Below are 72,089 nucleotides of genomic sequence, written 5' to 3'. Positions count from 1 at the left end.
TGTTGGTCTGTGTCGGTCTGTGTCGGTGAGTGTCGGTGAGTGTTGGTCTGTGTTGGTCTGTGTTGGTCTGTGTTGGTCTGTGTTGGTCTGTGTTGGTGAGTGTTGGTCTGTGTTGGTGAGTGTCGGTCTGTGTCGGTGAGTGTCGGTGAGTGTTGGTCTGTGTTGGTCTGTGTTGGTCTGTGTTGGTGAGTGTTGGTCTGTGTTGGTGAGTGTTGGTCTGTGTTGGTCTGTGTCGGTCTGTGTCGGTGAGTGTCGGTGAGTGTTGGTGAGTGTTGGTCTGTGTTGGTCTGTGTTGGTCTGTGTTGGTGAGTGTTGGTCTGTGTTGGTCTGTGTCGGTCTGTGTCGGTGAGTGTCGGTGAGTGTTGGTCTGTGTTGGTCTGTGTTGGTCTGTGTTGGTGAGTGTTGGTGAGTGTTGGTCTGTGTTGGTGAGTGTTGGTCTGTGTTGGTCTGTGTTGGTGAGTGTTGGTCTGTGTTGGTCTGTGTTGGTCTGTGTTGGTGAGTGTTGGTGAGTGTTGGTCTGTGTTGGTCTGTGTTGGTCTGTGTTGGTCTGTGTTGGTGAGTGTTGGTGAGTGTTGGTCTGTGTTGGTGAGTGTCGGTCTGTGTCGGTCTGTGTTGGTGAGTGTTGGTGAGTGTTGGTCTGTGTTGGTCTGTGTTGGTGAGTGTTGGTGAGTGTTGGTCTGTGTCGGTGAGTGTCGGTGAGTGTTGGTCTGTGTTGGTGAGTGTTGGTCTGTGTTGGTCTGTGTTGGTGAGTGTTGGTGAGTGTTGGTCTGTGTTGGTCTGTGTTGGTGAGTGTTGGTCTGTGTTGGTCTGTGTTGGTGAGTGTTGGTGAGTGTTGGTCTGTGTTGGTCTGTGTTGGTCTGTGTAGTGTCTGTGTTTCTGCATTTTGTGTTTTGTTAGTAGTGAAGAATGCCCAGCCTACATTTTTGTATTTTGTTAATCCTTTTGTTTTTTCCTTTTGATTTCTGTTCTTTGTGTTTATTAAAGTGCATGTTAGCTCTTAAACTGCAGCTTCTGTGCCTCGGAGTTTCTTTCCTGCTGCTACCCTGCCACAATGATAAACAGCTCATAGCCCCTTTCAACCTATAACATAAGCTACCGGCCAAAATGTAGCAAGACCTTAACTGTGCTCAAGTACAATTGATACAATTGTACTTTCTTTTGGCAGTGCAAGCAGGAAATCAATACCGGTGACCTTCAAGCAGAAACAGTGGGATTATTTATAGATGTCTTCAAAGCATGTGCTGCTTCCTTTTCTTTATCCACCTCCAGCACTATTACCTTGCGCTAATGTATACTCTGAGCACTTCTAAAAGAAACATCAATCAAAGCATCACTTTTCAGCATAAAGCTAACTTGCAAGACTGCTCCCCATTAGATCTGTGAAGAATGAACTGGGATTTATCGTTTCTGGCACACATTGTGATTGAACAGAGCCATAGAATAGGGAAGGAAACCGAGGTCTAATAGCGGCACTGTATGTTTTCATTGTATCTACCCTATATTCAGTGTTTTCATTGTATCTATCCTATATTCAGTGTTTTCATTGTATCTACCCTATATTCAGTGTTTTCATTGTATCTGCCCTATATTCAGTGTTTTCATTGTATCTACCCTATATTCAGGCCACATACACTATCTTATACAGAGACAGATACATGTTAGAATCAATAGACACCCAGAACATCAACATGTTAAATATACAGTTTATTCTACAGATCAACAAAGACAAAATCGCTGGTACCAGGTGATATCTAGTGGATCATCATTTAGCCTTATATAAAACATAGACCAGATGAGTGGTAATCTTCTCCTGGGAATCTTTCAGTACTGGAACTCCGCTCTAAAGTTTTCCAAAGGTTGGTATCCATCAGCTGTTAAACACATTTGATTAAATTCCCCTACGGAAATGGACTTGGACACAGTAACATTGAGTTTCCAGATTGATTAACACAGCTTTCTATGTGCTGAAGACCACTTACAGTCAGCCTTCTGAATGAAATATGAAAATTACAACAAACTGACAACGACTTTTCAGTTGTTTTTTGACTACGATATACACTGCCTGTCTGTCTATCCGATTGCCTGTGGAAGTTACGGCTGAGGGTTTAATGTTATTTATGTTAATGGTAACGTACGGGTGCGTTCCATGTAACTGAAAGCCAACATTGTTACTAACATGATCACCAGTTACTAATTAATAACATCAGTGACACAGTATTTACAGAAGAATGGCTTTGTAATAGGTAAGAAGCAGAAAGTGTAACCCTAGTTTATTTGTTAGGATTAAATGCTTGTGTCTCTTTGTCAGCTGGCACAAGAGGAAGAACTTTGATGATATGCAGAAATCGATTGCACATCTCTTCAATCATCTCAGCAGTGACATGCAATTAAATGAGTTATACAGCAATTGTTGGTAATCTTGAGTGTCCTGACAGACAGACTTTACTCACGCCCTCTCATAATTCCCAGAATACTTTGCCCGCTACTTGTAGATCTCACAAAGGCAGGTTTACAATCTTACACTCGCACAAATATAACAGCTGTAGGATTCTTTTGTGAAGAGAGTTACACAGCACTAGTGCCAGCGACACGACACATACACACAGCACAGGTGGTGCCGCCCCGACAACCTCTCAATCTCTCTATCATCCATTCCCCTTGCTGCATGGGAACCCAGCCGTTAAAAAGATCCAGGTGAGGCGAATCAACATAGGAGGATGGGAAAGGGAGGAGCGACCCGCCACATTAACAGCAAATTGAATCTGTGTGATGTCCATGCTTTACACTAGTCATGGGTTTTGTACAATGTATGGAGTATATTGAAATACTGACAAGCAGAGATTCAACTACCATTCTGATCATTTGGGAGGCAGTGTACACTTTAAAATGCTCCTAGCATTTAGAATTCTGCTTTAAAAGATGCAATTACTAATTTCTATAGAATTCTTGAGCTGCTGGCAATTAGAGCCTTGCCATGAAAAATCCATCTGGCATGAACTAAAAACATAAGGCCAAGGATGCAAGCTCTGAAAGTGTTTTTGCAAGATTTGAACTCATTCGCACTGGTGCATTCAAAAGCAGCTTCCCACTTTATTTACTCTTTATTAAGTGTTGTGATCGATGGGGTGTGATGAATATGGGGGTGGGTGGTGTTGTCCCACTTGCTGTGCTGAAGCTCCACCTCTAGTGAATCCACACAAAGTGCACGGATTGTCTGGGTTTTTGCATTATGTGTCTGCATGTGCATTCCTGTAACTGTGAGGGAATGTTTTCAAGAATCCATCCTTGACAGGGTGATTACACAGATCATTTTGAGGCTGTGTGGTCCAGTGGTTAAGAAAAGGGCTTGTAACCAGGAAGTCCCCGGTTCAAATCCCACCTCAGCCACTGACTCATTGTGTGACCTTGAGAAAGTCACTTAACCTCCTTGTGCTCCGTCTTTCGGGTGAGATATAGTTGTAAGTGACTCTGCAGCTGATGCATAGTTCACACACCCTAGTCTCTGTAAGTCGCCTTGGATAAAGGTGTCTGCTAAATAAACAAATAATAATAAAATAATAATAATTTTTAAATATGATAAACGTTAGAGTGTAATAGGAGTAATTACATAATATTCCTCTTAAATAACTTGTTTCAACCGCTGGCTTTATCAGCTCCCTTGATTAATGCACAACAGAACTGCCCTCTTCCTTTGAACCACTTTGTTGATCATTCTCAGATTGCTTTGTGGTGATGTCTTGGTCACGTGACTTGTTCCGCACTTCATTTTAAAGGGATTTAAAATGTTCTGTCATGAAAGGACACCGGTCAAATGAAACCTGACACTGATAAATGATGTTTTCTTTCCATGCCTGCACTTTCAGTTAAAGGTAAACCTTTACTCTTACAGTCCCCAGAGGCACTATGTCTGAGATAAGAAGACCTAGAGCCATTTGGGGAAATTGAAAGGTAAGAGTATAATAGAAATCATGAAAGATTTAGTTTTTTTTTCAGGAGACTTTAACCCTTGCGGTCCATTTGTTCAGCACGTCTCAGGCGCGTCAGGTCCAATTTATTTTCACGCGCTGTTTAAAAGTATTTTTTTCACAGTAAAACAGGTTTAAAAGGCACTGCATATTAGTACACTCAGTACTGCATCTCCAGCCCCGCCCCACCCCTTGTTCGCTGTATTTTTCACATACCTCTTCATAGTAGTGCATACCGATAAATCATCTCCTGATCACTCATTTTATCACCAAACTCCTCAATAATGCGATCCAAGTCGTTATTTTATTACTATAACATCTAAAAAAAGCTCTGCAAATGTCTGTGATATTCTCTGAGCGCTGGATGCAGAAGCAGCTATCTTGTTTGTTTATGTCCGTGTTATCTATGTGGTGCCGGGGCTATCTGTATTCATGAGATACGCCCCTGTTTTTTTTTTTTTTTGCTTCTCTCGGCTCCTATCGGTCTCACTCGGCCATTAGATGGTTTTCTCGGCTTTTTCTGGAGAAAAAACGACTAGAAACCTGTTTTTTACATCTTTTTGATGATGTCGGACAGGGTCCGACATAGGACCGCAAAGGGTTAATGTCTTCCTTTCCTTCCTTTCTTCAAATTGCTTCCTGGTCTAAAATCTTTCAAAAGCAAAAATCACAAAAGGTTCTCTCAGTTTGCTTCTTTGTTTTTGTACGTTTGTTTACAAATGTTCTTGTCATTTTCTATGTTGTGCAAAGATCGTGTGATTATGGTTTCCCCCATGTTGAATGTTCTGATGAAAATCCTAGTATGATTATTAAACCTCAGGCGAAATCACTTACTGATTTAACGTCTGTGTTTTATAATTTCCCATGCTGCAAGTAGTAAACCATGTCTGCTTTTAACGAAAAAAGATGACTCCTTACTTTAATGTTTGGTTTCAGGTAAAAATATAACTTACACATATCTTTATGTGCAAATTAATCTTTTATTTTTGAAATTGCAGTGCCCCTTGCTATTTCTCTAGCTGACATCCACAATTTGTGAAATGTTGAAGGGGCCTCATACTCTTATTCTCTTCAAATTTTAATGTTTAGGTAAAAGAGGATTGTGGAAATTATCAAATTATCATGGTTTATTTACATCAATGTCAGCTTTTTTTCTTTAGTATTGTAAACAATGAGATGGCATCACTGGAATGGATACTTGTATGTTTCAATTACTCGGCACACCCCTAGTTTTGAATAGTTTAAAATACTGACAGTAAATAATGCCACATAATCGGAATTCACCCTGAGAAAAAAAGCTTAGCAAACAAGAAAATCAATAGTAAAGGAAAGCTGCTTTAGCACAGGAGCAAAACAAATTAGATAAATAAAGAGACAAGGGGATTTAGAATATGCACAAACTTACATTTCAGCTGACTACTCGTCTTTGAAAATATCTATAGACTGAATCATAAAAGTAAATACTGGCATCTTCCCTTCTCTGCTACCCTCTTGAAATTCATGTTATTACTTTATTTAATGACTATAGTTTGTCACTTGTATTGCGACCAGGCTGTGGTGTTTCGTCATCACAAATCACTCTTAGTATAATATATACAGTTAACAAAAACACCAGACAAAACAAAATAGCACCAAACACAGCTATCCAGGTGCATATCCAAACACAGCTATCCAGGTGCATATCCAAACACAGCTATCCAGGTGCATATCCAAACACAGCTATCCAGGTGCATATCCAAACACAGCTATCCAGGTGCATATCCAAACACAGCTATCCAGGTGCATATCCAAACACAGCTATCCAGGTGCATATCCAAACACAGCTATCCAGGTGCATATCCAAACACAGCTATCCAGGTGCATATCCAAACACAGCTATCCAGGTGCATATCCAAACACAGCTATCCAGGTGCATATCCAAACACAGCTATCCAGGTGCATATCCAAACACAGCTATCCAGGTGCATATCCAAACACAGCTATCCAGGTGCATATCCAAACACAGCTATCCAGGTGCATATCCAAACACAGCTATCCAGGTGCATATCCAAACACAGCTATCCAGGTGCATATCCAAACACAGCTATCCAGGTGCATACCGTCCTTTTGTCTCCTTCTTTTTCTCCTTCATTTTCCCCTTCTATCTCACTCTCGATGTGCTGCTCCAAACAAGCATATCCTTGTGTGCTTTATAGGGTGTGGCCAGGGGTAACTGACAATCAATCATTCATTTACCACCTGGCCACACTCCACACTTCTCAAGAAAACAATTACAGCAAATATTGGAATAATAACCCTCCACTGTTTATTGACTGCTGTGTGCATACAATAATATTTCAACATAAGACCCTCAAAGATAGGGTAGTAGAGCACGCACACTGACCTCTACACAGACTGATATTTACTAACCTGCTGCAATTTGTAGCTCATTGGTTTATGTTATCTGGAGACAGAGCCACTAAATTACAAAACTAATATCCTACATGACTCCAGCAAGGATAAACATCCCCAAAATGATGATGAAAGACATGAGATACATAGAGTTATACAATGCTAGGTGTACTTGACCTGACCTTGAGGACTGGTAAAAAATCATTTTCTAACTAAAATCACTATACTGTACTTTCAGCTGCCTTGTGCCTTGCGAATACAATATTCATGAAGGTCATATTTTAGTTGTCATGTGAGGATTACACTAGGGGTCCAAGGCTTTTAAGGTTTACCACCTTATAAATATAGCTGCGGTGAGATACTTCCTTTCTCCGCTAAACACAGAGATTCTGATTCATGCTTCTCTGTCTTCAATATTAGATTGCTGTCAAGTGTTTTTGTTTGCTGGTATTAATGTTTTAAAAGGCAGATACTTAAGCAACAAGACACACCAAGGTATAGCTGAGAAATATTGAAATTGTAGCTGAAAAAATTTGAAGTGTCTTGTTGTGATTTTAAAGTGGCCCACTCCAGCCAGTGCACTATTAAAAGCACTGCTGGGAATGTTATTCAGACAACCAGAGTGCTTTGTTTAAATAAACCATTTTATAATACGGTTTTGACCAGAACCAATGAGTGTGAGTGCACACTAAACATCCATTCAGAGCTCTCACTCACACTTGAGTGCAGGCGACACCTCCTTTATCCTACACTCAGCTTCAGGCATGGCAGGATTAAGGTGCGGGAGTTTTAGAAATATTAGATGGTAATCTACCAGGCCTACTACTTGTAATTTAAGCTACAGCAAATATAAAGGGGGCCCCGTGGGACACATAACAACACACATCTAACTAAAATCCAAAATGAAATAACTCCCTCTCTATTATGCACATATAGTGAAGCATAAATGTAACTTTCCGTGAATGAACCATGCATAAAGCACCATGTAATCAACGCTATATTTTTTACATAAAAAAAGGTAACATTCCCACTTGTGGATCATTTTAATCGGCAGTTTTTAAACTATAAATAGCCTGGCTAAACGGCGGTCTGGAGTTCAGTTCGAAGCGACAGACAAGCAAACCGAAGCGTCTCGTCTCCCAGAGAAAGCTGCAGTTCCTCTCGCAGCAAAAAAAGGAAATCCATTAGGAAAGAGAACCACGTAATAGGCCTAATATTTTTTAGTTATAAAATGAATGCTGAATAAGATGTCTGTGTTATAAAGTGCCAGCGCAGCTTTTCTCCAGTTCAGATACTTTATCAAAAGGGAAAGACAGAAAGTTAGACTGAGAAGTTGTTAACAGTTTGAACAACACCAGTACTTTATTTACTGTAGAACTATTGCATGAATCACTAGTATAGGGAATTGGGGGACATGCTGTGGGAGCGTTATATCCGAGGCTCGTTATAATCGAGAGCCTTATAGCGAGGGAGCACTGATATAATTAAATATTAGTCATTTTCTTTTAAAGTGGGTAGTGTATGCTTTCCCGTTCCCCAGCACCTACTTAGCATCCTTTGGAGACCTTGACATTCTAGCTCCGTGTCTGCGTCCTTGGAGCTCGCAGCTAGAACTAACTGCAGTGAGATAGCAGCCCCTTTTAAGCCTGTTAACCCCGCCCATAATACAGATGCATCCATTTTATGTTAACAAGGGGGTTCAACTTAAAGGAACAGTCATGCAGGGAATAACAATACACACTGTTTTTAACCCTCACCAATACACATTGAATAAGCAGTACACTAACATCCATTCGATCAGTCAATCACCAACATATAATATACACATAAGGAAGGTTTGTGTGAGCACCAGCATTTAAATAGAAGGAAACAAGCTCCCTCCTCTTTTACAATATCCTGCAGGTGGCGCTGTGACATTATTTTACAGTGCTGACGTATTTTCAACTAGCAGCGCCCAGTCCCCAGTCTTTATAATGCTCTCTTTGTCGTTGCTCTGATTGCGTATAGCCATGGGTGAGTGTGTGTGTGTGTGTGTGTGTGTGTGATGTGTGTGTGATACATCACAATGCAAATAACCAGAAAGTTGAGTGGTGAAGTCTCTGAATTGTTCCATAAGGCGCTATATCTAAATGCAATGATGTTGTGGCTGTGGCACAACAAACCTGCACATTAGTTCCCCCGGCTGTGCTTTTCTGATGGCTTCTCTTGTCAGAATCATTCACTGTGTCTGTAACTGTACTGAGTGGTTGCTGTCTCACATTTATTTCCATGTCTCCAGACTCTCACAAAGCAGGGTTGAGGTGAAAGCGTGCACTCCTGATAGGCAGTTTCTGTGTCATTACTCCTCGTGCCACTCACAGTCAATTCAGCCACTTGCGTCACGTCACGCTGAGACTCATTCAAGGCTAATGAGGGGTCAGCATGACAAAGAATGAGCTGCAACTCGATTTAAAATGGAACTTGAGTCCGGAAGAAATAAATGAATCACTGTCCTCAGATCAACAAGATTAGCAACTTCCATCCTGGATAGACAGCGGGAACCTCAGGAAGTGCATTGGCTTCTGACAAGGCTGATAATCATCTATAAGGAATAAGAGATTATTTTAATTTCCTCTGGGTGGGTACGCCTTCATACATTAGTACACCCGATTAAGTCAAGCTGCTTCTCTCTCACGCAAGTCACTTTCAGTCAAAATGGGTAGGACAGCAGATGTTTGGTAGTTCCATGTCTGTGTGTCCACATGCGTATACAAGATGGTTATGCAGCATTGGCAACGCAAAAATAATCAAAGAGTGACAGAAGAACCATGGAAGTCCCTAGCTGGTCATGTTTCTCCTCATGAAATGATTATTCGTGCTACTCACACTCAGACATCGTGTTCTGTGTTTGCCGGCTCAAAAATAAATACTGTTTGTTTTACACAGAACCTTTTCTGCTTAAACTGATGTGCTTTAATGTTTTGAATTACAAGTAGCATAGCATGCAGACGGTTACAGCAATAAATAGACAGAGTGTAACAGGGCGAGGTGCCCTTTACATTGATTTGTTTATTTTATTTTAGAACGGGGTCCCCCTCTGCCCCTGTGTTATTTTGTATTTGTTTTGTATTATTATTATTATTATTATTATTATTATTATTATTATTATTATCGTTATGATTTATTTATTATGTATAGATGACGGTGAAGCGCCGTAGGTATTGGTTTTGTATTTATTGTTTTGTAAAAATGACGGCGAAAGTCGTGCGTTTTGTTTGTTATTGTTTTATTTAAAATGTGTTCTGGCAGAGGCGAGAGTGGGTATTCGTCCTCTGGCAGGAATAATTAAAAAAAAACCTTGTGCAGAAGGTGGTCATCTCCTGAATTAATTAAGTGATTAATTTGTTGCTAATCGGGAGATGGTCACCTACATATAAGCCTGCAGCTCCCTGCGCTCTGGGTGGGTGTGTTTGGAGCGGTGAGAGCGAGAGGAGCGAGAGGAGCGAGAGACAAAGTGTAACTAGTAATACAGGAACAGTGAAGGCTACTGCCCAGCCTGACCTGTGTTATTTTTGTGTTTGTGACTTGTTTTTGTTTAACTGTTTTATTTCACTCTGTGAGCAAGTTTCTTTTTGTTAAAACCTTTTTATTTATTTTTGTATTATTTAAATAAAACGGCGCATGCCACGCCTTTAACTGCAGTACTTGCCTGGTGTCAGTGTTTTTTCAGTTCCTGCTTCTGGCCTGACGTCAGACGACTCAGCCACCCTGTCACACACAGTAATAGTTGAATATGTTATCCATACAGTGACAGTTTGCTTTTCCTTAAGAGAAAGAAAAGACATCACAGGTGCCATTAATCACCCAACAACCAAGCCACCTTCCTTATGGATTCAGCGACTGTACAGACTGAAATAAGACCCATTTATAAAACTCACCACCAGCTAAATCTCTTCAGTAACAGAGTTTGATTCTTAATCGTCTTGCTTTTTCTGTTCCACTAGCATATATCAACGGTTTTCATCATGCTTTTTATTTGATAGCCTGCTATGTGGTTAGCGCATGTTTAATTCATACTAAACAAACTAAACAGAGTAGTAGATGCATTTGTGTTTCCACCACGTTTTATTTTGAAAATGCTGATTTGCTGGAAACACTTAAAAATAGCAACGCAATACTGCACGTTATCTTCCTTTGAATTTCCTTTGAAAAAACAAAGTAAAAACTCAAGGCCATGGGGATATTTTACTGTACAATGGCCCTTCACTTATTCACCATTTTCAAGATTGCACTTTTTTACATGTGTATGTTGGACAATGCAATAAAGATGGAGAACAGTTTTCATCATATTAGAAATTCTGTACCGGTACTTCATTATATTTTAAATAAACTCTTTATTTTATAGTTTATTGCATAGGGCAGAGAGCGTATAGATTTCATTGTGGTTACCCAGTTTGGCTGGTGAGTTCTGCAATAATAAAGGTGGTTCCAACTGTAAAACATGCTGTCAGAAATATTATATATTCAGTAAAAAGCATGTATTACAGAGACAACAACGAAAACAAAAACAGATATGAGGTGCTCCTTAGAATAGTAAAAAAAAAAAAAAAGTCTGAAAATGTATGCCATGTGGGAGACAACAGGTTAGTATGGTGCTTTTAAAATATGTAGTGTTCAGCATTAATTTAAATTAATAATTGAATATAAATGATAGACAATGGCAAGAAAAATGGTAGAACACACTGCAGTATTCCTTCCATTGTTAGGAAAGTTCCGCGAGGGTAACACGCTGTTCCGGGGTTGGCATGGTAACATGCAGCTCCATTTATATAGCGTCCCACATCATAGCATGATGTGCTGGCTGCTCCTACTGCCTTACTCTTATTGTATCCTGCATGTTATACATCCATATAATCAATACAGGACCTGCTGCACCATGCCGAAGTGCTTTATCTACTTTATAAACCCCTAGGATATAAATCCCCTCAATCCTGAATTTGTTTTTTTTTCCCTTTAGGTTGAGTTGGAGCAGCTGATGGAGCGGGATGGAGTGAGGGAGTAGGGCAGAAATGTGAGGATTAGGTGAAGGCAACTATATGGAAGTCAGTAAAGGAATAAGGAGACACCTGCTGCAACTTCTGAGTGTCTGTCTGCTTCTTATGGGATTAAAAGTGCTTCTGCCAAGAAACACAGTCCTTACACTAGGAGAGACATGGCCATAGCTGTGGTGTTGAGAGGTTGTGATAATCAGTAATCAGGTGTAACTATGTAAAGATGACAGAAAAAGGGATGATCTTCTGTATCAGTTTTCTGCTTGCATATTACTTTTCAGATAACAACCTAAACAGCAGCCACAGCACAAATGAAGTGGCACATTAGCGTGATGTAGTGCTGGCCCCAGGTTTAATGGTTGCAATCTGTCTGTTGTAATTTCCCAATGTAATTATCCCATTAGCCTACTGCACAAGTTCCATTTTATTTACATGGGCATTTTAACTATGAGCTTTCCTTAAAACATTTTGAAGCTTTCAATCCTGCTGATATCCCTTCCACTATTTAAAAAACGCAAACCATGTAACCCATATACCATACAAATCCTGTTACATTCCATCAAGAGTCTAGGAGCCACGCAAACCATGTAACCCATATACCATACAAATCCTGTTACATTCCATCAAGAGTCTAGGAGCCACACAAACCATGTAACCCATATACCATACAAATCCCATTACATTCCATCAAGAGTCTAGGAGCCACACAAACCGTGTAACCCATATACCATACAAATCCTGTTACATTCCATCAAGAGTCTAGGAGCCACGCAAACCGTGTAACCCATATACCATACAAATCCTGTTACATTCCATCAAGAGTCTAGGAGCCACGCAAACCATGTAACCCATATACCATACAAATCCTGTTACATTCCATCAAGAGTCTAGGAGCCACGCAAACCATGTAACCCATATACCATACAAATCCCATTACATTCCATCAAGAGTCTAGGAGCCACACAAACCATGTAACCCATATACCATACAAATCCTGTTACATTCCATCAAGAGTCTAGGAGCCACGCAAACCTTGGGACCCATATACCATACAAATCCCATTACATTCCATCAAGAGTCTAGGAGCCACGCAAACCATGTAACCCATATACCATACAAATCCTGTTACATTCCATCAAGAGTCTAGGAGCCACGCAAACCATGTAACCCATATACCATACAAATTCTGTTACATTCCATCAAGAGTCTAGGAGCCACGCAAACCATGTAACCCATATACCATACAAATCCTGTTACATTCCATCAAGAGTCTAGGAGCCACGCAAACCGTGTAACCCATATACCATACAAATCCTGTTACATTCCATCAAGAGTCTAGGAGCCACGCAAACCATGTAACCCATATACCATACAAATCCCATTACATTCCATCAAGAGTCTAGGAGCCACGCAAACCGTGTAACCCATATACCATACAAATCCTGTTACATTCCATCAAGAGTCTAGGAGCCACGCAAACCATGTAACCCATATACCATACAAATCCTGTTACATTCCATCAAGAGTCTAGGAGCCACGCAAACCATGTAACCCATATACCATACAAATCCTGTTACATTCCATCAAGAGTCTAGGAGCCACGCAAACCATGTAACCCATATACCATACAAATCCTGTTACATTCCATCAAGAGTCTAGGAGCCACGCAAACCATGTAACCCATATACCATACAAATCCTGTTACATTCCATCAAGAGTCTAGGAGCCACGCAAACCGTGTAACCCATATACCATACAAATCCTGTTACATTCCATCAAGAGTCTAGGAGCCACGCAAACCATGTAACCCATATACCATACAAATCCTGTTACATTCCATCAAGAGTCTAGGAGCCACGCAAACCATGTAACCCATATACCATACAAATCCTGTTACATTCCATCAAGAGTCTAGGAGCCACGCAAACCATGTAACCCATATACCATACAAATCCTGTTACATTCCATCAAGAGTCTAGGAGCCACGCAAACCATGTAACCCATATACCATACAAATCCTGTTACATTCCATCAAGAGTCTAGGAGCCACGCAAACCATGTAACCCATATACCATACAAATCCTGTTACATTCCATCAAGAGTCTAGGAGCCACGCAAACCGTGTAACCCATATACCATACAAATCCTGTTACATTCCATCAAGAGTCTAGGAGCCACTGAAGATCTTCTGGCGACTGACACATCTCTGCAGATCAATAGATGCACTGTACATGTACTCTAATTCAATTTAAATATTGAATTAGACTGGAAGCATTAGTGGTATAATTAATTAAATACCCTTGGCAATTAAGAAGTTTATTTGATTATTAGGGTTTAACGTAAAATTACAAAAATACGCAATTAGATTTGTAAGCCATTATCATTTGAAGAGTCAATAGACAAGTGTTCAGCACAGCCCAAGTTTTGTTTAAGGGCATCAAGACAAGCCTGTCCTCCAATGTAATTGAATTGCTTCCCTGCTATCTAATTTGCCTGCTATTTATTGTTCTGTATACAGTATCAGCTTGGACTTTGCCTGCATGCTTCATCTATACTATTACATTTTGCCAAATGTTCTCTGCTAAAGGTTTTTTTTTCAATACTTTGAGAAATACACATTGAATGAAAAGCAGATTAATTATTTGGGATGCATGCTATTGAAATAGCTGCTCAAACATCTCCAGAGCTGTTTTTTTCATCTTCTGATTGCTTTTTGGTTTCTCAGCCGCTCAGTAAGTGGGTACCTCTTATATTATCAACCAGTGTGAGCATTATTCCTCCTAAAAGCTCTGCAGGCAGGAAGCAGACACAGTACATTATTGGCTGTGTACCTGTGGTTCATGGGTACTTCATTAACCACATACTGAAGCTTCAATTAAACTATTAAAGACCTGGCTGGAGCAGCAGCATGGTCCAAGTAAATAATGAAGTGCTGATTGGAACAAGGTGCTAGCCGAGAGGATAAGAGTCACAATACTGAATACTGTTGTCTTACTATGTACTGTTCATGATCCCATGTGACTACTGGTGCCCTAGAAAAATTCAAGTCAGAAGCATATCTGTGATATTTACAGCTACAATGCGGTTTTGATCAAATACATACAGTAAATCCTTCTTGACCTGTTTGATAAAATAGTGTCATTCTATGACAAATACAGATAAGAATGACGGTTTTAAGTAGATGTCTTTGAGAATCTAACCCTCTGACTCTTAAGAGCAGGCTCTTACAGGATGTAGTGTTGCTATTAAGCAGCTAGGGACTTATAATGTTACAGTGCTGTAATTGACCATTTAGCCAATAAAACTTTCCCCTCCTTAGCACAGCAAAATCTGATTAGATTAAGATGGAGTTAGGCAATGGAAAATGAAAGTAGCATGAGGAAAGACTCATTTATCATCTGCCTAAAAATAAAAGTTTCAATTAGCCTTTGGTTCATATAATAAATGCACATTATCTTCAATAATATAGAAAGTATGTATTAGAATGGTAAAGTAAGTACTGGGCTTTTCATTTGCCAGAGCACACTTTTTTCTATAGTGCATCTTTCTTTCTTTCTTTCTTTCTTTCTTTCTTTCTTTCTTTCTTTCTTTCTTTCTTTCTGTTTAATTATAACTCATTACATTGTATTGTACAATATGCACAAGAATATACCACTCTATCTTGCTTTTCTAGTAGATGCCCACATTTGTTATCCCTGATTTTGTTCTACAGCTACACACATGATCTTTAGGAGAACAGAGGGTCACGATGAAGACGATCACCTCTTTATACCCGCAGCTTCACAGGGGATGTCTACGAGCTGCCAGCCTCTGGAGGACAAATACCTACCCTGCAGGTGGCAGTTCAAGCTCACTGGTTGTCTAGCCAGTAGGGGGCACTGCCGCACAGTGAGGATAAATAGTCCTTGATGATTTGGTGTCCCTAACTTGCAAGTACCAGAGCCAATAGGACATACAGAACAGTGTAGGACTCCCTCTTTTTCAGGTGAACCATTCTGGGACCCTGTGTACCCAATACCGACTGCATGTCAAACTGATGATTGTATCAGTTCCTGTTAAATAACAAGATATAAAACGCAGTAACAACTTTATTTAGCAAACATAATTAGTCCTCTGTCTGCACAGTATACTTAGTGTTTATATAACTGATTAAAACTCATTCAAATTCAAATCACCATTTCATAATCCAAAACATTGAACTTTAAGCTCTGTAACAATCAAGGAAAGTGCATTAGCAAGACTGCTGTGTCCACTGCAGGCAGTTAAATTATGGAAGCCTATTAACTGTAATTGCACTGTTGTGTTTTGTATACAAGAGTTCACATGGAACTGATCAGACCATTCATAAATAAACCATGTTATATAAAACTGTATATAGCGTACTATAAACTGTTAAGTATAGGATCCATTGTAGGTGGTGTTAGCCAAATAAGAAACCTAAATTAGATAATCTCCAAATCACCTTTTATGAAAGGTCATCAGAGCTCTATATATAGCCTCTGATCAAGTGACGGGGTACATTGCCAGGATGAATAAGCTTGGAAAAGCTGAGCGGTTTTTAATCTCTCCTCCTGTACGACAAAGGAGCCAGATCCTTTGTTGTTTGGGTGTTAGTTAAGGGAAGAGACTGGGAGCAACAGGTTGTGCTTCGCCGTTGCACTGTGATAGCTCTGCTTGGTTGTGGGGTTTTGATTTGTATTTTGTATTTTGTTTGTTAAAATCTTTTGTTTGTTTTATTTAATAAAAGTGTGCAGCCACACTGAACTGCAGTCTTACACCTCTGTGACTGCTGTTCCTGCCACTGGCCAGCCTTGACCACAACAGTACCCTACTACATATGGTGTAGTACTACATCCTGCCCAGACAAGGCAAGACCACCTGCTCAAAAGAAACATGGCGATTTCCGAGGTCTGGGTTTTGGACCCCAGGAAATTACCTGGTTTTACCTTGCAGCCAAACAGGTTGGAGAGCACCATAACACGGCCAAGCTCTGGTCAAACAAAAACCAATCAGACTGCTAGTTGCAGACAGCGTTTATGGAGCAGTTAATTACTAATTTGGCTCAGGTGAGAGTAATCTATTCAGCTGAGCTTGGCCTTTGTGTCTCAGCAGCTCCCTCTATCTGTCAGCTACCAAAATACATGTCATGTTTTTCTATACTTAAATTAAACACAGTAGCTTTTAGACAGGAAATAGAGCTCTGGTTAACCTTGCGCCAATGTACATGCCCTGTATCACTCCGTCACACGGGTATTTCTTCTGGGTTTCTGTGCTCTCCGATCTCAGTCAGATACAATTTTACCTGAGCCAAGTCAAATGTTTACATTTTTGTTATAAGACTTTTTTTTAGCATGGGCCACAGTGTAAATATAGCTACTACTGTATCTATGCAATATATACAGTAGTGCTCAAAAGTTTGGACGTCTCGAGTTCAAGTCCAGGCTATTCCACAGCCGACCGTGGACGGGAGCTCCCAGGGGGCGGCGCTCAATTGGCTGAGCGTCGTCCGGGGGGAGGGAGGGTTAGGTCGGCCAGGGTGTCCTCGACTCACCGCGCACCAGCGACCCCTGTAGTCTGGCCGGGCACCTGCGGGCTTGCCTGTAAGCTGCCCAGAGCTGCGTTGTCCTCCGACGCTGTAGCTCTGAGGCGGCTGCACTGCAGAGTGTAAAGAAGCGGTCGGCTTGACGGCACACGTTTCGGAGGACAGCGTGTGTTCATCTTCGCCCTTCCCGAGTCAGCGCAGGGGTGGTAGCGGTGAGCTGAGCCTAAAAATAATTGGGCATTTCAAATTGGGGAGAAAATAATAAAAACTAATTGGCAACGACTAAATTAAAAAAAAAAAAAAAAAAAGTTTGGAAACAACAAATGGTTTACAGCAAGGCTAGGGGTGGGCATTGTATTGCCCACTTCTCCTCACTTAGACCCTTTACTTACTATATATCTTGATATCCCTGAATAGATTGTTGTCTCCTACTTAAAAATATGTTAAGGATTTTATTGAGCAATGCGTCTCACAAGTTCAGTGGTACCGTTAATGTGATTCATTTGCTAACAATGCTGAATGACTGGGTGGAGCGTTTGTTATCTATTTTACCCACAAAAATATTTTTCCCGAGTAGTGACTGTTAAGACTGCTACAATATTCAATGTAGTGTCATCCCTGTCAGCCCTTAACCAGAAACCTATCTGTGAGGGTAAAATGAAGAGACAATGTCACACTCAGTGATTCTGCATTAGTAGGAATATCTGGGATACCACAGCACTTGTGGGAGAGACTGTTCCTTAGTAGGAGACAATTATCTACAGTGGTGGTGTTTGCCCACTGGGGGCCTGTGACAGAGAGCGAATGAATCCTAGTCAACAATCTCCCTCCCGACCTGTGAGGGCACGGTATAACAGGAACAGTGTGCTCCAGACTGGATGGTTTGACAGTTCATTCCAGGGTCAGTCGGAAGCCAGCCATGCAGGAAGGAGGCGGGGCCACGATACCAGAAGTCAGCGCCTAAATGCAATGTGTCAGGCACGGATTGGAGGAGACATGGCCCCAGTGAGCTGTTCCTCTGTTATGGTTACGGACTGACCATGAGGAATAAAGAGAAACCGTGTGTGTTTAGTGTTGTACTGTCTGTCTATTTAACTGTGTCTTGTTTGTCGCTGTAGACAGCTAAAGATCCGGGAGCTGTCACTGTCAAGCCAGCATTAAACCCGGACTGCACTGTACCACTGTAAAGCACTCGTTTCACATTCACAACACCACTTGCACCTGGAGCACTCACTGTTGGACTGGTGAATGTATAGGTGTCTTAAAGTGTGTGTTTGTTATTATTATTTCAGGACTGAACCCTGTGGTTTTGCTGATTATACACATCGTTGTGTATAGTCAGTGTTATTATTTAAAAGCCTCAATAGAGCTTTGTTATTTACCCTTGGAACTGTTGTTGGATTGTTGTTATTAAGCACTGCATCACCTCTACACCTGTGCACTACTAACCACTTTGCCACAGGCACCAATGCAATACTTGATTCCAGGGCCCCTGCCAGGGCAGGGCTGCCAGACAGGTATATCTGAAACAATTCCAAGATGTAGAATAACAGTAATTAGGGTTATAAAAAATAAACACACTGTTTATTAGGTATTTCAAAGCATCAGGTTATTTTGAGTAAATGGACAAACAACTGTGCCATTTTTCCATGCTGTGTGTGTGTGGCTTTGCATGTTCATGTTCTTTAAAGTATGTGAAAGGTGCTGCCAGGTCTTGAAGCCCTCCTTGGAAATACTGCATGTGTGTTCATGTGTGTTGTGCACTAGTCTGCAGCACTCAGTCCTGGTTCATGTGTGTTGTGCACTAGTCTGCAGCACTCAGTCCTGGTTCATGTGTGTTGTGCACTAGTCTGCAGCACTCAGTCCTGGTTCATGTGTGTTGTGCACTAGTCTGCGGCACTGGCCTCGCTGCCTCGGGGCCCCATGCAATTGCATGGGCTGCGTGTCCCTAACGCCGCCACTGATTATTTATTCAGGGACACTAAGATATTTAGTGAGAAAGTAGGCTGAGTGAAGTTAGCCAGCAAAAAACTCCCCATCCCCAGTTGTACTGCTTTCCTAGAAAAAGGAGAACATTGCAGGTTACCATTGTTGTGAGATGTCTTACACAGTCCAATATTTAGCATTGAACTACCTGTTTTAGATTGAAGTACTTGTCACTGTTTACTTTTATTTTTTAAATACTGCATATTACAAACAAAATGAATGCACACAACAGGGATTTAAGCAGAATTTATCAAGTTTCCTTTAACTGATCCCAATAATCAAAAGTAACACATCTACAGTGTAATCGTTATCATTAGATGGGCAGCAATGTGGAGTAGTGGTTAGGGCTCTAGACTCTTGATGGGAGGGTCGTGGGTTCAATCCCAGGTGGGGACACTGCTGCTGTACCCTTGAGCAAGGTACTTTACCTAGATTGCTCCAGTAAAAAAAAACAAAAAAAAAACAACTGTATAAATGGGTAATTGAATGTAAAAATAATGTGTAACAAAATAATGTAATTGTATGTAAAAATAATGTGATATCTTGTAACAATTGTAAGTCGCCCTGGATATAATATATATATATATAAATTAAATAATAAACACAATAATGAGGCCACTAGTTATTAACAGAAATTAAGCAATGATATCAGTTACCAATTTTTGGAAGAACCATCAGACAGGAACACATGTGTTCATGGAGGATCTTTCTACTTCTCGAATGCACGCAGCAAATATATCTTTCCTAAAGCGTTAATCATGGTGAAACATTAAGACACAATGTGATTCGCAAGAATATACTTCAGCCTGCTTCAAGTGATGTTCTGAATCCACTGGCGCATCGTGTACAGTGTGTCCTGTACAAACACATTCTGCTTGTGCCTGTACGTACTGTAGTTCCATATTACCAACCAACCCATGGAACTGTACAGCAAGCACTATATGAACAGATAGAACTCAGAATGCTCAAACAGCACATCGGCAGGCGCAGCGGCTAAGAACTACACTGGATTGCTATTGGTATTTCACTGGAATTGCGTCACGACTTTTTTTTTTTTTTTTTTTTTTGCTCATTTTTTAAAACGTTTCCCAGCCAATGAAGGGGCTTTGCTCTCATCCCAGCTGAAGTGCAAGTTGGAGAGGTTCTGGAGGCTCGTTTGCTACTACCTAGGGTAGGAGGGCTGGCGGTATTCACTTCAGTGCCCCTCTGCAGCCCTTTGGCGTGTTATCTGTCTTATTGCTTTGGCCTTGGTAACTGCAGTCCGCTGAGCGTGCAGCAAGGAGGTGCAGCACGGGATTTCAGCACCGGAGCTGTCCATTCCTAGCAGTGAAGTGCAGTCTGCAGCACAAATTACACCGTATCAGTTTCACTACGGCACGACACGTCCTTGTTTGTGGAAGACTGGATTCCAGATTTATGGGTTATATTTATTCTACAAGAAGACAAGCTGCACATTGAAATGCTATTTTGACTTTTCTAAATCCGAACGAGAGAAAGCAAGCCAGAGCAACACTTAAAAAAGTCAGGTAAGTTGTTTTACATTTTTTAACAGAACAGTAAAAAAAAAAAAAAAAAATCTCCCTAAAAGACAATGACATATACCGTAATATAATTAACAGTTGATAGACCACCTGTATTTACACACGCTGATTGATACAGAAGTTGCTTTTCTCATGCTGTAGTCAAGGGGAAAGATCAGCATTGGTTAAGCCTACGCGCTCTGCTGGCATTAACTTGCACAACCCCGGGTACCGCGGCAAAAAGTGCTGTTGAGAGTACTTACCCACTGTGGGTTAGGTTAAGGGTAGAGATATTGTATCGGTTATCAATACACGTCCGTAGATAACCCAGCTTATTAAGAAAGAATTTGGTACAGTATTTAAGTAGTAAAAACGATGTTGTGCTATATAGGGACCTCTACTCGATTAGCGTTGTTCTATTTCAATTTAATGTTAGGTTTTTTTCCGGTCGTGCGTCTTTCTATGATTTTTTGGGTGAGGTATAATTAATCTGGTTACATATATTGAGCTCAATTAAAGTGACAGTCCGAGAAGTCCCAGTTGGTTGTGAAAACGCGTTAGGCGCTCACCGTCCCTGTATAGTATCAATACATAATCAATGGTTATATAAGAAAAAAAAGCAACACCCAGCGAATTCAACTCTTCACAAAGAAACGAGCTGGTGTTTAATATTCTGTTAACGTCTACTCCATCCACTCTGGAAAGCAAACCACACTGCTGACAAACTCTCAGTGTCTCGATTATTATCGGTTTGTTTTTTTTAATTATATCATTTGTCTTGATCAGTGTGTGGACTCAACCTCAATTCTCAACCTGAATTGTATTTGCTCTTTTTACTGCGGATTAGTCAATGTTGCTTAAGAGACTTACCATGTGTGCACTGTTTGCTTATTAATTAGCACATAATGTGTGTGTGTGTGTGTGTGTGTGTGTGTGTGTGTGTGTGTGGTTTCATTCTCAAGGGATGAAGAAGCATGGCTTTTTAACAAATTCAGGTATGGATTTATTGGTTAGAATGCGAAGCAGGGTTCAATATCCAGTTTGGAGCAGTGTTGTTTGTGACACACCAGTTCTGTATTGCAGACCAGTCCTTACAGGAGCCCTGTGTTCGCTAGTACACCTGATAGTGTTTTAAAGTGCAAGTCCAGCTTAATCTGCTGTTGTTGGCTTGAAAACAATGTCAGACAGAAATAGGGTGTACAGTATACATAGTGTTCCGCGTTTCCGGTTTATTCCGAATTTTACTGAAAAATTACAGTGTTTTTTTGTTAACTGGACGTCGGTTTTTACTGATTTATACCGGATTTTGGTCTATAATTCAATATTTTCCCTGTACTATTTTCTAGGAAATGCACAATATTTTGATTAAAATGCTGTTTTATTTTGACTCTGACATTGTAATAAGCAGACCTACACTGTATCCTAGGATACAGCAGACGTTTAGATGTCAGAGGATCAAATAAGATTCAAACGTGGTTCTCTGTCACTTCACAAACACATTATCACCTGATTACGTTGGCCAATCAAAGTCTGATTATTGTGGCAATTGCTGGGCATAGTAGCTATTAGCTTGATCAAAAACTAAATTGAAATACTTACACGAAAATATCATAATTTTAGTGGATGAGGAATGGTGAGAAAACATAAATCAGTTTATGAATATTCAAAAGAAAATGAATGTTTTGAAGTATACAAAAAGCAACAATAGCAGAAGTCAAGCAATCCATTTATGCGGCTTTTACACACGGTTTAATAAAAAATAAAGCACAGAATGACTGTGTTAATGAGTTTGTCAGAGCGCTGTGTTTTGCTGGACAGCCACTGTTTATTGCAGAGAAGTATTGGTGACTTCGTGTGACTACTGTCTGTCCATCAGCTAAAACACTTCCTAACGCCGACAATCTTAATCGTAAATATTTCACAGAAAACGGTGATGCTTTAGCTGGTAAACTCACATGGAACGTATTGACGGAAATGTCCAGTGTGATTTTTGACGCGTCTCCCGATGGCTTGCACCGCCGAGTTCTGTCAATTTTCTTTTCTTTTTATGATTTCAAGGCGAATAAACCTGTCTTGTTTTGTGCTGATGTCATGTTCATACCTTCTGTAGATACTATTTCTGTCAGCACAGTGTTTGCAAAGTACCAGCTAACATGGGAAAACATGGCTTTGACTTGCACAGATTCTGCTTCATCATACATGCCAGGGACATTACTAATCACAAACCAGAACTGCTACGCATCATATTCCACATGTAAAGTGTGTACACTGAGATTTATGTAAAATGTGTGTACTGAGATTTTTACCGATGTTTCAATTAAAAACTGTTTATTACCGATTTTATCCCTGTTTTAAAGATAAAAACCGAAAACACGGAACACTCCAGTATACTGATTGCTCAAAAGAGGATGAGTTGAGTAATCCTAAAGCTGTGCAGAGAATTTGAACATCGCTCTTATTAAGTATTCCTGTTTGTGTTCTTCAGATATATGCAAGACTTCATAAAGATCTTGCAAGTGCCATGGTACCCCACAATGTTACCATTGAATCACTATTGCATGTTGTAACAGTTATTATTATTATTATTTATTTCTTAGCAGACGCCCTTATCCAGGGCGACTTACAATCGTAAGCAAATACATTTCAAGTGTTACAATACAAGTAATACAATAAGAGCAAGAAATACAATAACTTTTGATCAAGTAAAGTACAAGTTTGACAAACCACAATTCAATAATACAGCAGGTAATAGTGATAGTTACATCAGGATATGATTAAATAGTGATAGTTACATCAGGATGTGATTAAATACAAAGTACTACAGGTTAAAAACTTGGCAAATTACAGTATTCTGAAGTACAGGATTAAATGCAGTAAAATAGGGGGCAGATAAGAGCAAAATAAAGCACAATTACATGAAGGGTGATAGTGTCCCAGGATACAAACAGAGGAGTTCTACAGGTGCTCTTTGAAGAGGTGAGTCTTAAGGAGGCACCGGAATGTGGTCAGGGACTGGGCAGTCCTGACATCTGTAGGAAGGTCATTCCACCACTGCGGAGCAAGGGTGGAGAAGGAGCGGGCTTTGGAGGCAGGGGAGCGTAGCGGTGGTAGAGCTAGTCTTCTAGTGCAGGCGGAGTGGAGAGGTCGAGTGGGGGTGTAGGGAGAGATGAGGGTCTGGAGGTAGCTGGGTGCAGACTGGTCAAGGCATCTGTAGGCTAGTACAAGAGTCTTGAACTGGATGCGAGCGGTGATCGGGAGCCAGTGGAGCGAGCGGAGTAGTGGAGTAGCGTGGGCGAAGCGAGGCAGAGAGAACACCAGGCAGGCAGCAGAGTTCTGGATGAGCTGGAGCGGACGGGTGGCGGACGCAGGGAGGCCAGCCAGGAGGGAGTTGCAGTAGTCTAGGCGGGAGAGTACCAGGGCCTGGACCAGGAGCTGGGTAGCATAGTTGGTGAGGAAGGGTCGGATTCTTCGGATGTTGCTCAGGAAGAATCGGCAAGTGCGTGCCAGAGTGGAGATGTGCTGGGAATAAGAGAGGCAGGGGTCCAGGGTGACTCCAAGGTTCTTAGCTGAGGAAGAGGGAGAGAGTGTGGTAGATTCCAGAGGAACAGAGATAGAGAGATCAGAGTCGCAGTTTTAGAAAACACATTATTTTGGGATCCCTCCCAATCATTCTGTAATGGTCATAAATGTATAATATTTGGGGTACTGGTATCGCACCGCAGTTTTGGGACAGACTGTTTATTGCAATATTTTTGTATATACAGTATTTAAGCAGGAGATGATGATCTATTCAGATCAATATTTAGTAAGGAAAGGGACTCAATGTGGTAAAAATGGGAACTTATGAGCTGTTCAATCTTCTTTCCCAATAACTGTTGGATAAAGAAAAATCAATGAATTTGAATGGCTGTGAATCAACTTGCAATCCATGATTCACAATTCAACTCAGAATATCATGCACAGGGATTCACTGCAGGGCCCTTTACTGTTTGATCTTTTTTATGTTAATTCAGGATCTGCAAACATTTCAAATGCAATCTAGATAACCAGTTGCATGTTTGCTACATGTCACATGGCCATGGGATGATTGCAGCTAGACCATTGGGTAAGTTTAAATAACAATATATGAAGTGACTAGGTACCAGGAAGCAGCAGCAACGTTTGCATCTGCAGCATTGTCTTTGAAAACTTTGCAACATCCAACTTAAGTATAAAATACAAGTAAAGAACCAAAATATCTTCAACAGAAGAAAAGTTGGAGCAGAGATAAAATGTTAGTGTTAATACATGGAAATGATTTTACATGCTTGTGTAATGACAGAGCATCTTACACATAGCTGAATAAGAGGAAGGGGGAAATCCACTCCTTACTGTAATTCCTCCAGTAGGGTGCTTTGTTTTTGAAAGGGTTACATTTATTAGATATTGACTATGAAGTATTTGGGTCCCAGTGGAAAATGATGAATTCAGGAGTAAAGGACAGACACTTATCATTGGGTATTGTAACCTATTTGATCAAATGATGTGACCTTGTGATCCACTAGACCTACATAAGCTTTGAGAGTTGGGTGCAAATGTTCAGCAACAACCATGGGAAAGCAGAAGGCTCCAGTGACTTCACACGGGACCTGATAGTGGGTTCCCATGCAGGGGCTGCATTGATCAACGTGGTGAGACAGACTCCTGAGTGTTTCAGGAATGGCATTGTTTGTAGAAAACCCTCATTGGGAGCTATTCTAATATTTTGGACAGGCAGTGTATGTAGGGCTACATTCTCAAAGCTATTTATTCAAAATTGCAGTTCTTATAAAAATAAAGGTGTCACATTAATGTTAGAATTGTAATTTTTATGTCTTTTTTCAGAACAAAAGGGTGATAATGGCAATTTGTAGGAAACAGCTGTGGAAACATAGCCCATTGCTTATTAAGACCCATCTAATATGCCATTGCTCATTCTAGAGTGCCTCTTTGCAAGAGGCCGATATGCCCCTCACCCACACAGGCTGCTGCCTGCAGTATGCCGACAGGGATTCATCCTTGAGAGGAAAGCACTTGATTCTTTCAAAACCATTTAAACATATTCTAGTCAAGCTCCCGCCGTTGGGAAATCAAGACCAGTGAAAAGCTTTGTGAGTACCAATACCACCTGGTTAAAAAAAAAAAAAAGTTTAGTAACAGTAAATAATCTGCTTCTAAACACACAACAGTATATTATTTATTGATGTGTTTATTCATTCATTCTTTAACCAGGAATAAACCCATTGAGACCGAGGCCTTGTGTACAAGGGGGTCCTGGCAAGATGACCAGAAACAGATCATTAAAAAACAACGTCACTCTAAAAAACAACATCATACATTCAATCTGGGATCAGAAACATTTACATTTCCAACATTCCTGGAACTGACTCATTCAAACACATGTATTCTTAATCATTGTTCTACGTTTAGCTGATACATCTGGGTTAGTTATCTGATGCATGATCATACCCCTGATACTCTTCCCACAATTGAGTCTGCCAATGACAGGGGTGTCTCCTTTGAAAACATGCCAAAGTAAGGACAGCTCACATGAATGAAAAATGCCTGTATTGAATTGACAGGCATGTTACCTTTTAACTTTCCCTCTAACCAAGGGACTATTACCTGGCCCTGGGAGGTGATATTGTTTCTATACATTTCCTAAGCAAATGTGCTCTATTTGCTGTATGACTGACTCTCACTTAGGACATGGAATGAGATAGTGAGATATTTATCTTGTGATCTCCACATAACATATTCTTTATTTCATTTGTTTCCATGTTGTTAATGTAGCATCATCATTTAAAGTGTATAATGATGTAATGTCCACACCACCATGAGTCCAATAAACTGAACTGATTGTTAGTCTTAATCCAACAATGTCCACATGCTGTAATTATAAAATGCGCTGATAACAAGGCTGGTGTACCGCTATACATATTAGTGCCTTGTATAATGTCTAGATTGATTCTGGGGCATTTCCAGAACAAACATTGTAAAGGTTACCCTCGTTTTCTGACTTCTTTATAAGACCATTAGAAAATACAAAGACAGATGCTACTGATGCGCCCATAGCCAGCCCTGAGCTTCGGGCTACATGCAGGCTTCAAAGCAGAGCAGCGTTCAAAGACAGCTGCTGAAGCTGGAGGAAAGACAGAGATGCAATTTCCACAAGCAAAGCAGGTCAAGGGTTAAAATATGTTTGTCAGATGGAGTTGATCCAGACCATATTCAGAAACAGCACTTGAGTGGTCATGCTCACTTAAATGTGCCAAGCTGATGGATTTTATAATTGAGAAAGCACACTTGAGTGAAGTTCTGAATATGGCTCTAAGACCTGAGTTGGAATGTAGTCAGAGCACCTTAAAGTTGACATCTGGTTTGAAAGACGCAGCTCTCAATAACACAGTGCCCCTCAAACACCAAACTGGCCCAGAAAGAAGAGTGCCCCGCACTGAGCCACAGACACCACCTCTAGCAGCACAGGGTGACAATGCAGGTCAATGTAGTGTAGTGTAATGTAATGTAATGTAGGCTAGATCATTCAAAGGGTCTTTTTATTAGAACGTGCCAGCAAAATCTAGTGACATGCACTGCACTGTATTGCCAGCAAAATCTAGTGACATGCACTGCACTGTATTGCCAGCAATACAAAAGAACCTTGATGGAAAGTAACTGATCACTAGATGGTGGTGGCTCTCTCTTCGATAAAGACCATGGCAGGCAACACGAACTGCACAGCAGTGCCTGGACTCCTGGCAAAGGAACCTTGATACAGACTAATCAATGCAATGCAATATTTGTGTATTTTAAAAAATGTAATCTGAAGCTCTATGTGAGTGCCTTCTCTCACTGGAATTAATTTTAAGAATGCCTTTTAACAGCCAGACAGTGGATTCCTGTCCCAATCTGTATGAGAACTTATCATACTACAAATCAGCTTGTCTGACAAATCTATTCTCCCTTAATTGCTTCTTCAATACTAATACAAAAAAAATAATCATTTAATAAAGATGAATGAAGTAAAATAATCTTGGGAGTAACTGAAATATTTTTTCATTCCTTTGATTTTTAGTTCAAGCGCTTGTTATAATTACACATAACCTTGGCTACCTTATAGATTACTCCATAAAGGCAAGCAAGCTGAAATCACAGCGTTGCCAAAAAAAAGAAAGAAAATAGGCCGCCCTGGTCAAATCAGGTGGTGTGGAAACAAAGACATTTTGTAAAGAGTTCTGACCCTGTTTTAGCCACTGTAAACTTCAGAGAGAGGTAGAGACTAGCTCAACAGGAAGCTTCAGATTTAGATTGATGAATGATAAAACGTAATCCTTTTTGTTGACTGCGCTACACAATCACAAGTTCTCCTGATGGAAGATAAAATTGTCTGTGGTCTAGTGAGTAAATATACACTTCTTGTCCACATGCAGTGCAGTAGCTTCAGGACTGTAGTAAAGGAACTGTTCTTTCGATCAAAGCCATGCCCACGCATACAGAACCACCTGTAAAGGTGGGGTCCCCAAGTGGCTCACCCAGTTAAAGTGCTGCCACTGGGAGAGCAGGATGAGTCACACAGCTTGGACGGTGCCAGTTCACTTCATCGCTGTGCAAAGACGCCCAAGTTTGCTGGGGACCCCGAGGGGGGGGCGTCACATTGGCTCTGATGCTCCTGGGGTGGGGGGTGGGAAAGCGGCAGGGATTGCTTCTCCTCATCGTGCAACAACGAACCCTACTGGCCAGGCATCGTGTGTAGGGTTTGAAAAGGTGAAGAGGAGCGGGGCGGTTCTGTATTCTCAAACTGTGACAAATCTGTCACTTTGATTTCTTATATGTGATTTATAATGTCAGTTGCATAAAGTAATTAGTGATCTAATGGAGGGTTTCCTACTTTACTAATGAAATATACATTTCCTGAGCTTTCTAATTAGAGTCCTTCATTCACAGCAATGGCATTTAATCAATACCCTCCACCCCCCATGAGAGTTCATAAAAATTATTGCTCTCAAATATTGGACTCAAAATAACACGCTGAGAAAATAAATACACAGCACAGCGCCAGTTAAGACCGAAAGGGACAATCCCCAGTGAATGGATCTCAATGAATCACTCAACTTTAGAAGTTGGGTATATATTAATCGACAGAGACTGGAGATGTCTTAGCTCATCGTATCCAACAGGGGCGGAGACAATAGTGGCACAGCATAGCCTGCATCAGTAGGGATTTTGGATGTCTTTCAAACAAGGGAAAAACACGCACAATCATATTCTGTCCCTCTGGTAAGCATCACACTGCTCCAAGGTGTCATAGTTGTTTTAAACATTCTTGGTTCTTCTCTGCTTGTGGTGTTACAGTGCACAGTAAGTGTGGCACATGGAAAGGTAGGGGATTGCACATGTCTGCACTCTGCCTGTTAACCACTGAACAGCTAGAATGATGGATAGCGCCCTTCATGAAAAACTCCCCTCAGGTCCTGTAATAAAGGATGCTGCCCAGCGTGAAGAATTGCACTTAAGAAAATGGAACACATATACAGTACAGTGCTACCCCATTATAATGCAGTCGTCGGGGTCCATAATTAGGAGATAGGAGATTATTCCGGGCCCCTGTTCAAAAACTACAATGTCTTGCACTCTGACACAGCAGCTTGTCTCGCTGATGTGGGCACCCCCTATATGCTTTCACGTCCCCACCTCCCTCTTGACGTTCCTGCCGAAACCAGGCAAATAAAGCAGTCTAATTCATAGACTTTAGTGCAGTGCATTTCTTTTCCTAGAGCAGCCCTCTTTCGAGTCAATCGTACGTAATGTAAAGATTTTCATTTTTTTGCTGTCTGCCATGCTTCATACTGTATATAGAGTGAATGTTCACTCTATGTTTGCATGTCAAATTGCATTATGGGTGAAATGGGAGCTACGACCTTACCGTGTTATGACCGATTCCTCACTGTAACAGGTTGCAATGTAACAGGGTAGCACTGTATTGCTGTTTTGCTTCTCCCTCAGAATGAGGCATGAGCTCAGAAATGAAGTAAGGCAGCTTGAGTTGTGCGGATGTTAGTTTTTGGCTCTTGAGACCACAGGGGTCACTTCCGATGTGTTCATTTCATATCTCCAAATGATAAGAAACAATAAAATGCATTGCATATTCCATACCTTATTACAGTATAAATCATCTCTTAATAACTACAAATATATATGTTTTTATATGATCAGTTATATAGTACTGGGTGATCTCAACATTTTTATTAATTTTAATGAACCGCCTTTGGCCTATGGGCTATATATATTTCAATTTGACAGATGTGTTTAATCAGTTTTAATTAACGAACATGGAAAAGGCAGAGTGATTGCATTTTAATTAGTTTAGATCTGCAGTCAGGCACCAGAATCTTTTGTGCAGATTCTGTATCTCAGATGGTTCGAATTGCCGGCGTGATTTTGGAAGGACTGACAATTAACTTTTACCTGAAAAAGGACCAGGAGCCAAAAAAACACAGAAACACAAGAGTTGGGGTTCAATTTAAAACAATACATCATACGTGTCATTCAGTCCAACATTACGGAGGGGCAGTATACATACATATATATATATATATATATATACAGACGTGCTCAAATTTGTTGGTACCCTTACAGCTCATTGAAATAATGCTTCATTCCTCCTGAAAAGTGATGAAATTAAAAGCTATTTTATCATGTATACTTGCATGCCTTTGGTATGTCATAGAATAAAGCAAAGAAGCTGTGAAAAGAGATGTATTATTGCTTATTCTACAAAGATATTCTAAAATGGCCTGGACACATTTGTTGGTACCCCTTAGAAATGATAATAAATAATTGGATTATAGTGATATTTCAAACTAATTAGTTTCTTTAATTAGTATCACACATGTCTCCAATCTTGTAATCAGTCATTCAGCCTATTTAAATGGAGAAAAGTAGTCACTGTGCTGTTTGGTATCATTGTGTGCACCACACTGAACATGGACCAGAGAAAGCAAAGGAGAGAGTTGTCTGAGGAGATCAGAAAGAAAATAATAGACAAGCATGGTAAAGGTAAAGGCTACAAGACCATCTCCAAGCAGCTTGATGTTCCTGTGACAACAGTTGCAAATATTATTAAGAAGTTTAAGGTCCATGAAACTGTAGCCAACCTTCCTGGGCGCGGCCGCAAGAGAAAAATCGACCCCAGATTGAACAGAAGGATAGTGCGAATGGTAGAAAAAGAACCAAGGATAACTGCCAAAGAGATACAAGCTGAACTCCAAGGTGAAGGTACGTCAGTTTCTGATCGCACCATCCGTCGCTTTTTGAGTGAAAGTGGGCTCCATGGAAGAAGACCCAGGAGGACTACACTTTTGAAAGAAAAACATAAAAAAGCCAGACTGGAATTTGCTAAAATGCATATTGACAAGCCACAATCCTTCTGGGAGAATGTCCTTTGGACAGATGAGTCAAAACTGGAGCTTTTTGGCAAGTCACATCAGCTCTATGTTCACAGATGAAAAAATGAAACTTTCAAAGAAAAGAACACAGTGAAACATGGAGGAGGCTTGGTTATGTTTTGGGGCTGCTTTGCTGCGCCTGGCATAGGGTGCCTTGAATCTGTGCAGGGCACAATGAAATCTCAAGACTATCAAGGCATTCTGGAGCGAAACATACTGCCCAGTGTCAGAAAGCTCTGTCTCAGTCGCAGGTCATGGGTCCTCCACCAGGATAATGACCCAAAACACACAGCTAAAAGCACCCAAGAATGGATAAGAACAAAACATTGGACTATTCTGAAGTGGCCTTCTATGAGTCCTGATCTGAATCCTATCGAACATCTATGGAAAGAGCTGAAACTTGCAGTCTGGAGAAGGCACCCATCAAACCTGAGACAGCTGGAGCAGTTTGCTCAGGAAGAGTGGGCCAAACTACCTGTTAACAGGTGCAGAAGTCTCATTGAGAGCTACAGAAAAAGTTTGATTGCAGTGATTGCCTCTAAAGGTTGTGCAACAAAATATTAGGTTAGCGGTCCCATCATTTTTGTCCATGCCATTTTCATTTGTTTTCTTATTTACAATATTATGTTGAATAAAAAATCAAAAGCAAAGTCTGATTTCTATTAAATATGGAATAAACAATGGTGGATGCCAATTACTTTTGTCAGTTTCAAGTTATTTCAGAGAAAATTGTGCATTCTTCGTTTTTTGTGGAGGGGTACCAACAAATTTGAGCACGTCTGTATATATATATATATATATATATATATATATATATATATATATATATATATATATATATAGCATGTATTTAAAAAAAGTCAAGTCATTAATATTTCTGAGTAATTGTCAGAACACTCTTCAGGGCAGCCCGTTGACCTCTCTCTGTTTGCCTTATTCTCCTTGTCGCAGCCATGGGGGTGCTGATGTCTAAGAAGCAGAGTGTGGAGAAGGTTCAGAAGGTCAGCGTGGTGGTGTCTGCCTTCAAGGAAGGTCTGAAGGACAGACCCCCACCAGCCCGCAGACCTGAGGCTGCAGAGGCCGTTGAGGAGAAGCCCGTCGAGAGTGCAGCCGTGCAGGAGGAGGTGCAGGTGAAGCAGGGGCCCTCCACCACCCAGTCTCTTCCCAGGGAAGAGGGCAAAGACAATGAGGCTGCCTGGTCCAGACTGCGGGACGGACGGGGGGTGGAGCCAGAGGAGTTGGAAAGAGCCAATCAGCTCACCCCTCCGGCCTTCGTCAGGCCAAAACGAGACGTCAACGACGATAAAGCCATAGACATCAGACTGGAGCAGTGGGAGCAGGTACTGTAGGGTGTAAATAATGATTTATTGCTGTTAGCCCTTTAAGGGTCACCTTTGCCTCTTGTAAATAAACAGATGACTCTGAGAATGTACTTGGTGTGGGAGCCCCTACTGTAGGATTTGAGCCAGCAGGACAAGTGGGAGCTGACACCAGTAAAATGTGCATATTGGTTTTTTTTATTGATTGATTGATTACTTTGGGACAATTATAGGTAGAGAGGTACTTACTTCTATGATATCAGAATGTACCTTGTAATACACTATAAAGGTGCAGTTTGACAAGTGAAACCTAATGGTAGCACAGTTAACTAATAAGGTATTAGTAGATGACTTAGTAGATAGGAAATGGTCCCCTCTTAGCAGGATACTTGAAAGTCATTTATATTTATAAGATAAATGTTACTCTACTGGACCAAGTATTATCTAAAAGCGTTATATAATACATTCCTGATATGTCTGCCCTTGATCAAGTAAGAGATTGACTGATGAGGCATATAATATTTAAACCAATTCAACGCCCACGCACCAGATTTCAATTTATGTAACATCGTTAACATCATCTTTTAGTGATTTATATGGCTCTTAACAGTAATGCTAAGAGGGGTACTGAGGGCTGCTTCATTACCTGTCTGTGACTATCAATGAAAAAAAATACGTTCAGGAAAAGTATTCACACATTGCTGGACGAGGCCAGAAGCCACCTGTATGAGCCGCTGTTCAATCTGTAGAGCAATGTTTCTTCAGTGTATTATAACCTGGGTTTGCTGGGATGTTTAATGAATCAAGGTGCTGTACACACAGCATATCGGATACACCATCAGTGTTCATAAAGTTATTCTTTGTGTTGGACAAGGAGTGTTATTGTAAAGAAAGCACATTATAAACTCAATTAAACAGCTGTATTCTGAGATCAAGCTACGTGCCTGCTTAGAAACACAGCTTGATTTGTAACAGTGTGATTCACCCTGCCATTGTGCCTTTAGATCTGAATGAATGCAATCATATTCCTACATGTTAAATGCGTTGGTGTCCATGACACTGACCCCTGATCTGATATTGATGCCATATTGAGTTAACCTGCCTTTTTAAAGCTCCTGCTGCATAGAGGCAGTACACTTTGGGTTATTGTCTTAATATTTGGTCCACAGCTGTATTCTAGGAACATCTCACAACAGTTTCTTTACACAGTGGGGAAAAAAGACAGATTCCAAAATTAGATCCTGTAAGAAAAATATTCATTCAGGACCACTGAATATGAAAAAGCAATTCGAGGGTACATATCTGAACACTTGTATAATAAAGTATAGAATTAATTTTCTTAAAATATATAATACGTCTGTTCCTTTATGCATTCGGACCCCGCAGGAGCCAGTGCAACCAAACTTTGCATGGCTTCCTCTTTCATCCAGGGGAAGGTCGAGGGCTATGTTTGGATCCAGAATTTGGACCCCCGGGGTACTTTATTTAGTAACCCCATTGCTGGATCACTACGGTAGCCATGTATCTCAAATTAAAGAAACCCACAAAACCAAATAAATAAATAAAAAAGAACAAAAATTTAAAAAATAATAAAAAATGGCAAAACCCCCCAAAAAAATTAAGTTATAAAAAGGGAAAGGAGTCCGAACGCATGGTGTGACACCCAAGATCGGTAATTTATAGGAAACCGTAAGGATACCGTTCCCCAATGTGTCATGCATGAAATATTGAAATATTGAATTTCCCCGGGCAGTGCCGGGTACTTCAGCTAAACCGACACATTTCAATTGAAAGCCGGTTAAACTTTTAAATCACACAATTAGGTTGTGCTGTGTGTATAATTTCCAAAGTGCTTTCAATTAAAAACAAATTGTCGCCTTTTAATCTCTGGACAGGTGAGCTTCGAGTGGCCGATGCAGGTGCACATTATAAACACATAAGCATAACAATAGTGTGTAACGTCGTCATGTAGGGTTTTAAAAAACAGAACCGACATTTAATTTGAACATGGTGACGCTCTTAAATGATGTCATGAGGTTCTGCAGAGTGCTTCACTTCAAAGGGAATTGTCAGCTTTTAAATGGCCAATTATCATCATGTATGTTTTGCCTCATCTCAATTTAAAACTTTTAAACCTCAAGATCAATTGTAACAATTGGGATTTTTTATGACATCATTTAAGAGCGTCACCATATTCAAATTAAATGTAGGTTCCGTTTTTTTTAACCCTACATGAAGACGTTACACACTATTATATATATATATATATATATATATATATATATATATATATATATATATATATATATATATATATTCTATACAATAGCAGTTTACATTTTCTTTATCCAACAGTTTTACAAATATAGCATCTTATACAACAAGTGCTGCAAGCTCTTGTGTTAAATATGAGCTCAGTGGAACAGAGATCAGCTATTCTCTTCATCAACCTTTCCCCCTTTTCAATGAAAATCACAATGGACTAATTCAAGGTTGGTCATGAATAGAACAAAATATAGATGGGATTTTAGACTTGTATATTATTATTATTTGTTTATTTAGCAGACGCCTTTATCCAAGGCGACTTACAGAGACTTGGGTGTGTGAACTATGCATCAGCTGCAGAGTCACTTACAATTACATCTCACCCAAAAGACGGAGCACAAGGAGGTTAAGTGACTTGCTCAGGGTCACACAATGAGTCAGTGGCTGAGCCGGGATTTGAACCGGGGACCTTCTGGTTACAAGCCCTTGTCTTTAACCACTGGACCACACAGCCTCAATGAAGCAGCATGTGATAGAGTTATAGGACTGTGTCTGTGTATAGGTGACACACACAGCTTTCATCCTCCGTCCGTTCACTTCTTCTATTGACGATATTCCCTCATACACCAACGTTCGCCGTCCTACAATCCTATTGTCTATAACTGTGCTTAATGGGGCTGTATTTCAGATATCTGCTATAGACAAATGCAGTGCACTACAGTACCTCTTGGGACCTGATTGTTGACACTGTCACCAATCACCAGCACTAGATGCCATACAGAAACACTAAGACACTCTCTCCCACCATGTGAAGTGTTTATGTGCAGTAACAGCAAACACTAAAGTTTATCTTTGTAATGGAAATCACCCCTCTTCACATAACAAGGCTTGCAGTAGCTGTCCTCAGCGGGCAGCACTTGATGAAAGAGTGCCAAGCCTAAGTGATTTCCAGATCCTTAAAGCAATTCAAATAGAAAGCTGATTCTCCTGCATTGTGTAGTTTAGTAGCATTGATTTAATTAAGGTCATCAGGCTGTTGTTTTTATAAGGGGAGAGCTGCTGAGCTGCAGCCCACACAGGCAGGCTGGAGACAGATGCTTCTAAATTGATATAATACAAGAACTGAAGGCCATAGATATTATATCACTGCATGACCCTTTCATATTTCAGAGTTGGCTCAAAGCCAGCCCTACCAGTTTAATAGCAGTGGAGATACTCAAGCAGTTCCTGGCTGGCATCCTCAACCTTGAACCACTTCTGTCAGGCACTACCAGTCTGTCACACTTGCAAACCCCAGGAGCCACCTCTGTTATCCAAGTGATGTTTCACATTACGAGTCAACTCCCTAGTGCAGCCGATAAGCATTTAGAACACATGTCCTTTTTTTCTTATTCTGGTCTCTCTTGCTCCCTGATCAAAATGAGAACAGTAGCTACCATTCTAAGCACATTACAAACTACCAAACCATTGCGGTCTATGTAAATGAGGGGGAGAAAGGTGGGAACACACTCTAAACAAACAATGATGAAATACTTTTATATGTTTTTTTCTTGTGTTACAAAATATTGTGGGCAGCTTGCAGGCTTTACCTCACAGAGTGTAGGAGAAGCCGTTCTGGACTTGTGGAGAGGTCAGGGGAGCGCACCCATTATCATATAGGAATGCTAATGAGACATTCATTTCACTCACTAATCTGTTCTAAGTGACTACTTCACCTTTTTCATTACAATGCTTTAGTATGAAAGTATGAAAAACAAACTTTTAACATTTTCATTCCTCTCTTACCTATTCCTAACTTCATGTTCTCTTTCACCCTGTGATAAATGTCCCTGCCAGAAAAGTGTTTATTTCCTGGGTAATAGGTATCAGATAACGATTCCGTTGCCATCAGCCAATCAGTTTCGAGCTCTACCAGGCTTCTATCAGATGGTAGAATCCCCCTGTGATGTCAGCACATCAGCTGTGACACTTTTTAGCTTTGTAAATTTACCAGTGGCAAGTGGACTTTCTTGTATTGCTGATCAGCTTAGGTAAACCCTGATTTGTGGTGGTCTGTTCTAAAAGCTGTGCTCCTAGCTCTATGGTCCAACAACAAGCAGCACAGAATCCATAGACTGCTTATTGTACAAGCTTCCTGACTCGTTTAAATTCAGTGACAGACTTGCAGATAAACTAAAAGTAACCATGGCAAGTAAACAATTTTTTCAGTAAAGTTTATTTTTTATAAAACTTGTCTGGAGTTTTTTTTTTAATTTCCTTTACATTTAAATTCAGGAGAGATCAACAGCAAAATAAAGAGGCCATTGTTATGCTAACGAGTAGTAGGATATTTTTTAAGCCTTGGTTTTTACACCTTTAACCTTCAGTCTTTTCTCGTTATTACAACAATACTTTCTGATGACACAGTCATAACTTTCTGTTATGTGGATTGTAATGAACGAGAACCAAAACGGTGAGTTTTTTCCCCTTCATTTTACAGTACCATTTCCACGTTTGTTTTCTTTGAATTGTTTAAAGTTAAATTTCAGTTACCTTTTCATTTTCTGAGCTCTCTATACCAGAGCTGCCGATAGGCCCCTCCTGAGATGACGCCCTCGGTCCCACCTACCGAGGGTCTTTCCACGGAAGCCGTTTCTCTTTTTGCCTTACAAGATGGTAAGGCAAAACCATCTGTGTTGGTATCTGAGCGTTTTTTGAAAAAAGAGCTTGAGTCTACTACAGTTCCCTTGCTGTTCAGGCTGAAATCTGGCTGCCTCCTCATTTTTTGGCTACCCGGTTTCTCAATGGCTACACCTTCCCAGGAGGGTCGTTCTCCTTGATGTTGTACTGGAGTCAACTAGAGTTGAAGCATCTGTCTATGAAGACAGCCTTCCTCTTGGCTATCACCTCCGCTAAGCGGGTCAGTGAGCTGCAGCCGCTGTCTCTGCACTGCTCCTGTATGCGTATATGGGACGACGGCAGCAGGGTGTCACTGCGTACAAACCCTGCTTTCCTCCCCAAGGTGATCACAGCCTTCCACATGAATCAGTGTGTGGAACTGGCGTCTTTCCATCCACCTCCATTTGCTTCAGAGGAGGATAGGAGATTGAATTTCCTCTGTCCGGTGCAGGCATTGATGTGTTACGTGGATAGGACAAGAGCTCTGCGTCATACTAACCAGCTCTTGCTGTTTAGTATGATGCTGTTTGGCATCCTTTGTTTTGTAGTTAATTCACTGGGGTAAAGTAAAGGCATACATATTCTTTACTCCTGGGATATTTTTCCACTTGAACGTGTTACGTATTGTAACGTCTTGCTGTAAAATAAAGGCACACACACAGGGGCCACGCCCCCTGCCCCTGCTGCTATGCTGTTTCTGTCTGTGTTCTGACCAATGTAATGGCTTTTATTACTTTTTGAAAACGAGCGAATATACAAACAAATATTTAAATTATGAGTGAATATATATATATATATATATATATATATATATATATATATATACCTCTACTTTCATTCGGAAGCATTCGCCTGTAAGATGAATAGTTTAACAATCAGCACAGTGTATCCAGATCATACTTCTTCCATACTCTAATAATGAATGGTTGTGTGAATGGAAAAACGAGTATGTGAATAACAAACATCAAAACAATCTGGATTATGTCGACACATGCTTTGCCTCAGTACGGATAACACAGGACAGAGTAATGGTAATTAAACGTGTTTCTTGTAAACACTGCAGGGAGTAATTCAAATTCCACATGCACTGGCAGGCCTGCGGTGTTGAATGTTTATGAACTGAAACGTTCTTCTTGAATTTGTATGTTATGAAGTAACAACAATTCCACAGGCTGTAACGAGGACCAGGAGAACCCTTCAGGTGGTATGACACTTCATTTTCTAACGATTTAGATGTGCATTTTCAAGAAGGAAAAGACTGACAGTGCCTTTCTGGCATGGTGTTCACAGATGTGTCTGAACTGCAGGACCTCATGTATCATTATGGTTCCACTGGGTAGGCTGTTTACTGACTTATTTATTTATGTATTTATTTATTTACAGCTTTCAGTAATTAGACATGACAGAAAAAAACAGAGAAAAAAAACAGTGGGTCACCTTTTGGTAACAGTCTTGACCTTTTGTAACAGTTCCCGACAGTGTGTGTGCATCGCACAGCTGTTACAGATTCTGATCCCTGCAGCGGTGACAAGGTTAATCACTCTAAAATTGTACAGAGGGCTTACTTGTAGAGTATATCGTGACTTTCTATGAGTTAGTCTTTCTACAAATAATAAGATTGCATACATTTGAATGTAAGATATGTGCTATACAAGTGTACTATAATTGCAATGCTTGAGCCAGTATTGTTTTGTGCTTTAACAGCTGGTTACACAGACCCTGATTATCCCTAATCTTGGAGTACTTTACCTAATATACTGTCGGGGACTGTTCAACCAACCAAAAGACTATCATAAAGTGGTCTTTGCCACCAATAATAATAATAATAATAATACTAATAATAATAATAATAATAATAATAATAATAATAATAATAATAATAATAATAATAATAATAATAAAAGGCATTGCCTCCGAGTGACGCCCTGGTCCCTTGTCTCTCCACAGCCTGTGAATGATGAGATGTGTGAGATTTGCGAGGTGTGGACCGCGGAGGACCTCTATCCCTGTCGTGTCTGTACCCGGGTGTTCCACGACGGCTGCCTGCGGGAAATGGGCTACCTGCACAATGACAGTGTGCAGGAGATCACCGAGACGGCACACACCTCCATGGGCTGGAGCTGCTACTACTGTGTGAGTGTGCCCTGCCTTCCGCTCCCTCCCAAGGCGATTCACACACTGATGGCTGGATAGAGTTGTGATGTTTAGGGTTCATTTTAGGTGTAAATAATTACACAACAGGTATTATTAGATTGAAACTTGCATCCTACAGGCAATTGCAGGATCACATTACCAAAATTAGCTTGCGCTGTTGTCTATAGTCAAGCGGGCAATAGTGCCTCCAACTCCCCCGCCACAATAATCAAAACAGATATTAACTGCAGCTTTCAATACTCCATTTTTAGTTGCCCAACTCTGTCACTTTTTCAATCCTAGACGTAACAATATTCCACTATAAGCTTTTTATCAATATTTGCATGCTACATGATGTAACGGGTTATGTACATTGAACAAACATGTGAATGCAATGCTCTATTTTAATACCAATCTGTGATTAGCCTATTATGTAATACATTAGTCCCTCTGTTATAGATTATATTCTCCTGTACTTTCTTCAACCAACACATTTAAAATAGAAATGACCTTGATTTGACACCATGTGCAGTGGATTCACATCTGTGATAAAACTATAAGAATCTAAATCTATAGACAAACGTTTCAGCTGGTGCCTTCTTCCATGTACTAATTAGGAACTGTACTGTATATTGTTGTTTTATGTTAGTTAATATATGTCTGTGCGAGTTGTGTATGAACAGCACCCATCATTTTGACCAGTCTGTTAATGCTGGATGATCAGGAGTGGGGTTGGGGTATGAAAAATAACAAAAGATGTGTGTGGGGGGGGGGGGGGGGGGGGGTGATATTGTTAACTGCGCAAGGATGATCTGTCATTTGATTCGTGTTGACTGTATTGAATGGATATGTTTTCTCAGTTGCCGTAGCGGTGTGGAAAATCGAAATGTAGCCGTGCTTTACTCAGTAATGATTTGAAGCTGTGACCTTCTGTTCACTGGTGTTGTATAGCTGCCTATAAATAAATAGGTGCTCCCTACTTAAAATAAAAGCACTCAGTCTGAGTGATTGACTGTCCTGGTAAAAGCTGTTTGAAATACATTACAGTAACCTTTTGTAGAAGATGTTTCACAAAGGTCAGTTTCATTTTCTGTGTCTCCTAAAAGTCACTTTACTCATCCAGTGGTCCTATAGCTATAAATACATATATTTACTACTGCATTTCCGTGTATCCATCAACACAGCAGAGCAATTTTAACTCATTATGAACACAGTGCATTTGCTCCCAGTGTTCTCTAGTTCTGTTTTATTTAATGCAATTGACGTTTTTTTATAGTGCAATCAAATGCAGAACATGTTATTCTCCCTGGGCCTCCAGATACCAGATGAATTCATTTTTCCTGACATGTTTGCTCATTGCATTGGATAGAAACACTTTTAACAGACTATGTTAAAGCCCAGAGGCTTATTCTTTTTTCAAGTAATGATTTATATGTCCTTATCAGCGAGCCTTTGAATAGAAATGGAAATAGCAGTAACCTTATATCAGACATCAGAAGAGACCTCTGAACAATGGGAGGGGAGTTTATGGAGCTTGGCTCTGCTCCAGCACCAGAACAGAAAGTGCCACAGCAGCTTTTAAAAACCAGCTTTTCTATTATTATTATTATTATTATTATTATTATTATTATTATTATTATTATTATTATTATTATTATTATTATTATTATTATTAAGTATTCATTTTGGCAGTATGCAGACTGTAAAGAGCATTTGTGTGATACAGCAAGGTGTTGGAGAGAGAGTACATTGCCCTCTTTACCAATAGACCACAGGCCACAGGTCAGGATAATTGACAAGAAGCAAGACACTGTATTGTAGGAGGTGCTGTTATTTAAATGATATTCATATAATATATTATACACCCTCACAAAGAACAGGTAAGAAAGAACAGGCAAATGTCTAGAAAGTTAGGGTGTAGAATAGTACACTTGTAGGGTAACAGCCTAAATTATTCAATAAACAACTTAACAAGATTTGTTGTTTATTAGAATTCAGAATGTTTATTGCACACTTAACAACTAATTATTGCTTAAATAGAATAGAATAGAATAGAATATATAGAGAATAATATATGGGTCAGGATATACAGTATTACCTCACAATAATATGTCTCGAGTTAGTTTTGAGCCATAATGCATGAGATATATGTTTGTGTGGTACTATATTCTGACCCATATTAGTATTTTCTTACCTCCTAGTTTCATTTTGTTTGTGTAAACTGTGACGAGCTGCTGTAGAAAATGCTGCATTTATGTCTGTGCAGATTACGCTGCTATGCTTTGGAGAGACCTTGGTTTAAAGTCATCACCATATTTTTTTTTTTTTACTGACAAGGTTAAACCCAACGAGAGACATAATTTTGTGTGGTAATATATTCTTACCTATATTATTTGATATATTCTATGTTTCTTGTCTTCTTTCTGAAGCTGTTTTTGTTTGGTTGTTCAGAGTCCTCCCTTTTTGTATAATTTTTTTTACTAACAAGATGAAATTTGAAAGGTGTATGTCCAGGTCTTTTTCAGCTAGCTGGTGAAATTCTCTCGTTTCTCCCACTGAACACAAAATACAACATTGTGAGGTTTGTCAATATGTGTTTTCAAATGAACCAAAGCCATTTGTGCAGAAAATGTACCTATATCAATCAATCAATCTCTCTCTCTCTCTCTCTCTCTCTCTCTCTCCTCTCCTCTCTCTCCTCTCTCCTCTCTTCTCTCTCTCCTCTCCTCTCTCTCTTCTCTCCTCTCAATTCAAATTCAAATTCAAAGGTGCTTTATTGGCATGACCATTATTCACAGTATTGCCAAAGCAATGTATACACAGTACATCATCTGAACATTAAATAGACAATAACACTGATGAAAATAATAATGATAATAATAATGGTAAACAAATATAAATAATAACCACGTTATTAATAAGTTAACAATAACAACAATGAAATATAACAAGATTTGAACTAATGTTCCTAACTAATGTCTCCTCTCTCTCTCTCTCTCTCTCTCCTCTCTCCTCTCTCTCTATCTCTCTCTCTCCTCTCTTCTCTCATCTCTCTCTCCTCTCTCCTCTCCTCTCTCTCTTATGCATTAATAAATGATTCAGAAATCAGGAAGACCTGCATAGGCCAGTAACTTCAAGGACACTCCCATCCAGTTCTTAAATGCTAGCGTATGTTTCATTTAGTGTGTGAACAGTGCTGGCTTGCTTTTGGTGGGACCCAATGAATTAAACTTTCTCTCCTCATAAATACCACTGCAGCAAGAATTGTGTTTGTGGAAAGTAACTGCAATCATCTACTGCTGCAAACTAACAGGATTAGAAATGGAGGCGGAGGTGTACTGGGCAGTCTTGTGTGATGAGCTGTCGTTACGGATTCTGACCGCTGTCTGTGAGATCAGGTTAAAAGCACTAAAACCACCGGCAGAACCAATCATGTCACTGCAGACAGGCAGCAAGTCTCACTGAAGCCTGTGATACAGAGCAATCAAAGTCTCAAAGTTCACTGGAAATCCATATCCAGTCAGATGCACAGTATACTGTACCACAAACCTGCAAGACAACAGTGTGTGAAAACAGTGCTGGCAAGGTTATTGAAAGAGGCAGATACTGAACTAACAACACCACACAGCTGAACATGTTTGATTAATCTAGTGTCATATGAAGAAAAGACTAGTGCCCACAAAAGCGATCAATAGTCTCCCTGTCGGTAAATAGTCAGATTATTCTGACATCATTCAGCAGTCAACATAAAACATTCATAAAAATAACTATTGAAAATGTGCAGTAGATCCTATAAAATATCAAATGAAAGGCAACATTTCATTTGTGCGTAGTACTTACCTGTCTTCACCATTTTTTGAAAATCTGATTTGCTTAACTAATCATTTACGTGATTATGAAAGGTCTAGAATATATTATTCACTGTGCCAGCGTCCTAACAGTCCTTCTTTGTCCATTTCTGATGTGTGTGAACAAGCTAGCAGTAATTGCTAAGGCGAGATGTCATGACTCGCTGTAAGGGATCTCCCCCTAGAGGCTGAGTAGTTAATTATAGTGACACCAGCATAAGAGACATACTTCCTGTACACCTCAACCACAGAGCCATGGGAAGACATTTCTATTCAATTTCTATGCCAATTCATTACATTACCCATCACCACTACAGCTCTGCATTTCTGTCACCAAGGAATTACATAAGACACGTGCTGCAGTACATTGTAAGTGTGTTTTCATTCACTGGTGGAAAGTTACTTATAATCATTTTAATGTTGAAACTGCAACAAATGCACCAGAGTGAAGAGGAACTTGCAAAACAAAAAGTGAACATTGTTTTGTGAAACAGAAACACTTTAAAACAGCATTCTCATAGCATATGGCATATATATTTACAATTGTTCTGGCAGTTTTTAAATTGCAAAATAAATGAAGGTGCAAAAGACCATAATCTAGAATGAATGTAGGTAATTGTATCCGCTGGGCATGCGTGACCCACACAGAAAAGATGTGACTCACAGCCAATGTGTTTAATTTTCCAGATATATAGAAATTGTGTTTGTAACGCCAGGGAATCTGACAGCATTTCCAAGCTAATCAGATTTGTTTTCACATACAAAATAAACAATAAAGATGAAACTAAATCAGTAAAACAGAGATTATTTTACACACTGCTATTCTGCAGTAAAATATAGCAAGGAAAAATAAATTCTACCATATTTATTACAATTATATTGATATTTTGAATCCAAGCCTTTTGGTCATGAATATGCATAAACTGCCTTCCCGTGTGTGTGCAAACTGTAATTAGTATCGGAGACGATCCTCCACATTTCCAGAGGGGTCCCAATGTAGGAATTGCAAGGGAGAGGGAAATACAGTTAAAAATGTTTCACTCGAGCTATATCCAGAAAGAGTGATATTACTTTCCTAAAACTTTTTTTTTCATGCATTTTAGTAACCCAGCTGTACGTAGCGAATGGGTCTTTTTCCCCCCAGTGAAATTCTATTTTAAGAATGTATGTCCTTCAAGATCAGTTTTCTGCCAATGTCAACATTGCAAATGTTTAATGCTGTTGGCTAGTAATGTTAGGAATCCATCTTATTTATTTAGAAGATATATATATATATATATATATATATATATATATATATATATATATATATATATATATATATAAATCCATAATTAACGCTCAGTGTGTGTGCAATGATTTCTTGCTTTAACCCTGCATCTACAAGTTTCAGGTACTGAGTCCGACACATTCATTTATGCGCCGCGGAATGTGCTGCAGAGTGGCCTTGCTTTTATCCAGGGCTGCAGAGGTTTCTCTTTGTGAGTATTAGCTGTTCAGTGAGCTCCAGACTTTGCTCTCAGCTCAAGGGAAGAAGAAGCCCTCGGGTACTGATAAAACCTCAATATGTGTTGCATGGATGCTCTGCAGCTGCATTGGTAGCAGTCAAGCGAATAATGTACTAACAGGAAAAAAAACAACTACCTGGAAAGTGATGCTGTGTTTCTTGGGAGGCACAGTATCAAGCACACTGGATCATACGTGATGTGGGATCTGTTTACAAGCTTGCATCTGTAAGGGTTATGCTTTTTTGGAGGCTGATATTTAACCCCGCCCGCCTAATGGAAGAAATGCATTATGAATTCAAGATTACAGTGATGGGAGTTAGACACACAATTAGTAAAGCACACTGCAGTTACTCGCTTATGCAGTAATACCTTATAGAATGTAAATATACAATAGGAATGGATTTCAGAGCCGGCACTATAAGCTCTGTAAATGCACGGCACTATAAAGCGAGTTTCTGTATCTGACTATCTGAGGCTTGTGAAAGCGGGTAACGGAATGTGTGATGTAGATAAACCACTGAAAACAGAATTATTATTCCACTCGACGTTACTGTCACCAGGAACCTCACGAATCCCATAACCTTCAGCTCCTGTACTGCACTTCACTGTATTAATACCTGGAGACGTATTAACAGCATAGCATGAGTAAAAAAGTGCAACAACAGCACCCGCTTACAATCTATTTTCTGACATTATGTGTTTTACAATTGCACATTTTCAAATGCAACGCTATAAATAAGCTGGTCTGATTGCAGCTGTATCATTGGATTCAGCACAGAAACAACAGCACAGAAAGTGATTATGAACCAGGAAGTAACAGCAACATTTCAGTTATAGCTCTGAAGTATCTGAATATCCTAGAGGGAAGTATTAAGTATAAGTATGCTTAGCAATTATTTAAACTGGGGTTAATCACCTTATAACAGTATGTCTTTTCACCCTAGGGGAATGTGTGTTCTGGATACAATGCAGTATTACTGAACATGTAACCATAGTGCTTCTAACTAGCCTGTTGGGACATTCAGGATATTGTAGATCTGTATTTGAACATTTGAATATGTGAATATGTTTTAAATTGGCTAATTATTTGGGTCAATGAGTTCTGAACACCTGGACATGTTTAATTGGCATAAAAAATATTTTTATTTTCTTTGAAGTTAAAAACATTCTGCAATGTGGTGGTTCAGGCAGTGAACTCACTTTTAAGCTAGATTAAAATGATAAACATCACGCATATTAGGCACCCTCATTACCAGTCAAATGGTGAGTATCTCATTTGTCATTCGATAAACAACAGTCCAATAATCAGCTAAAAAGGGCTTTATATCTTACCTCAGTCCATTCCTCCCTGTTGTACATCAGAGTTCACCTCCTCCTTCCCAGCCTCCACCTGTTTTTTGGCTTCGTCTAAGGGGGAAGGCAGCTATCCTGCCCATGGCTTCCCTACAGTCAGGCTCTCCATTATCAGCAAACTAAATTATGGGCAGGGGTACCTCGAAGGGCAAGGCCAAAGGTCAAAGATGTAATGAAAATATGTATAATGTAGTATTTGTTGTCTAAGCTTTAATAAATATTGTTCTTCCTATCGCATTGGGTTTCCTGACTGAAGTAAAATAATTGGTCATTCAAGGACCTTACAAAAGAGAGAGATTGAAATAGACCGTACCTGTGCGTGTGTGTGTGTTCCATCATGGAATATAGACCTGTGGTAAAGCAGAGAGCATCCATGTGCATGCCTGAACAGCCAGCCTTTGTTTTCTCAACTTCCTTGCAAAAATGGCCCTACAGCAGAATGTGTGCATCTGGTTCATTTACCAACCATCCCTGGAAGATAGACGCACAAAAAGAAAAAAATATAAACGGGAAACATAATCGCAGTTTATTTATAGCAGTTTAGACTACAGGGCATGCATAACTGTGTAATAACATTGTTACAACATGGTAACCACCAATGGTTCCTGCTCTTACATAACTACTACTGATGAAAAAATTGCCATGTAAATATCCCGTGCCATGGTGTCCCTAAGTAATTGCATCAGGTAACAAGATGTTGTTCATTGGGGTGTTATACAGTAGACGCTATGAAAGACTATTGGTAATTATCCATTTAATACAATGTAATTACATGGCTAGGCAAAATTACAGCGGTGCAAGAACTGTTTGGGAGCGACATTGCAACATCATCCAGACTTAAAATAACTAATCACACCAAGTAATTGTTTAATTAGAAACAAAGGCATGGAGAAATACATTTAAGACATCTATTTAATAAAATAATTTCACATTAGGACCAACTAGAGACAAACAGTAAAGACAAGTAATGGGACCAGATCCGGTTAGCGAAGATTGGAAGGGGAAGCTAAGAAGCAAGCACTCACGTTAACTTCCCCATGAGACTCGAACACACGGTTTTCATTGCTCAAGAGCTGGACAGACTAGAGGCTGATCAACTTAGGAAGAGATGTTGAAAAATCAAGAACAGTTTTTACCATGTCAGAGCAGCTAGATATGTTGATTTGTCAACTGGTTGTGTTGGTTCAAGAGACTCTCTGGCTGAAGAGCTGGTTGTGTTAATTTAAGAAGAAAAAAACAGGCAATTTAAAGTCCCTTTATTGCTTTTCATTGCATTGTTCTGTGTGGAAACAGGTGTGTCTTTTCTGGTTTCTTAGATTTTGGCCATCGTAGCACTGGTCTGTTGCTTCTCACAGTGGGTTGCAAACATCTCCAGGTTTGATCTGGAGTTGTGTTTCCCTGGAGACAGTCCTCATGGATATGTTGCTCTATGCAGCCACTGCTTTGAGAGGTGAGCTTGTTGTACGGACACCAACTTGTGAAGTCACTGAGCTCTTTCAGGTTGTTGAGCCCGTGGTTGTTGCTGAATAGTTTCACAAAACTTACAGTGCATAGGTCTAGTGGATCACATGACACACACAATGTACTCATTTTTACTTACACTTAGTTAAAGTACCATAGGAATGTTTTGAAAGTTGCAGCTGTGTCTGAGGCTGGATTTGAATGGAGCACCCTTGAGATATGTGACTGACATACTAAGCATTGCACAGAAGGGTGTGGCTCGTTTTGCAGAGGTGCGTTGGTGTCACCTCCATTCCCCACCAGTGGTCGCTGAGCAGCAGTGAGTGATGACGCTCACAGACACTGCTTGTTACAATGTCATAGGGAGTTTTCAAATTTGTCTTAAAACTGATTAGTCAACTATTTATCAAACGGTAGACAGTTAAGATCAATTTCCATTCTACTGCATGCCTGGGTAGATTCCCCACAGGTCTATGTTAAAATAACAACATTTTCATACCCTACAAGGCATTTTATTTGTTTTATTCATGAATCAAATGATAATCCAGGGGAATATTAAAAATAGCTATTTTAGAAGCTCTCTTCATTATACTTGTATAATATGATAATTATAAGTAAACAGATAGCTGGATCATGAATTCCAAAATGTGGTGTTTTCTGATGATCTAATCTGATTGTGTGTAATCAGACAACCGAGAAGTATGATAACCTATAGACATATAAACTCGTGTCAGAAAGGCTCCAATCTTAAAGGCTTTCTTTCAATAAAATAGGAGATTGATATTCTGGATTTGTAATGCTTGAAGCGTTGAGGAAGGGGAGCACAAAGCTTACTGATAACAGTGAGGCTTTGCTCATATCCAGCAATCACACAGTGAATTTACACAACGACTCACAATCCTGGTGCTCTTCTTTTAATTTATTAAATGCACGTTTAAAAAAAAAAAAAATTCTGAAAGTTTTTTAACCTAAAAGACACGTTTGTGTTCAAGACTTTAATAATACAGAGCCCTTCACTCTATGCAGAGCACTTTAAACTTAACTAGATGGAAAGAGGTGCAAACATTTCTGATACCATGTTCAGTTTCAATGGCAGCCTGTTACACTTGCAATAACTGGGCATAAAACGACCAACTCTTCTAATGTTTAAAGGTGTATTCTGCTTGCAAGACTTTAATGAGTCTGTGTGGAGCTTTGGTATGCAAGCTGCAGCATGAAAGAGCCGGAGTATGATTGCAGGTCCCTGAGGCCTGAGCCGTTTGTACCGTGACTCAGGAACTAAACACTGTGAAATGGTTCCCCTTTCCCAGGCACATTATTACTGATAATGTGCTCTTAGCTGAAGATGACTGCCACTTTAGATACTGACTAGGCACTTAAACTTCATGTCATCCGATGGTATGACAAAGATGCTCCCAAAGATGGGTTCAGACAACTAAATGGAGCTGTGAAGCCGTGTACAAATGCTGGTTTTATTATGGTTTTTTTTTTTTTTTTTCTGTTTGTCAAAATAATGTGGCTTATTATTGTCATTTTGAATGGCTCTTTAGAAATGGATTGTTCTGTATAATGCTATACCAGTGCTGTGAGGTAATAGGAAGCCTTCCTTTCATTGTCTTGTGTGTTAATGGTTACTCATCACAGAATAAGTAGCTTCAAATGACTTTCATTTAATATATATATATTTTTTACATTTACTGTTTTACAATGTTTGTGGTTCTGGGTTCTGTTGCTCCTCCAATATTGAGTTATTATAATTCCTACTAAATCTGAGTAGGAACTGGAACTGAACAGCCTTCCCCGTTCCACTCAGATCCTGTGACAGCGTGACCTGCTCTACATTTAGAAAGAAGAAGAGATTCTCCACACAAGCTCAAAGCGAGTTCAAAGCCAGGTAAAGGCAGACTTAGAGAAACATGACAACAACTCAGCATTGCTGGAACAGAACCCAGAACCGCTTGGAATGATTACAGACACCATCCAAAGTGAAAGTAAAAAATAGAGGCATTTTATCATTTATGTAAAGTAAAATGTCCACAGTTATATTTTACTAAATATGAACACTACGACAAGAGGATTGTTATCTGTTTCAGTTCTTGTATCAGCCCAAATCTCCCTGGCTTTCTGCTAAAAAATAACATTAATGGCTGAGGGGAAATGCAGATTGAAGTGTTCCTGAGTTACCTTAAAGAAGGTTAATCTTGCAGTTCCGCTACACGTGAAGCTTAAAAGAAATTCATCTCAAAAGCTATTAGTGAATAACTGTGTATGGAAAATCCATGCTAAATCCGAACAGAAGCTGAAAAGCTGAAAATGATGCTGCACAACAGAGTTGACCATCGTTAGTAATTCCTCATTTTACAAAATGATAACTCACCAGTGATTGTTGTCATTAATGTCATGAGTAATTGCACTTTATTTACACATTTTTGTGCAGTTACAATGTTATGACTATTATTATTTATTTCTTAGCAGACGCCCTTATCCGAGGGCGACTTACAATTGTTACAAGATATCACATTATTTTCACATACAATTACCCATTTATACAGTTGGGTTTTTACTCGAGCAATCTAGATAAAGTGTGTTGCTCAAGGGTACAACAGCAGTGTCCTCCACCTGGGATTGAACCCACGACCCTCCGGTCAAGAGTCCAGAGCCCTAACCACTACTCCACACTGCTGACTATACAGTGTAACCACACATGCACTCACTGTGTATTGACAGTGTAGTTAGAGACAGGGCTGGTTTCACAAACCCTGGTTAACACCAGTCTTGGACGACCATACTTAAAGTAACATTAGGTAGCCCAAGACTTGTGCTAATCAGAGTCTGTGAAACCAGCCCTCAATGTTAATGGTCTCCAAATTAAAATCCTAAAATGAGTTTCAATTTCAGAATAAACGCAGTGCTGCTGTTGTTATGGTGATAAGTGGAACAGGCTCCACAGATTGGTTTGGTGATCTGAGCATTCTGTAATTATTTTGCTACTGTAGAATGTCTTTGTTATTCAGAACATTTCCACTTCGAAGTTTTTGTTATGATTATCAGGTACTTCCTGGCAGTATTGACATTTCCATATAGAAAAGGAGAGAAGCGCACACTCAGTTGCGCTCCAGAAATGTATATCTTTAATTGATAAAAACATATCAGCAACGTCTTGCCACAAGCAGTTTCACTCGTTTTGCTGAAGTGGAATCATTTCCAAGCTCAGTAGGTTGTGTGCTCTTATCCAATTCCTCAAATGACTGAGTTTAATCCTGCAGGACAACATCAACCTGCTGCTGACAGAAGAGGAGGTGTACAGCCTCATGGAGACCTTCAAGCAGTGCAAAATAATCCCAGGTATGCTTTGTGAATCTGCAAGAGATACTGAGTATGGTCATGTATGTAAAAAAATAAGTATGTAGTAGTAGTTTTTTATTATTATTTTTTTTATTTAGAGTGACCAATTATTATTTTTATTTATTTTTTTCCCCAATTTGGATTGTCCAGTTATGTTTTTTCTCCACACCGCAGCGAGTCCCCACATAGCACAGATGTTCTGAGGGCGTGTGAACATCCTCCGATCTCACAAGCCTAAAGTCAAAATCACTTTTACGCCAAGCAATCCAGAGCAGAGGTGTGCAGACTACCGATCCCAGAGAACAGAGATCAGCCCTGCCTCTTATCCACTCTGAATGTGCTCTGTGCCTGGCCAGTAGGGTTCGCTGTTGCGCGATGATGAGAATTAGTCCTTGCCGGTTTCTCATCCCTCACCCCGGGAGTGTCAGAGTCAATGTGATGCCCCCTTCGGAGTCCCCACCAAAGTTCGGCCTCCTTGCAAAGCCCGAACGTGAACTGGCGCCATCCAAGCTGTGTGACTCATCGTGCAGTCCAAGCAGCAGTGCTTTAACTGGATGAGCCCCTCGGGGACTCCGGTAGTAGTAGTTTATCATTATATTAAATAGATGTTTTATTGCTGTAGATTTGGCATTCCACTTAACTGCATATCGACTTCACTGCATATCTCAGCTCATTGTATCCGGGTGCTTGTCAAACAATGTAAAATAATCCCAGGTATGCTTTTGTGAATCTGCATGATGTGATACTTACTAGACGTGTGCAGAGAGCCCATTACTCATACTGGTAATCATACTTGTACTCGGAAACCAATACTTGTAGGAATACCCGCATTTTACTTGGATGACGACATCAGAAGTAGGAGCTAAAACCGGATGTGCCGTTAAAATGCATCTCTGGCCTCTCTTGAATTTCATCCAGAAAGTGGCCAGACAGTGGTTGTCATGTATGTGACTTCAAACTTTTCATATGAGTGTTCAGTTGGAAACTGAAGGTCAAGCTGGCCGTGGCAGCACTATGATACTGTTCAGCTGGAAAAAGTGGTGTCAAGAAGCCTGCCATTGTGACATCAAAACGTGGTGACCCTGCTATGACCATTCCAAGGTCTAATATATATATATATATATATATATATATATATATATATATATATATATATATATATATATATATATATATACTGTATGTATATATACTGTATGTATGTATGTGTGTATATATATGTATGTATATATATGTACATCATGTAAGAATAAATCATGGATTTGAATGTAAACAATAACAAGTAGTTGTCATGCCGTCAAAAACCTATAAATACCTCCAATGTTTTGATTCAAACACAGGCTCCCTTGAGAAAGATATGTACAACATATCGAAACGTTGGGCAGCTGGCTCTTTGAGCTAAATAAATAAATAAATAAATATAAATATATATATATATATATATATATATATATATATATATATATATATATATATATCCCTGTTCCTTGTGTTGCAGCAGCCTACATTTTCATCTAAATGACACCCACTCTAGCATGTTGTCCTATTGAAGTCGTCTGTTGAAATATAAGTAGAGAATGGTTAAGTAAGTTTGCAGAATTATGTCAGAAATGCCTTGATACCGTCACTTGTCTTTATCAGTTATCTGACTGCCATTTTTGCTACCCGATTTGAAACACCCATTTCTAAAGTTGCCTCCCCACTGGAATATGTAGTCATGAAGGAGAAAGGGATCTTCTCGGACTGCATAACAGATGGGTGCTACGAGCAGTGAAAGCTGTCTGTCAGTCTGCATGACGAAAGCTTCTGAACGTCCGGGAAGCCAAGATCGTGCCATGTCAGTAACGGTGTGTGTCTGTGATGTTCCAGAGTCCAGCCTGGGGTCTGATGACTTCCTCAGCTACAAGCACTTTGTGTCGAGGCAGCTGTTCGACGAGCAGATGACTGAAGAGATGGAGGAGCTGGAACTGGGGCAGTTCTCTGCCCTGGACCCTGAGAAGAGGGGGCAGATCGAGTGGGCGGACTTCCTGTACCATGAGTCCATCAGGGTGCTGGAGAAGTTCCGCAGCCAGGTAAACCACAGTCAGGTGCTCTCTGTTTGCATCCACCAATAGATCTACAACTGAGCAGCACTGCTTTTAAACAGTGCGCGCCAATTATCACCATGAACCTTTAGATTTCACTTCCCTTTTCAGGGTTTTGCCACAGTTACGCAGTTTAACCATAAATCACACTGTTTGCTAAGTTAAATTGCACATCATTAAGACACAAGGGGGATATTTTCAAGTAATTTATTACAGTTTTTAATGTTTTGAATCAAACAATTAAATAATATAATTCAAGGTCTGAAGTTGTTTGTCTCAAGTTGTCTGTTTTTCATTGTGTAACATTAAAGAGGTATTTTCTTCTTTCATGAAATGAAAGGCTGGAGTAAACACATTTAAAGCCAGTGGTGCAGTGGTTGATAAAGAGATCCGGTTTGTGAACGGCTCCATCTCTTGTACCTGCGCAGAACTCTCTGGTGCGTTTGCTGACTGCGAAGGAGAGGGAGCGAGCGAGGGCCTCCTTCACTGCCCTCGACCAGGACAAGGACGGCCTCATCACAGGGGGCGAGTCAAAGAAAGCACAGCACACCTGGTTCCGCAAGCACACCAAGGAGTCCCAGTCCTGCAATGTGAGGTAACTGAGCAGCTTCAACTGAATATCACTGTCATCATACAAACGACTTGGAGTCCAGCTTTTCAGGGTGAAGCCAGCCAAGCACCCCTTAGAAACGTTTACCCTGGTAAATTTGTATTGTATTTTTACAGTTTTCCCATGCTTTCCCCACTGTTTATCAGGGTCTGCTATGTAATATGCTTTACTGTACCTCTCTGGACTTTAAACACTATGTAACACAATTTGTGCACAGTACGTCTCTTATAAAAGCATAGCAAAGTGAAATAAAGCACAGTGAAAGCATGGCAAAGCATAGGTAACACCGTGTAACAAATTATTATTATTTTTTTTTTCCTGGGTAGTAAGTGTTATTTCCTAATTGCTTATGCCTCAAAAGTATAGAAAATGGCTATTATTCCCCACAAACTTTGCTTTTGTGACCAGGACAGTGATATTTTGAAATGTACCTATTTCCAATGAGAAAACAGTCGAATTTGTGTCTTTTCGTTCACATAAAGTCAGAAAAAAACAACACATGAATCCAAATTAACATGTATTTATACTAAAGTAATACAAAAATGACTACAAAAGATTTAGAAGTGAGTAGTCTTTTTGGTTGGGGTAGTATGGGTTTCTCTCCTCAGCTCCACCTCTGAAATTGTCATCTGGATCTACAACGTCTTCCTCGCTCTCTGACTTGCTGCTCTCTTCTAAAGACGGCTGCTCTCTCTCCGGAGGAGTGGGTACGAGGAGCTCATGGCAGTGTGGCACCGGGGCGATGGATGAAGGAAGGTCCGGATACGTGATAGCAGGTGCATTCTTGCCAGTCTGACGTTTGGAAGGGTCCACCATGCAGAAGTAGCAGTTGCTTGAGTGGTCAGTGGGTTCCCGCCAAATTCTTGGGATAGCGAACTTCATGGCTCTCTTTTCCCCTCTGTACCATCCTACAAAAATACATTTATTACACCCATGACTAATGTGTAAGAGATTCTCGCAACAATTGTAAAACATTTTAAAATTAAAAACTTTTACAATTTTAAAAATTAACAAATTTTATAACATAAAATTCCGAGCAACAATTGTCCATCTTACCTTCCAGAGATTTTTTGCAGTGCTCGCAGGTGAAATGAGGTGCCCAGGGTTTGTCTTGATCACTGACAGGCATGCCGAAATATGCCTTGTAGGCCTCACACATCTTAGCAGATGCTTCCACGGAGTACTTTTTCGCTCTTGTCTTGATAAATTGGCCGCAGACATAGCAAAATGCGTCTGCCGGATGCTTGCAGCCTCTTGATGCCATCTCAGAAAAATGCAGATATGTATCCACTTAGGCAGCTGGAACTAAACTGAACTGGTGGGCTTAAGGCCCCTATATTTATACTACTATTTATATTACTGGAATGTTCTAGAAAGTTCTAGAAGTTACTCCAAGTTTACTCAGCACTGAATCTATCTGGAATGTTCTGGAAAATAGGTAAATTTCAAAATATCACTGTCCTGGTCACAAAAGCAAAGTTTGTGGGGAATAATAGCCATTTTCTATACTTTTGAGGCATAAGCAATTAGGAAATAACACTTACTACCCAGGAAAAAAAAAATAATAATAATTTGTTACACGGTGTTACCTATGCTTTGCCATGCTTTCACTGTGCTTTATTTCACTTTGCTATGCTTTTATAAGAGACGTACTGTGCACAGTTCTGTAAGTGAATTGAGGTCTGGAAATCAGAGAAGCCATGTTGGTCTGCTGTGCTCCTCTATCCAGTCTAACACTGGACTGAGTGGCTTTATTGTCTTGTAGGAGTAACCTTCAGTTTCAATTGCTATGATATTAATAGTAATCATGTACATTTTCATAGTATCTGGTTTCTGTTAGCTGTATTGTTTTGCATGCCCTCTAACTATTCCAGCAGAACAATCTTCTGTTTTCAGTTGAGTTATAAACTGCGAGTCTTGAATGCTTGCTGCCAACATTCAGTGCGCTCCATCCCCCGTCCCCAAGTTCTGTTGTATTGCCCAGGGTCCGGCCAATGTTAAATATCCTGCCGGCGATCTGGCCCTTTAACTCGTTTTACTCAGGCACTGTGAGAGAGCCCTGCATCATTGGAAATAGGAGATTCAGACCTTCAAAACAAGGTCCTACTTGTGTATTTCCAGTAGATAACCATATTAGGAGATAGCCTTGAACGCGAGTGTTTTGGAATGTTACTGCTGGGCTGAAGACAGACCTACCTCGGTTCAGTAAACAAACATTTTCACACAACATCATTAGAAAAATAAGAGAAATGATGACATTGAAGGCACAAGGACCTATTTTCAAATATATATTTTTTTTTTTTCATGTTTGAGGATCAGATGCACAAGACACAAGCTGTTTAGGGTTATGTTGCCCTGGTCACCACCTTGCTGGCCATTCAAGCCACAGTGAACAACCTCATCTTGTGCCACATGATCAGGGTGCCTGGGACGAATAATTTGAATTTTTTCTTTTCTTTTTTTGGTTGCTTTTGGTCCCTTTTGTACAAATGGCCATAATTCCTTTATTTTTTATCCAATTTCAATTTTTTTCGTATGTTCCCTACATGTTGAAGTATCATTGTGCACGACCATGCTAAAACACATTTTACAAACAATAAATAATGTTTGTTTTTTATCTGTATTGAACGAGGTGAGTTTCAGACTGTTTCACTTTTTTATGGAAGCCTAGTGTGTGCACATTAAATTCATGTATGACATGTACCTGTAACCTTTATGGTTAATGAGTTAAAACCACAAATCTAACAACAGTTAAAAAAAAAACATGTGAAAATAGCTCTGACCCTAATGGGTTAATGGGCTTTAAAAACACAGGGCCCAATTCAGAGCAGAAAGAGACACACATAATGTAGCCTGCAGCTTAGGATGCATTTCACTAGTTGAAAGCTTAGACAACACACTTACTGAATGCAGTAAGCTTCCCCCCTTGAGTATTTTAATTGAATACATGACTCTCTTAAATAATCCACCAGGAAAAAAAAGGGAGACCTCAGAGTTCTTTCAACAATTTGCCTCAGCGCTATTTACTCCTAATAGCCCTTAGAAAAAGCTTAAGACTAATTACAGTACAAGCACCTGAATGAAACATCTTGGGTTGTTTTTTTTTCTGGACTGGTAAGTTTTTTAGGTGTGTTTATGAAAATAATGTGCTACTGACGATTTGGAGTAACTAGCATTACATTTTAGACTGCCCAGGTTATATTTACACATTTCTGTATTTAATGTATTTGTTACTGTTGTCAAATTAACACATACAGTACATACATAAAGATATAAAACCCAAAATGGGGAGGCAGGAAAAAGGTGTCCCCTTAAACTTCCAGCAGCAGCATAATTATGATTTCAAGCTGGCTTGGGAAGCCTATTGTTATTGCAAAGATTATTTATTTATTTATTTATTTATTTATTTATTTATTATTGTCGTTTTTCCGCCCAAAACTTTAAACTGCTCCTGTTTGCACGCGGTGTAACCAATCAACATGAAACTCGGCAGGTATCATCCCGTGTAGATTACAGTTCAGATGCAAAAAGAATTGCATTCCTGTGTCAACCAAGATGGCAGCCTGATGCATTTTTTGGAAAAACCTTTCAAAATCTTCTTCTTGGGAAGCGCTGAACCGATTGATCTGAAACTTCGCACACATCATTAGCAACCAAACCCGCTTCAAGTTGGCAAAGCAGAAGTTGCTGCAATAATTTTTACTATCAAAAAGTGCAGATATCTGAGATTTTAGAAGAGAAGAAAGAGGCAAAGTCATCAGAGGAGATGGAGGAGGGAGGAAGAGGGGGAGGGTTTAGGAGGGAGGAGAAAGTAGAGAATAGTTTACGTGGGTTGTTAGTGGAGGCTTGGATTATAGATTGGAAATAGCAGAGGAGAGAGTAGAGGAGAAGGAGGAGAGGAGGGAGCGGTAGAGGTCTAGGGCAGCAGGGAGTTTGGTTCTCTTCCATTTCTTTTCAGCAGAGCGCAGTTTGGTTCTTGCTGAGCGGAGCACAGAGGAGAGCCAGGGTTGGGGAGGGGAGGGGCGAGCAGGTTGGGAGGTGAGGGGACAGAGGGAGTCGAGAGAAGAGAAGAGGGTGGAGGTAGCAGAGTCTACAGAGAGTTGGGAGAAGGAGTCAATAGGAGGGAGGTGAGAGAGAGCAGTGGAGGCAAGGACAGAGGGGGAGAGAGAGTGGAGGTTATGGCGGGAGGTGACAGTGGGGGTAGGTGGAGTAGGGAGAGAGGGGAGAGATGAAATAGTGATCAGAGAGGTCCATAGGAGTGACAGAGAGGGTGTAGGGGCAGCAGGCCCTGGAGAAGGAGAGGTCCAGTTGACGACCAGCTTTGTGGGTAGGAGGGGGATGGAGAGAGAGAGAAGTTGAAGGAGTGAAGGAGAGGAAGGAATCCAGCAGAGTGGGTGGGGTTGGAGAGATGGATATTGATATCACCTAACAGGACAGTTGGGGTAGACAGAGAGGGGAGAGAGGAGAGGAGATAGTCGAGTTCATCGAGAAAGTGTATGAGAGGTCCAGGGGGATGGTACAGTACAATTAGCAGGAGTTGACAGGGAGAGGTTAGTTGGACAGCGTGAAATTCAGAGGTGTTAACAGAGATTGAGAAGAGGTCAGAAAAGAGTAAGGAGGGAGAGAGGAGAAGACCAGTCCCACCTCCCCATCCAGTGAGACGTAAGAGAGGACAGGGCAGCAGGAGTTAGTGTTATCAGGAGAGATCCAGGTTTCAGTGAGAGCAAGGAAATCAAGAGAGAGGTGGGAGGCAAAGGCAGAGATGAAATCAGCTTTGTTAGCAGAAAAGTGACAGTTCCAGATGGCACCAGAGAGAGTGTGGGAAGGGAGAGAGTGAGAGGGGGGAGAGGCAGAGGGATGAGTTTAGAGGGGTTAGGGGAGCAGCGGCAGAGAGAGGACAGAGGACAGGAGTGAGAGGATAGAATAACAGGGATGTGAGAGACAGTCATAGCAGGACAGGTGGGACAGATAGGTACAGTTGTAGTGGGAGCAGGAGCGGTGGGGGGAGGGTACAGACCTGTCCAACAGCCTCTCCTCGCAGGACTCCCACAGCTAGACTCCCGGCTCTTTGGTAGAGAGGCTCCTCGGTTCACTTCGTGCTGGCGCACAAATAGGCTATATTATACTAAACATTTAAGACAATACTTAAGCAATACAATAGTTTCAATGCACTTCAATGGAATCACACAACTACAAAACGCTGTCTGGAAACCAGTCAAATTGCAAATCAACCTCTATTCAAGTTAACCACTCACCTGGTACTAATCACAAACAGTAGATCACCTAATTAAAACACCACCTTTATAATGTTACTTAAATACAGCTAATGTTAAGAGTTAGAATGAGGCCTCTAGTAGCCACTGGGAGAGATTTGGAAAAGGTCCTTGCTCAGCTGTTAAATGCATTTTCTCCACTAGCCAACAGAGAAAAGAAAACAGCAGCCCATCATAGTTTATTCTAATATACTTCACTTTTACACACTGCCAGCGTATGTCTAAAAATACACTGTACACAACATTGATATAGCATTTCGATTTCACGACAACATCACAAACATACTTTGCATACAATATTTTCTAAACAAAGTTCTTACGACAGGAGAAAAGCCGACACAAATCAAGCACGTCCTATATAGACTTAATTCACTAAACTTAAATAAATGACCAACAAAATAATGATATACCGTACAGGCAAAAAGAAAGTGAAAGAGTTTACCAGTGCTGGGGAAAATAAACAAACAGGGCTGAAATAATATAAATTCAGCTTCCAACAAACACTAACACCGAAAAAAACAACCCTAACAACTACATTTGTTCACAGAGAAAGGAAGCGGTATCATAATATGAAACTTTTTCAAAATATATCTCACTTTACAGACACTCCCGGTGTAACAATACAATAGGCATATGGGTGCGCAATATCTTTTTTATATAATTGTAGTCTATCTGGTACACGCTGAAAGGTGTTTCCAATTAGTAGAAATGCAGATGAAAACTACAACTCCCATCATCCACGCATGTCAACAACATGCTGGCTTCATATTTAACTTTCTGTCAAGTTTTTTAATTTGTCTTACCGTTATGATGGATTTCTTTTATTTTTTTGGTCACTTTTAAAAATCTCCTTCAGATAATCGAATACGAAATCGAACGATGGAATTCCCATTATCCATCATGTCACTCATAATCGAGCACACAGTAGCAGTGCATCAGCAGGGGGCTCAGACTACATCACCTGCCATTACTAGTACTGTGGTTATAGAGATAGGAGTTTATAAAGGAGGCTGGTCTCTGAATGAGAAAACTCTCTGGGCTCCTCCAATTAAAACCTGTGCTCAGATCATGTGATCTGCTACTGCTAGTTCTGTGGATAATAGCAGATAGGAATTCATAACGGAGTCTTGCCTCCTCTGAGGAGACAGTACTGCTGTTAATATAGGAATGTTGAATCCAGGGTTTTGGTTAAAATGTCATTTCTTCTTGCATTTTAGACAATATTTGTGTTTTTTATTGAACATTATTATATTACAACGATACACAACTATATATATATATATATATATATATATATATATATATATATATATATATATATATATATAGTAACATGGCCGCTCTCTCTCACGTCTGTTTGCCCCTATAAAAACGTAGACCCAACACAAACTTGAGGATTTAGCGCTTTTACACACACTTTTAATAATACAAAAAATAAGCAATAATTAAATAAACACCTAGCACTAACTAAACATACAGGACCACACAGACTATAAACAGGCCAGCTAAGCTGTTTACCTGTTAACAAGCAAACCCGCTGTTTCACACACTGTAGCACGGTAAACCTTTCGCTTGACTGCTCGGCAGCAAGGTTCACCTTCCTGCTTCCTTCTACTCAGCGGTGCAGAACAGACTGGCTGTCTCTCTTCCAAATGCGGCACCTGGCTTTGATTTACAATAACTGCCAGGTGCAGGTGATCATTTAACAATTACCAATGAAATTAAACAATTAACACACGCATTTGCATGTGTGTTTGGCAGGGAGTATTTTAACCCTCGCCCTGACTTGCTACAAAAGATAGATAGATAGATAGATAGATAGATAGATAGATAGATAGATAGATAGATAGATATTATTATTTTTCAAATGTTACCTCCCTTGCTTCCTCTGAGGAGCCTCCACTGGTATATAGAGTCTACGGTATGTGCTTACCTCGTCCTTACAGAAGCTTTTTCTATCTCACAGAATCTTTTGTCCAGGGTTTTTTTTATTGTTTTTTTTTAACATGCTCTTGGCAAGTGTACATGTTGTTGGAATCTATCTGTTTGAAAACTGCTGACAACTTCTCTTTGAAGTTCTAATCTGAGAAACTCCAGCACAAAGAATAAATACTAATAAATAAATATATATTGTTAGAAACATTTTGCAATATGAGGTGTTCTTTTGATTTCTTCTCTGAGGAACAGATTGCAGTCCTGCTTGTTTCTGCAGGGGCTGGCTGTGCTGTACTATTTTGGAAACAAGCTGTCTATAGGAGGGAAGGAGTGCTTGATAAAAGTTTGGTGAAGGCTGAAGGCAGTCATCGTGTTCACCATGTAGAGTGTGTTTTGTTTATAAATGAAGCAGTCAAAGCTACAAAGACACATGGCACAGGGGTGATTGGCATTGATAATAATTGTAGAGCATCATCAATCTTTGCTTTATTGCGCTTGATCATACTTCTACGTGCTTTACCGAGACTTCCTATGCCTGACCAAGATATAACTTGAAGTTTCACTTTGCTATGCTTTTCCCATGGTACTGTATACTGCAGTATATGTTTATATGGAGTGCCAGTTAACTCCATGCAGTGCTGCGGGTGACTGAATTTTATACAGAAGGTGTGCTATTTTAAAATTAGGACCATTATCATTCACTCAGAACAGCTCACCTGTACCACACATTTGCCATTTCTCAACAGACTTGTTGGACTGTGTTCACCTGTGTTGAATTTCAGGTAAGCCATTTATCTGCTGAAAATCGCATGCAGTTACGCTGGTTTGAGGTTCAATTTCCCCCTGGTGACTCCCTGGGAAGATTCCTTCCAAAGCTGACAGGCACAGCTGTCCTTGTTTTCAAACTTCACCCTGGATGTATTCTTCATAAGCCTTGTTGCCTGAAACTAGAATGCACTTCATTTTGAAGTCCCCTTTTACCTGCTTTATTGCTTTGAATATCAGTGGCTGTACAAGTTTTAAATTTGATTTGAGTACTTATTCTTTCTATGTTATCCACATTGTTGAATAGGCTACCCACCAGACTTAGCAGTTCAGTTATCGTCTCCTGAACAATAAGGTACACATCTACACCAGTGAGGGCAGCTGCTCTCCTACTGTATGTGTCTTGTATCCCCTGAAATGACAGTGTCTTTGAGAAGCTCTGTCAGTGTGACAGGCCAGAGTTAAAATGAGTTCAGTAATATAATATGACAGCGGCACAGCTCAATGCAGCATTAACTCTTTCCTCCATTTTCATAGCGAGTTCTGTGTTTCTTGAAAATGTTTCCTGAAAAAATAAATTAAAGAAACATGTTTCCTTGTGAATCCTGGCTTCAGAAAGAAGCCATGAACACCTGGACCAGGTAAAGGGAGGAGGATTTACCCAGCCCTGGTTGTATTTGGATAAGCTGGTCCTTACTGACTGACAGGTTCTGAGGTTATTATAGGTCTTGTTTCTTCAACTGAAGCTTTCTTAAACATCCAGCTGCGTGCTAGAACAAAAAAGATTGAACATTTTAAACGTCTTTGCAAGAAGGTACTTTTAAATGCATGTGCATCATAGGAAATTAATGAGAGTTGGCATGTCCCCCCCCCCCCCCCCCCCCCAAGTAAGGGGACTGCTGGGAAATTAGCAGACATTCTTAACCCACTGTCCTTTGCTAATGCCTCTAAATTATAATTATTTCAAGTTACAGTGCAAATGTTTAGCTCCAATTAAGTGTTATCAACAATCTGTACAAATCCCCAGCCGTTTCATTGCTGTGTAGTAGGAAGCAAGAAGCATTGCTGTCATGATTTCATCATAAAACCATCTCTTTCTGTCTGGGGTTTCAGTATTTATTACACTATCTGGGCCCTAGCTACAGTATGCATTTCAGTATACATAAACACGCACAGAATAACAGGTTGGGTTGCAATATAAACTGCTGGTTGAATTGGCCAAATAAGAGAGCGGCACCACATATTTAAACTAAATTTCCCTGGTTGCTGGTTTGGGTCTTACATTTTACTTTTGCAGGTATATATCTTTCAGACAAAAATTTCTAAAGACAAAGCTGGTCGCTTAATATGAATAAATTCCCGAAAATGATGAATGTGTTTTGTTTTGAAGAATGTAGCCCTGTACACATTTAGCTACCAGTACCCAGCCTTACCGTATATTAACAGTGACAGCAAATTTACCACCCCAAAACGTGCAGTTAACTGGTGATGTCTTGCCACTACAGTTTCACAAACAACATTGTGAGTGCAATGTGAAATACCCAACACACTGAAATGCAGTTTAAACCAAGTATAAACCAAGTATAGGCTAAAATAGGCAGCAGTGTGGAGTAGTGGTTAGGGCTCTGGACTCTTGACCAGAGGGTCGTGGGTTCAATCCCAGGTGGGGAACACTGCTGCTGTACCCTTGAGCAAGGTACTTTGCCTAGATCGCTCCAGTAAAAACCCAACTGTATAAATGGGTAATTGTATGTAAAAATAATGTGTAAAAAAAAAATGTAATTGTATGTAAAAATAATGTGATATCTTGTAACAATTGTAAGTCGCCCTGGATAAGGGCGTCTGCTAAGAAATAAATAATAATAATAATAATAATAATAACCAAGTCTGAAGTTGTTTGTTTCAGTTTCCTACACTACAGAGAGAAAATCTCCTAGTCTACAAATGTATCATGTGAAGAGTTGTGTGCAACTATTCAGAAACAATCACAGGAAAGTAGAAGGCTTTACGAGTGGGCATCGTGGGTACCAATGCCAATGACTGATTCCTCAACACATTGGAGCGTATGCCTCCCACATGTTTCTGAAATGGCTGTGTTTGCACAATTTAGAACTACTCAAAGAAACTGTACAGTGGCAACATAGTATCATTAACAGTGCTACAGTGACCCCAGAACACTGGACAAGACACAGGCAGGCAGTGCACTTGGAGCAACACCTTTTGGTCTTCAATAGCAGATCACTCCCATTATTTGATAATGTTGCTTTACAGATGGTTACTTTTGATACAAATGATCAAACTGAGTAACAAAAAAATGAAAGTGCTTACAAGCAGGTGTCATCCATGCCAATGTGTTGTGATGTGAGTGGAGCTCAGTCTTGTGAAACCCTTCCTCTCTCATTCACAGCATCAGCCATGTGGGTCCGATATCTGAGAGCAGCCCGGCAAGCTCTGGCAGCGGGAAGAGCCGAGATCAGGATGAAAACAGGTAGGTGCTGTTTGTGGGATGGAAAGGAGGCCTTGCAAAACTATACTGCAGTATTAATTCAGTACAGTATTACACAAAACTGCAGTGCAATGCTATAGAATGCACTATGTGGAGGGAGCAATTTCATTGGCTAATCATACCAGCACGGATTGGAACTTTTAGAACCATGTATTCCATATTTTACCCCATTTCTGCCGTTCTGACTGCACTTACAGAAATATGACATGTGTGCATTTGAGATATAATATGCAACATCATTTGTACTGATTTGTCACATGGGGAAGCTGTTGCCTGTTTCTGTCAGGGAAGTTAATATGTTTGTTGTGCTCCACAGACAAGTGGACTGGCTGGAGTTTCTGAAGGAAAATGCCATCTACATCTTGGCAGCTCGTCCGAACAGCGGGGCTGTACACCTGCGGCCGCCACTGTAACCCAGAGGAGGCTGCTCAAGACCTGAGGAAGAGATAACTCCACATGCTCCAGCACAGGAAAATGCAAGGAACACAAACAAACAAGCGAAGAAAAAAGGCACAACTTACACAGGCATTTCTGTTCACTGCAAGGAGGCTGCAACCTGCGTATTAATTTGAGATTCAAGTTAAATATTGACTGATTGCTTTAATGAGTGTGCTGGCCGGGGCCAGCACAGGTACAAAAGCTAACGGAAACATTACTGTATGTATCTTTTATTTATGTGTTCATTTATTTATTCTGACATGGGTCGATTTGTCTGTGCCACCCAAGTCTAGCACAGTTGTATCTCATTAGCACAGACGCTAAATCCAAGAGAAACAGAACATCCATTAGAACCCATTTTATACGAACAACTGGTAAATTGTCATGTAAATGCCTGTTTGATTTGATACTGTTGAAGGTTGGGAGAAAACGATTGCTGTAGTGATTCAGATAAAGGGGGTTTACTGTAGACGTGAGTGAAGACGCGTATAAAATAACATTAACCTTCACACTGATTGTGTCATATATACATATTTATATATACATGTATATCTTTCTCAGAACCTCGCTGTTTGTGAAAAAATGAAATGTGACTGCTTATGAAACCCAATTTAAAACAGACCCCTGTAGAATATATATATATATATATATATATATATATATATATATATATATATATATATATGTGACAACGTAGTCTCTGTTTAGTCATCAACAATGTTGAGTCTAAGACCAATCATAGTCCACTTGTTTGTTGTTCACAGACACTGGGTGGGTAGCACACTCAGGGTAGCTCAATTATATCCTTAAAATCATTTTAGACTTGATGTTGAAAAAGTAAAAAGCAAGCGGCAAAAAAATGTCCATCTAAAAAACTATTCCTTATTGTTTAAAAGCACGAAACACACAACGCGTTTCGACAATACATGTCTTCATCAGGTGTTGAGAATTAAGAATAACATGAGGTGAATCCAATATATAAGTCAGTAAATGAAGCCATTCAGATTGAATAGGTAATTGAATCATTAATGAAAAGCACACAATTCAAGTTAATTGGTTCTGACATATACTTCAATGAATATGATAGATGTAAATATCAAGATTCATTCAATAGGAGTGCAACTACATAAAGGTGAAGGAACTCAAAGGTGACTCAGAATATATATCTGTATTTAAACCTGTATTACATATAGTCTATATCTCAAATTCAATACATATGAAACATCCATTAGAGTGGATTAGCATAGATTGTTACAGTAATAATGCATTGGTTATACATGCTTTAGAAACTCACATTTTTTCAAATAGTATATTGCGATTTACAGAAAATAATTAAGTGTCTCGTTTAGACCATAAGGTTCCATGGATTTAAGTGTATAAATCTAATAAGCTTCTCTTTGTAACAAATTATTAACGATATTGCAACCTCTCTCCGAAAGGCATACTTTTTCAATTCCAATCAATCTAAGGCTAGAAACAGAGCCATGATTACATTTAATATAATGTCTCGCAATCGCATAGTCCATGTTGGAGTTATGTATAGCTGCCTTATACGTATTTGTAATTGTCTTTTAGTTTGTCCAACATAGACTAGGGCACTCTCACATTTCAGTGAATTTTTGGTAGAGTATAAAACACTGGAGTGATAGGGTATTCCACTTTAAAAATTCCCATTGGGTCTGAGTAATCACATTACTTTCTATCACTATATTTAACAGACCATCTCTATTTTCTCTGAATTCAATTAGTGGATCATTGCTGAGTGCTCTATAAAACTCTACGTTATGTAGCTGTCTTAGAGTTTCAGCAATATAATCATCACTATTCTGGATTATAATCGAACCCCCTTTATCGGCAGGTTGAATTACATGGTGCTCACAAAGAATGCATTGTAGCAGACACCTGAGAACAGATACATTGGGCAGTGGTAACAGGGCTTAAAAGTGCTGGGAGTGACTGTGTTTTCCAGACAGTGGATAAAAAACAGCTGTCCACCTGTATCAGAAACTGTATCCAGAGCCACACGAGAGAGATGATGAAAATCAACATTAGGGAAATGAAATATGAATTTGGGTGGTCAGGACTGTTTTGTGTTAAAACTGTAAACCTAAAATGTAATGAGATTGAGATTAGATTTTAAAGGGCAACCCTTTTTATTATGTGATGGTTTTCTTCGAGGGACCCAGCTGTAGTTTAACTAGATGTTTTTTTATGAGTTTGATGATCATCAAAGTTGATGGATTCAAAGCCCAGGTCACAAAGATCCATCTATAAACAAGAGTTATGTAACTGCAAAGTTATGTAACTGTAAATTATGCCATTTGTTGTTTTTAGACCCAGGCATACAGATCAGTCCTTGAAGTGAAGAATATAATAATACATTGATGTGATGATACATACATGTATGATTGCTGAATCAATAAGTTACATGTACAGCAGATTATAAATGTCTAACCTCTGCTAAAGGAACACATTCTGCAGAACAGAACATGTCCAATCTACACTCTACGTCTCAAGATCACAGCTGATTCTTCAATCAACCCCTTTCCCACGCTCCTAAACGCTTTGACTGCTGCACTCCACCGAACCCTTAAAGCATCAAGAAGCAGCCCTGTGACACCATGTATAAAAATATTCATGTTGCTGCAAAATAACGCTGTATGTAAAGAAAGCATTTACAAAGCCAATAAAGACGATGTGAATTACATAACTGCAAACTGTCTACAGCTTGCCTTTGGGTTTTAGATTGAGGGTCAAAATACCCTTATAAAAGATACCCATAGTAAAAGCACAGCAAAGTGTAATAAAGGACAGTAAAGGCACAGTAAAATGTTGGTAAGCCCAGAGAGGTATGGTAATCCATGGTATAACCATAGGAAAAGCACTGGGAAACTGCAAAAATACTGTGCAAAACTGCACAAAGAGCCCAGTTTTAATGATTATAAAAACAATTGCACACAGTAGATTGTCTGCAACAATGCAAATCAGTGATAAGCAATGGTGTTATTATATTATTATATAACCTACCTTCTACTGGCTTGATGGAACAGTATGAGTACAACCGGGTGCAGCCGGGCAAACAAGTATGAAAAGGACAGTTCTGCAGGGTTGGGCAAACAGACATGCTGGTGTTTCTTTTTGGAAAAACCCAAAGTGTAGTGCTTGCTTTAACTGTAGTTGTTATGGAAATAGAGGACGAGAGGAAGGGTTAAAATGGTTTTGCTGTGTAGGTCCCCTGCGGGTTGATGCGTCTCACACTGTCACTGATCTGCATCCTGCTCTTTCAGATAATGTTCTCAATCACTGCTAATCTGTCAGTATACATGATGCCAGGCATCTTTAAAATGGTGTTTCTGAGTTGCAAAAACAGCATCTGCATCACTTAGAGCCAATGCCTTGTTCAGTGACGTCGATCTCCTACCGACTTCCTGACTTAACAAGGTGCCTGATGCTGCTGCTGCTGCTGCCAACGTGCTGAAAATATACTAATTCATTTCAAATCTTATGACTGTAAAGCTCACCCCTGTAGCAGTGCAATCTACTGCATTAAATTTGCATCATTTGACAGAAAGTCATCCTCTAACTGTTGCCCAATTGCAGTAATAATAAAATACTAACTTTACGCTTTAAAGATGCTGTATAGAATATTTAAATCTTAAATAAATGATATGGGAAAATTGTAGTGACAAATGCTGGTGGCAAACATGTCATCTGTAGCAATGTAATGCATGTATAGCAGTGTATAGCAGGTTTTTACAAAGGAGGACATGGACAACATGCCCGACATGTCGACCTGTTCCTACCCAATTTTAAATAACTTTAGCATAACAGAGGCAGAAGTGTTAAAGGGACTAGGAGCTCTTAAATTATACAAATCCCCTGGGCCGGATGAGATCCTCCCAATAGTACTCAAAGAAATGAAAAAGTTATTTACAAACCGCTAACCAAGATCATGCAACAGTCTCTTGACACAGGGGTTGTACCAACAGACTGGAAAATAGCAAACGTAATACCAATCCACAAAAAGGGAGACAAAACCGAACCAGGTAACTACAGACCAATAAGCCTGACTTCTATTATATGTAAACTTATGGAAACTATAATAAGATCCAAAATGTAAAATTACCTATATGGTAACAATATCCTGGGAGACAGCCAGCATGGTTTTAGGAAAGGGAGATCATGTCTAACTAACCTACTTGACTTTTTTGAGGATGCAACATTGAAAATGGATAACTGCAAAGCATACGACATGGTTTATTTAGATTTCCAGAAAGCTTTTGACAAAGTCCCGCATAAAAGATTAATTCTGAAACTGAACGCAGTAGGGATTCAAGGAAATGCATGCACATGGATTAGGGAGTGGTTAACAGGTAGAAAACAGAAAGTACTGATTAGAGGAAAAACCTCGAAATGGAGTGAGGTAACCAGTGGTGTACCACAGGGATCAGTATTAGGTCCCCTGCTATTCCTAATCTACATTAATGATTTAGACTCTGATATAGTAAGCAAACTTGTTAAATTTGCAGACGACACAAAAATAGGAGGAGTGGCAGACACTGTTGCAGCAGCAAAGGTCATTCAAAATGATCTAGACAGCATTCAGAACTGGGCAGACACATGGCAAATGAAATTTAATAGAGAAAAGTGTAAAGTATTGCATGCAGGCAATAAAAATGTGCATTATAAATATCATATGGGAGATAGTGAAATTGAAAAAGGGAACTATGAAAAAGACCTAGGAGTTTATGTTGACTCAGAAATGTCTTCATCTAGACAATGTGGGGAAGCTATAAAAAAGGCCAACAAGATACTTGGATATATTATGGGAAGTGTTGAATTTAAATCAAGGGAAGTAATGTTAAAACTTTACAATGCATTAGTAAGACCTCACCTAGAATATTGTGTTCAGTTCTGGTCACCTCGTTACAAAAAGGATATTGCTGCTCTAGAAAGAGTGCAAAAAAGAGCAACCAGAATTATCCCGGGTTTAAAAGGCATGTCGTATGCAGACAGGCTAAAAGAATTGAATCTATTCAGTCTTGAACAAAGAAGACTACGCAGCAATCTGATTCAAGCATTCAAAATTCTAAAAGGTATAGACAATGTCAACCCGGGGGACTTTTTCGACCTGAAAAAAGAAACAAGAACCAGGGGTCATAAATGGAGATTAGATAAAGGGGCATTCAGAACAGAAAATAGGAGGCACTTTTTTACACAGAGAATTATAGGAGTCTGGAACCAACTCCCCAGTAATGTTGTTGAAGCTGACACCCTGGGATCCTTCAAGAAGCTGCTTGATGAGATTCTGGGATCAATAAGCTACTAACAACCAAACAAGCAAGATGGGCTGAATGGCCTCCTCTCATTTGTAAACTTTCTTATGTTCTTATGTTCTAATTACATTGCAATAACTGGGTAATTACAACCAATGGTTTCTCTTACGGGTAATGGCCGTGGGTGAATTACATGGTAACCCTACGGCATAGGCCATTTTCATAAACTCTTTCCAGCATTGCCATGCTATAACCATGCTATTACATTGTTATGTATGCATTGTAAACTGAAGTGCTACCCAAATGATTTGAAATGCTGTAACTATATATTTAAAATGATAACTTAGGCTTTAGAATGAATCGGCATCCCACCATGTCTGCATTAAAATAAATTAACAAAGATATTCAGAGTAAGAAAAAGTGCACCTGATTATAAATGCAAATAAGCAGGAAACAAAACGGGGTTCAAAGCCTTATTATGTTAAAAAGTAATATTATTTATTTGAGCATCACATTTGACCAAATTCATGGTGGAGTTTAAATTGTTACTGCGGGGGTCTTTGGACCCCAGAACCCCACACTAAACTACTGACCAGTGGTACTCAACTCTAGCCCTCGAGGTACAATCCAGTCCAGGTTTTTACTCCAGCAGGTTCTAATGTAGTGCGTTGAAGCTGCTATGAGGCGATTAACTAATTTAGTTGAATGGATCGGTATCTTGTCCCGTTGATGAAAAAAAAGGATAAAAATCGTGAAAGCGACCATGACCTGCATAATGAACCCAATACGAGTGCACCAGCTGCTGAAAATGAGGGGTCTGTGAACGAAACTGAAGCTGGAACTACTGTAAAAAGGAGAAAAGTTCGGGCAGGTCCGGATGAGCACCGTAAGTTTCAGGAGAGATGGACAAATGACGTTTTCTTTATTTTTAATGAGGAATCTGAAAAAAACAGTTTGCTTGGTGAGCCAGAAAACCATCTCGGTATTAAAAACCAGCAATTTGGAGCGAAATTATTTGATTGTGCATGGGGAACTCAAAATCAACTAGCTCGTCAGCTCATTGAAAAAAACAACAGAAAGTGCTAAAAACTGCAAGCTCGTTTGCAGAATGTCTAACAGAGGCATCCTTTGAAATTGTGTGGACATTGGCACACCACAGAAAGGCTTTTACAGATGCAGAAATTGTAAAGGAATGTTTCGTAGCTTCTGCGGAAATGTTATACGCAGATTTCCTAACAGAAATGAAATACTAAATTAGGGGGCAACAGTTTTCTGATACTACAGTGATGAGAAGGGTTGAAGCGATTTGCCAAGACATCCGCCAACAAGTCACGTTTCGACAGCTCCTTGTTATTCTCTTGCTCTTGATGAGAGTACTGACTGCAATGTATTACAATTATGTGTGTGGGCTTGTTTCCCCAAAGACGAATGCTTCTGCGAAGAACTCCTGGGGTTGATTCCACTGAAAACGCAAAGAAGGGGTGAAGATTGTATGAATGCACTTCAATGTGTTTTTGATCAGACTGGCCTCTCTTGGAAGAAGCTCGTGTCTGTGTGTACTGACGGTGCCCAAGAATGAGAGGCAAAGAAAAAGGATTGCTGGGTCTAAAGAAAAAGAAAGTGGGGATTCCACTTTTTGTGTGTTTCATTGCATAATTCGCCAAGAAGCTCTTGTGAGCAAGGTGAAAAATGGAGAAATGCAAAAGATTATGCAGGTTGTTGTCACCAAGATTGTGAATTTCATTGTTCAGAGAATCGGCAGTTCAGAGAATTAATTGAGGCGTATGAAATGGTGTATGGCTATCTGGCTATGCATAGCGAAGTCAGGTGGCTTTCTCGAGGACGAGTGCTGGAACGATTTCTCAGCCTGCTCCCTGTAATTCACAACTTCCTTGAAAGTAAGGGAAAAGAAGAAAAGGACCTTGATGATCCAGACTGGCTAATAAAGCTGGCTTTCTTACTGACATTGCAAGCTCACTCAGTGTTCTCAACCTACAATTACAAGTCAGGCAAAAAATGCCAAGTGACATGCTGTGTGTTATAATGGCATTTCAGAGCAAAATAAGAACATTGTTCCTGACTTACAAAGTGCTACCTTTCCGCATTTTCCAGAATTGAAGCCACTCACATCAGACAATACGGGCCTTCTGAATCATTATAAAGCTGATTTCTTTGTACTTTTGGACAAACTACCTGCTCTCACAGACCTAGGAGCAGACCAAGCAGCAGTGGAAAATGAAATAGTGGAGCTCCAGTCAGATGACATTTTGAAAGCAGAGCTGAGGCAAGGAGTTTATCATTTTTGTCTCTGATTTGGTCTATCCAATTCTGAGGCAAAGTGCTCAAAAGGTGCTGTCTTTTTTTGTTAGTACATACACCTGTGAATCTACTTTCTCCACAATGAACACTGTAAAA

At 39.9% G+C, this 72,089-nt stretch overlaps 1 protein-coding gene across 3 annotated transcripts; it reads left to right on the top strand.

Moving 5' to 3' along the window:
- The first annotated feature begins 20,021 nt into the window (after nt 1-20,021).
- Nucleotides 20,022-67,115, top strand: LOC117403922 (PHD finger protein 24-like). Of its 3 annotated transcripts, XM_058986258.1 has the most exons (9): nt 20,022-20,440; nt 31,849-32,237; nt 39,087-39,272; nt 50,709-50,787; nt 52,657-52,859; nt 53,300-53,466; nt 61,436-61,471; nt 63,862-63,942; nt 64,277-67,115. In XM_058986258.1, the coding sequence occupies exons 2-9, from the start codon at nt 31,851-31,853 to the stop codon at nt 64,371-64,373; spliced, it is 1,236 nt and encodes a 411-aa protein (XP_058842241.1). In that variant the 5' UTR covers nt 20,022-20,440; nt 31,849-31,850; the 3' UTR covers nt 64,374-67,115. The 3 variants fall into 3 exon arrangements, with proteins under 3 accessions (XP_058842241.1, XP_058842251.1, XP_058842249.1); XM_058986268.1 differs by lacking the exon at nt 31,849-32,237; XM_058986266.1 differs by lacking the exon at nt 61,436-61,471.
- Nucleotides 67,116-72,089: the final 4,974 nt, after the last annotated feature.

The sequence above is a fragment of the Acipenser ruthenus genome, chromosome 2 (genome assembly GCF_902713425.1).
Source record: "Acipenser ruthenus chromosome 2, fAciRut3.2 maternal haplotype, whole genome shotgun sequence".
Classification (NCBI taxonomy): Eukaryota; Metazoa; Chordata; class Actinopteri; order Acipenseriformes; family Acipenseridae; genus Acipenser; species Acipenser ruthenus.
This window is presented reverse-complemented; position numbering and strand designations above follow the sequence as displayed.

Bases quoted from the DNA above. Each gene is read 5' to 3' on its own strand.
- LOC117403922 (XM_058986258.1), top strand. From the start codon at position 31,851: ATGGGGGTGCTGATGTCTAAGAAGCAGAGTGTGGAGAAGGTTCAGAAG. The intron at 52,860-53,299 runs GTAAACCACAGT...GTACCTGCGCAG, and splicing joins TGGAGAAGTTCCGCAGCCAG to AACTCTCTGGTGCGTTTGCT. The intron at 61,472-63,861 runs GTAAGCCATTTA...TCTCATTCACAG, and splicing joins TCACCTGTGTTGAATTTCAG to CATCAGCCATGTGGGTCCGA.